Here is a 72089-nt window from a genome sequence, read left to right on the forward strand (position 1 = left end):
GTCTCCATGCACTTTACCTGCCACATTGTTAGTTAGCCAAGTATCAAAATCACTAGAAAAAAACACTGTTAATGCCCCATAAGGTATTAAATTATTAATACTTCCCATATTTCAGCTGCTTTATTACATCTCCTAATACAGTGGTCCACATCTTCCTCCTCTTTATTACAAATGGGGCAGATGGCATCTGCTCTTTAAATTTGTTCATAATGAATTCAAACTTTTTCTCAATAAAAAAGTGCCTCGTAGATTAAGGATTTCCTAAACTACATTAAATTTTTTTGTCACAATTAACTTTTTTTTTGTCACAATTAGTGTTCTAAACCATATCCTCACAAATCTTCACATATTATATTCACAAAAGTGAGAAGAAATAAAAATCAAATTCTCTCTCTGTCCCATTTTACCTGTCATATTTACTGTGAGCCACATTACAAAGCCATGCCTTTCGCCGGACCACTTCATTGGATGAAAATGTGTAAGGAAAACCACTACAAAGGGTCAAGGAGATGACCAAAGCATGAAAAGACCAAAAATATCTCTGCTTTGGACGGTCATTTGACGAAAATTTTAACGATGGACTAAAAATGACAAGGACTAAATAAGACTGACCGCAATATGGCAAAAATTAATAAAGTAGACTAAAGTTGGCAATGTCCCAATAACAGTGGAACCAAAAATGAAAATGACTCTAAATTTTATATATTAACGTTAAACTTAATATTATGAAAAATTAAATTACAAATAACTTCAGTCAAACCTCGTTAAACGAACCAAACAACCAAAATGGAACAAAGGTAGTACATAAATGTACCTAGTGAGGTTCAAAACAAAACAAAAGAAAAATGTAATGTAATCAATGACCTACCTATAGACAATAAACAGTCGGCAACACCAAAAACGAATCATGTCCAACTACACCTTGAAGCAAAACTGTTTGCTCAAACACACATTTTATGGAAACAAATCAAATCATTCACTACATAGTACATACTATCACAAAAAAATATAAAAATAAGTCCAACATAGAATTAGACATAAACCTCTTTGTAATGACAAGATCAAAAACCTCCTAGCTCTCAAGCCATGAAACTGCAGATAATATAGGAAATACGTACTGTTGCATGTAATAAACATAAAACAAAGTCTACTTTCATCCCAACAGAAAACTACATAGAGCACAAGACACTATTCTTCTACCCTAGGAGATGTGGAAGCTCATTCTTCATCTTCTTCGTCTCCATCTCCACCAGCAGCCTTCTTGGCAGCAGCCTTTTGGTTCTTTCTCTTCACTCTACCAGGGCGCCCGCCACCAAATGGACTGGTGAGTGAGAAATCAATGTGTTTCTGGGAGTCGAGCCTGACCATAAAGGAGGGAACATTCACCACCTGTCTTCCAACCCTGAAGTGCAAACCCAGGAATAAATTACATGTAATACACATTCCATGGAGGAAAATCATAAAACCAACAAAATGTCTAAAAAGTATAAACCTCCTGCTAGACTGAACAGTTGCAATCAAAATACTAAATAGTCTAACAGCAATACCATTACTAAGTCGATGCATTTCATTTGGTATAAAACAAAGTTGTGGATAAAATAAAAACAAAATTTACATGGCTCATGGTAATTCGAAATACATTCAATAATGCACACAACAATAAATCATTACTATAAAACTTGTAATATGTTTTCCTGAACATCACATAAAAGGTACATGATGTTCTCCCTCTGCTAATGTCTGGGTAAAAAGCATTTTCCAAAGCCACAGTTACACAAAAAGCATATTTGACAGGTATCACAAGATTGCCAATTGAGACTAACAACAAAACTTTGATTGTAAACTGAGGAAATTAGCGCTCTGAGAGGTAGTGCAAGAGTGCTGAAGCCTAAGCAACTAAACTATTCTCAACACCTAAATTTATTCAAAGCATAAGCATGACAAATTTTCAGCACATAAATTGCAGTCAGCTCTAAAGCCAGCACATTGATTAAGCACTTAAAGCTTGCACAGAACTACAATCAACAAGGTAGTCATTTATACCTGATGTGCCTTTGCCTAATGAGCACTCTGGCATGATGGATTGACTTTGCCATGCCAGCCTTAAACACCAAAGTCTGCAGACGGCGCTCAAGGAAGTTCTCCACAGTGAGAGCAAGGACATAATCAAGTTTGTTCTGGCTCTCATCCAGCAAGCCGTATCTGTTCATACGCCTCAGGAGTGCATCACCCTCAAAGATCCTGCGTGGGTCCTTCTCATCAAGAGTAAGAAGCATTCTTGCATTATTCCTAATACGACTCAAAGCATATTGAACTCTCCACAGCTCCCTCTTGCATCGAAGCCCATACTCACCCACAAGCTTCAACTCAGCATCCAAACGCTCTTTCTCATATGGACGACGTGGCTTCTTGAATGTCTTTCCATCTACATTCCATTATTCCATAGCATGCATATCTCATTAATTAACAGCCTCACAAAAACTATTAGTACTTAGAATCTCATATTTTCATGATATGAGGATGATCATCAGAATAACTGGCAACAAATGGCAGATAAGTTCAGATGCAATAACTAGAGCTTGCATTTGTTACGTCCTTTAGGGTGATCACAATCAGGCAATAACATGTCCAAATTTACATCACTGACAGTATAACCAAAAAGTTCACTTGCTTCTTGAAATTTAATCTGCAATTTCAGAGACAACTACAGTCTACTGTCTAAAGCAGATATCTATATATACATTTTCTAAAAGCCAATGATTTTTATTCACCAAAAATAGATCCATATACACACACATAGACACATACCACTTGAATGAGCATATAATTAGAAAACTCGCAAACAGAGTATATACTTTGCAACCTTATAAACACCAAAAGTCTACAGTCAGATGTAACAAAACATTGACTAATAAACATAAACACAAAGAACACTAATACATTATACATCTACCAAGAGTATTCAACAAGATCACAATTTTGACAATAGATTACATTAAAAAACCAAACAAATAGGTAAAGCAGATGCATTTCCAGCGAAAAAAAAGAAGGAAGCAATTCGAAATAGCAGGCATTAACAGTATAAAACGAGAGAGAGAAGAGATTAGAGATCGCAAATACTTACAGTTGCGGTAAAAGGAAACGTGAACCATGTTGAGCGACCGCCGGTCAGAACCTCAGCTCGGCGATCTGCGGCGGAGAAGCAAAATTCTGGAGCTGACACGAGGGTTTTGAAGCAAAGAAGTTGAGATTCAATTATATATCACAATTTCCACGCTAAACCCTAACTGGAATTAAGTGGGCTGAAAGCGAAATGCTTTGGGCCAGATGTGGTTAGTCTGTTGTCAAAAATTTTGAGCTTCTTGGGCCATTGTAGAGGTTTCGGCCCCTTTATCCGGCAATTTATATCATGAACCACGATCTACATAGTATTATGGACTCTGAATCGAAACCACAAGGTATATAATTCATATTCGTAAGGTATAAAATTTCATAACACAAGATACAAAAAATCACAACACATGTATATACTTATTTTTCAAATTTGATTAATTGATTTAGGTACATAATTTGTGTTAGTAAACACAAAATTTCACAACATAAGACATAGAAATTCATAAGACAATTATTAATTGGTTATTTGATTTTACGTACAAAATTCGTACTTTTAAATTCATAATTGGTCAAACTTGGGTGCGTCGACATAGCTTTATTTAAATTTTTTTTTTTCAGATTTGCTTTGTTTCTTTTTCCACCCTTCCCATTTTCTCTTTCCTAATCATACTTACAAAAACTCCTCAAAAATCGTAAAAAACTCCATTAATAAGGATGCTCTTAGTGACCTTCCCAATCAAACACGATCAGGAATTGGCTGCAAGACCCGAGTCAAAAATGGCAACTACATGGTGTTTGGTTAGATCGGAAAACTTAGTCAAGAGGTAGAGTTTATACGAACAAACCACACTTTTTTTGAAAATAACAAACCACATTAATGCCAAAGACTTTGTAGTCTGATTGCACCCCACATGGGAGTGGGTGGGTTCGAGCCTCAGTTGAGACCATATTGGCTCTTTGTGTTTCATTTAGTTGAGAAAGTAGCTGTGAACATATACTACATTGTAACAGAGTCAATAGTACTCAAAAAAAAAAAAAAAAAAAAACCACATTAATTAGTACAAAAATTTGATGAAAATAACATTTACTCAAGTACTTTACAAATGCCACAGATTGCCTTTGGAAAGTGTAAGGCTGTAACCTACAAATTTAGAAAAAGAAATACTCCGTGATTGAATCAAAGCTGCTACACCATGAACTCAAAATGCCCCTTGATGAGTGCAATTTGGGCATGCCATATCTCATCAACTGAAATTCAAAGCCCTAAGTTCTGCACCAATTCACACTAAGAAGACCTAGTTCTACAGACGACCTCAGTACTGCAATAATCTAACCAAGCTCCGGAAATATATCATCTTTCGGGTGAGCAGAATGCACGGTGAAGATTCAGCTCGTTTTCATTGATTTGAACCCATACCTAGAGTATAGCTTAGTTCGGAAGATATTAAAGCTAAAACACTAATACCGGCTTTGGAAGCTAAAATGTCTAAATAGTTAAACTAAGTCTAGGACAGTAAAACCTGGTAAGTGGTAAGCATTCTTCTCTATGCTAGATGTCTCTCTGTAATCATTGTATTGCTCCACTTATTCTTCAGAATTTCGAGGGCACCGTTATATGCCAACTTGGCTAGGGATTTTCTTCGTCTGATTGAGGTCCCGTTGGGCCCGGGCCAGGGATGGAATCAACGAAGAACTCATCTACTACAACAAAGCGAAACAGATATCATGAGACGAATTAGCTGAAAAGCATCATGAAGCACCAGTTTTGGTTGCTTGATCAATTGAACTACAACTTGAGAGGTCTAATGCTATTTTTGGACGGGTGGAAAATGCGAGGAAGAAAATGGAGGGGATACAAAGTGTTTGTCCCCGGATAAATGCTTATGTGGTAATGCTTAATGAATAGTTAAGTTTGTCTTCAAGAAAGTCAACATTATTTTTGGAGAAACAAGTAACAAAGACTCAGCGGAGGCAGTAAGAATTCTTAACAAAAATATATACCAAATTGTTTTGTCCATTCGTTTACTATGAATTTATAGGCAAGATTGCAAGAATGGAACAGTTCTCACCTAAGTCGTCTTGCTCTGGAGAATCAAGTAGAATATCTGAATCAGAATTGAAAAAGGGTGAGCCAGTGTCATTTCCAAGAGCTCCTAGATCTGCAATTAGTATCAGGTAACAATTACCACGAATTAGAATAATAGTGTAACCAGGATTGTGACCAGCCATTCAAAGCCTTTAAAAAGCCATTTATCATGACAGATAATCAGATATGCCCTTGATGAAGGCAAACCATTAATTGTTTTAGGTACAGATAATCAAGTGATTGAATGATCTCTGACACTGTGAGATGAGAACACAAGCCAACTATTGAATTTCTACTTGACCACATCAAATATAAAGCTTATAGAATAGAATCATTTATAGTGCAGGAACAATTCTAAATATAACAAGGTTAAAAAACACTGTTACAATATGCATCAACATTTTCTATCACCACCATGGTGATTGATATTACTATAATAGTTGCTGTTGTTGTTACTCTATCAAATTCCATTTGCTATATATGTATATATATATATATATATAATGAGAAAGATGTGCAATTACTGAATTACCAACAAATTAAAGTGCTTAGGTAAGGACCCCATATTTCAAAGTGAAACAAGGCATTGTCATACTACCATATGGTAATAATTAATAAAGCAAGTTCATCATTGTGACACCAAGTCTTGTTTTATAAACAATCATGGCAATTGGTGGCCACTTCAAGGATTCACCTAAATTACCTCCCAAGTTTGGTAAATCTGCTGTTAGGTCTGAAAGACTGAAATTCCAAGGAATCTGAGCCAAGGATCTGAGGAAATCTCTAGAATTTCCAGTTCCATTATCAGTAGGGAGCTGTAACCCTACTGAGCTAGCATCAGATGCAAATGCTGTGTCAAGGGCAGATGTATCTACTCCCATCCCAGATATCTCTGATGCAGTAAAGGGGAAATGACCACTGGAGGCTGCTTGTGTGGGGCTTACAGGCATATCTGGCATAGATGAAATGGCATTACTTGGTAGAGCAGCTGCTGATACATCTGGTGCACTGGTTTCAATCACCATACTACAAACAAAGAAAGTATAGAAGAATATCATTTGTCAGAGCTGTAATATATGCAATAGCCACAAAGTCCAAAACAATCTTAAGTATACAAAACTTGGCTAGATTTAGAAATATGATTAGTTTCAAAAGAAAAGGCAACAACTGTCTTGTTTTTCATGCTCTTTAGATAAGTGGAATGGAGCAACATCCCCTGATTCCAAACTCAATGGGTACTATGTATAATTGAACTACTAACACAGGATCTCGAGTCCAAGCAGATTGCCATAGCATAATGCACAGATGATTAGAAATAATGAAAAATGCAGATGTTCAAGACAAGAACATAGATAGATAGAACGTGTACATCTTGAGCATTGTGCCAGTATGTGCAGCAAGACAAACACAACACTATACAAACAGAAGATATGATTATATGACAGAAGAGAACATGGCCGAACAACCAATTATTGATGTTTTTATAAGTTTAATGTTGAACACAGAATCAAAGGCGGCCTGAAGAACAATGGATTCTTACTCATTTCCAGAATTCATCCGCATTGGATTTGGATGGAAGTTGCTTGGTGCAGGCACCCCATTCACCACATGGCAGCTAGATATGCCCATTGAATCCATGTGAGGTTGACCTGCAGCTGGAACTGGAGGTTGTTGCAGAACAGGATATCCCATGGGTAAATTGTTGACTGCACTGAAGACAAGTGTCACTGAATCACAACAATAACAGAGTAGACAACAATCCATGCTTCACAAGTATGTAATAAGTAGTAGTATGTGCTTCGCCTGACAGTAACAATTTTTTGTATGGTGTTATCATTTCCCAAAATACTATACATTCTTGGAAGTGATGAAATCATCCAACAGAAGGCCAAAGGAAAGGAGGAAGTAAAGTTAGCAACTACTGTCAGGTGTCAGCCTGAAGTTGAACTCTCCAATGAAACTGTTATTCTACTCCCAAAGAAGGTCATTATATCTCCATTCCAGTCCAACAGTTCAGTTTATATTTTTAAGAAATGAGCTAGAAATGGTTGTGCATTTAAAAACATCAAATTCTGTTGAATAATAGGAAACCTTAGTCCCATTCCTTGCCGGAGTGGGCTTGGTTTCCTATTCCTAGTAGAAGTTGCTTAGCCCAATGTTTCTATAAATATAGGATCTTTGTATAGTTCAATACACAGAAATACAATATATCATTATTCATATATTCTCTCGTTCTTTGGTTTCTCCATATTTTGCTTCTGCCTAAATGGTGGGGGATGGCTATTTGCCACCCACCAGACCTTTCAATCCCTCAATTTCAAAAAATTCAATTATCAATAGAACATCCACAAGCATAGCTGCACAGCACAACAATACTAAATATTAAACTATCCAGCAGTCTAGCCAAAATACGGCAAGTAATATGAAACACACTCCTTTTGCCAAAAACCAAATAACCAAAAATTGATTTGGGATAGGTATAACTCCACTAGATGTGTCCATGATATTCAAGTATACAGTTATACTGATAATTTCGAAGATATTAATGACATAAGTTTACCTGGCATGGTATTAATCCCATTTTGAATTGGAGCTAATGGAACCTTTGGGGGTCCTGGATATTTCATTAGATGATACTGATGCTCAAGCAAGTGATTGAACATTATGATTTGTTTCTTCAGTTTCAATCTTATGTAGTAAGCCCGAAAAAAATCAGCATTTTCTTCTTCCAACTTTTGCCACACTGTACATAGAAGGAAATATATCATAAAAACTACAATCGAAAGCCTAACATGAAAATTATCTAATCACCTATAGTTATAAGCAGTAGTCACATGATAACAGTGTGGTAATAACTAATAAGACAGCAAAAATAAAGTATGCAGCCAAGGCATAGTGCACTGACAACCAACCACGAACAACTTCTTTACCTAGCATAATGATACTGACCTAGAGTTGTAAATCCAGGGTCTATCCTTGCACGGTTTAGAAGTGTTTTAACCACTTCATCTCTATTCATATACAATTGCAAACACCTCTCAATCAAGTTTTGAACCTACACCAAGAACAATTGTCATGTAAAGTCATATATAAATGTTTCCGCAAGCTTTGAAGTTGCAAAAAATAATGAAAAAAGAAAGGCTATAGAGAATCTAAAGGAATGGTCTATCTTACGAGCTCAATATCTTCCCGTGAAACTTTCCTGTTTTCATTGCCAGTTGCATAAACTGATCCCGAATCTGCAACAGGATTCTCCGTTGTATTGTTCTGTTGGTCATTTTGGGAGTCATGTGAGACTTGGGTTGAAGGTTGTTTCTCTTGTGTTTTTTGTGTGTCCTGCAAGTTCTTAAAAGTCATTGATAAATAAACACAATGGTTTGAAATGTAAATAGTCAACTTTGGAATCAGAATGTCTCCACATCAATAATTTGAAAGCATATTTTGTATGTGATACCATAAAGCTGAAGAAAAGCACTCAATGAATGGCGTGACAATGTTTGGCATAGAATCAATCAATATGGTTCTTCAACTGATTGGCAGGCAGCAAGCATTAATCTCAAAAATCATTTAACATTAAAAATTTAATAATACTGATAAAAACAAGGCAGGAAAAAGGCATCTACCCAAAATTGCATTTAGTTTCTGGAAAAAAAAATTCTGGAAAAATGGAAAACATAAACCAAAAAAATCTACTTCATTATGCACAATATTCAAGGATGTGCAATCAATGCATGTAAAGTAAACTATGTCCTTGTAATTTTAAATTTCATAATATAAACTTTAAAATACTTTGATCCTTAAGAGCAAGTGGTTGCCACTGATAAACAAGAAATTGAAGGTCAGCAATTGAAAATTTAGGGGCCATTTGGGCATTTGTTTGTTTGTTTGTTTGATTGATTTTTTTTTTTTTTTTCTGATTCTGATAGACAATTTGATAATGTTTTTGTTTTAATTTTTTCCATTTTTTCGTCAAATAATAATAATAACAATAAATAAATGACAGTTGCTTTCATGCTGATCATAACCATGCTGAATACTAAAAATAGTAAGGGATTGGGTACATTTTGTAATTTGAGTGTGAACATTGGTCAGCCCTTCTGGAAGTTTTAAGGGCAGCTAAGGATAGGGAGGGGCCAAGCTACCTTGACCATCTTCTGAAGTTCTAAATGATCTACTGATCAAAGGCTACTTCCTCATTAATTTATCTTGAATTGAGATCTTATGGCATTTTAATTTACAGGAGAAAAGACCAAGTAGCGCCACAAAAAAAAAACATAGCCACCATAATATGAAGCAGGCAAAGCAGCAAGAAGCAAAATTGAACCAATTCCTTCAATTTTGTCAAATTACATAATGTACCCCACCCCTTACTATTTTTAGTATCTAGTATTTTTACGAATCCGCATGGAAGAATTTTTCTAAATAAATAAATGAATAAGTTCATGTAATGGGGTCAGAGAATAAAACTTATTCTTCTCCTTTCTCTTTTCATCCTTTTGCCTGAATTATTTGTTATTTGGTTTTTGTACTCACCATTCTTCCAGTTCCTCAGTTTTGGGTCAAACAAATATGAAATAGATTCTCTCTTGTTTTTCTTTTCTTTTTTTTTTTTTCTTTACCAAAGTGTATTTGTTCTTGTGAAGAATAGAAACATTTCCTAAAGGCCCCTTAGCAAAGGACAAAGCAGATAATTACTTGTGGACCAAAAAATAGGAGGCAATATGTTTATTTGCTTGTTGGAGGGGAAAACATTAAGCAATAAGCATTAACAAGAAACATAAAAATGTAACTTTTTAGAAGTGTTAAGGTAACAACCTGTGAAGTCTTCATTTAGCCAAGTGAAAGCACATTAAATATCTCCATGAATATTCAATAATTCAGAGCAACAAGATAGAAGATGCTTCATTTTAACAATCCCTGCTTCTAATAAGACTGAAGACATTAAGTAGAAGTACTCTAACCTGGAAAGGAAAAGAAACAAAAAAAAAAAAAGATAACAGTCAGATGGCGAGAACACAGCACACAACTGTTTACTTTTACATTTAAATTTTCAGGAACAGAACAAGAGTCTATTTTTGTCTAAGCAAAACATCAAGCAATCTCACTTTAGTTAAACATGCCAAAAAAAATGGTGACATCAACCTTCAGAAACATATTTACATCTCTCTTATGTAACCCACTTCCCTGTGTCCCATGAGAATGTATGGTCTTCAAAAACCAGATTAACACCTCAAAAGATTAGCAGGTTGTATGCTCAATCAAATTAGTACTTAAAAAAACAAACAAACCTTATGTTAAAAGAACTGATCAAAGAATGAAAAAGAAGCAACTTATAAGGAGGAAGCATGTAATTATATCCATGAAAGAAAGATTTATCAGCTTCCACAAAACAAATCGAGAATTTTCAGCTTCAGGCACACAATTACTTACAAGTAAGATACTAATGGAACCCTCACACCACTTCTACCACATGCTAATGTCAACCACGTCAGCCTCACAACACTAATTTGAGACATGCCACAAACTTGCAACTCTTCCTATTCCAAAAGAATTACCCAAAAAAGTGAGGAAAATGCTCAAAATTTTTCAATTTAAAACAGCTATGAAATTTTTACAAGACAATTAAATGCATTTCCATTGCACATCTCCTCAGCTCCGGATTAATTGGACACAATAATTACATAGATTATACATTCAGTTCACAGGATACAAGTTAAAAGTGAAAATCATCCCAGCAGTAGGCTAAACAACTGAATTTAATCCATCACTGTAATTCTAAGCTCCATCAAACAATAAACACGCACATAAACCCTAACAACATATCATTAGCAGGCAACTCCAACTTTGAAATTCAGAAGCAAATTCAAAAAAATTCATTAAGAATGTCACGGAGATGCATACGTGTAGACAAGACCGGCCAAAGAGTGATTATAAGCTGTGAAGTCGGAAGGACGGAATGGTGGCGGCGAGGAGCTGCCGGTGTTGAGCAAACTCAGAGAGAGAGAGAGAGAGAGAGAGAGAGAGAGAGATTTTGGAGCTAAGTACAAAGCTGTATTTAGCGAGAGAGTGAAAGGAGAACAGTGTTACTGCGTTAGTAGTAGAATTAAAGGATATTTTTGCGCTATATGGTCGTGTCTTTTCTTCTTTGTTTGTTTGTTTGTATTTTTTTTTTTTCATTTTTGAAAAATGAGTCAAATGGTGTTATAAGTAGAGCAATAATGCAATTGAGTCCTTAATTATAAAAAAAAAATCACTTATATTTCTTAAATTGGTTAAAAAAAGAAGTGCTGTGAAACCCTATGATAACATGTTTAGTAGGTTATTATTTATTTGGCAACTATGTTAATTTCTTGTGATAATGTAAATTCTAAGTGTAAAATTTAATATGTTTTTTTTTTATGTATACATATAAATTTTATATAAAAAAATTGAAGACAGTCATGACTAATTGCGAGCAATTGTCTTTCATATTGGACAACTGTGATTATCCAAACTGACAATCATGATGGCTACCTATTTATTATCCGACTAAGATGATCACCTTCGCTAATTTTGGGGATCAAAGTCACCCACCTCTATCAACCTCTAGAATGATGGTCACCTTGGGTTCAATATTTCAAATTTGGACCTCCACATCTATGACTATCACTGTGAGAACCATGGCTATCGAGTTTTTGGATAATTGTGGTTGTCTAACAAGGAAGATGACTTCCAGCAATTTGCTGACGATTGTCTTTCAAAAGAAAAAGTAAAATTTTAAATTTTATATTAATAAATTATATTCAAAATTAAATAATAATAATTTTACACTTAGGTTCGAAATCAACACAAGAAGTCCACATGCTCGCCATATCAACAATAACCTACTAGACAAGTTACGGTAAGATTTATCCTTTTTTTTAAAAAACATATTTAAGGGACTTAGGTAGAGATGTTTTTAATTAAGAAACTCGATTACACTATTTACTTCACTTATGGACAAAATTTTATAAAATACAAAAGAAAATGATTTGGAAATTATCAAAAAAAAAAGTTAAAGTTAGAGATTAGAGTTATTTTGACCAATACATAGTATATAAAGTATACAAAAGCTTATAGATTAAGTAAATTATTATTTTTTAGTTTTTAAATGACGAGAGAAACTCACAACAACAAACTTGACTAAGAGGTATTGGCAATAATTGTACTTATGATCTTCTAATACGAGAATAATGCTCTACTCACTCAACCCTCCTTTTGGAACAAGTATATTATTATTGTTGTTGTTGTTGTTGTTGTTGGAGGAGGAGGAGGAGGAGAGAGATGGTGAGATGGATGAGAGAGGGAGTAGGAAGAAAAGAAAATAAATTTGCAGTAATCAGAGTTCTTTTGTAGGACCCGCGCGAAGAGAGAGAGAAAAACAGGTGAGACTGTATATGCGAGTTGAGCGCACCAAGCAGGCCCAATTTTTTTCCTGACACAATTATTTCTTTTCTCTACTTAGGTAGGGGTGAGTTTCAAAAATAAAAACCAACCAAAGAGCAGGCTTTTTTAGCCCGTCCCGTAGACTTGGCGGGGTAAGCTAGCTTGGTGGGCCACACAGGCTTGTCGGCCAGCGTGCCAAAGTCATTTTATTACTATTATTATTATTATTATTATTATTATTATATGTGTGTGTGTGTAAAATGTTTGATGAACTTTAGAATTATTGTTTAATGTTTTAAAATTAGTACTTCTGTTATGTAACAAGTTATTTTAATTATTTTTATAGTCTACAAATGGTAAAACTTTTTTTTTGAAGGAACAAATGGTAAAACTTTTTTTTTGAAGGAACAAATGGTAAAACTTAACAAAGTAACAAACTAACAACTTTAGAACAAGAGAAACAAATGTCGGGTGGCGGGGGCCCGCTGGCGGAACGGGGCAGGCCAGCAAAACCTAGGTCAGAAAAGTGATTGGAGTAGTTTGCGACCAAAAGTTTCAAATTTTTAATCACTTTTAGGTGATCAGAAATCTAAAATCTTTCTGCCGTGTCTCACAAATTAAAAAGTGGGAGGAAAAGTGATATTTGCTATTTTGTATAATTATTCACCCCTTATTCTAGTTGTTTTGAAGGTTATTTTATGTATCCTAGTGAAATTGGAAATTGTTTGTGTGTTATATTGTCCAAGTGCTGAATTATCTACAAGGAACAACAAAGTAAGAATATTGGAACATTTTAGACAAGTTCTGGAAGAAAAGCAAATTACAAGGAAGAATACAAGTTGGAAAAGAATTGAAAGATGCCTAATGGGCCAAGGCCCATCTACCTCCTATATATTTTACCTATTCTCTACAATTGAGGAGGTTCCCTTACAGAGTTCTGAACCCTAGTTTTTAGTTTATATTTTCCCCAGCATAGTTTAGACTAGTTTTACATTAGATTATTTTATTTCAAGATTGGAATCAAAGATTGAAGATTGGATTTGTTCTTTATCAGTTAAGTTCTCTTATTCCTTTATTACTTTCTTGCAATGTTTATGGTTATTAATTATTGCTTTGTTTTGTTTACTCCCATCATGCGAGAGTAGTTCGTTTATGGGTTTGGATTAGGGATCCATTGTTAATCTTGATGTTCAATTCGTAATTAATTGCATAAAGGGATTGAATCTTTTACATAGGGTTTATGTTGATTTGGGGATTTCTTTCTACTTGTTATTGATTGATGGCCACAATTAATTGCTAGTCTAGGAGAGGGATTCATTACAACGAAAGTTGGATGAGACCTCGAGCCTTACCAATTTCAACCTAATTTTCCTGCTAGGAAAGTAGAGGTAATTTTGGGGGCTTACAATGCTTAGGTGTTTAAGGTTATAATTGATGCATCACGACAGTGGGGCAATTTTAGCCTAATTCTCTTATTGATTACGAAAGTAGCTGAGTAGAATTCTTTTGTGCATTACCCATATATCCCTTGGTTAATTATTCTTTCCCTAATCCTGAGTTGGTTGGAACATCAAGATTACAATCCCCTAATCTAGCTCATACCTTTATTATATAGTTTTCACCTTAATTAATTGCTTTCTTTTATTCCACATCATTTAGTCTTTGTTACTTGGATTCTATAAATTCATATACTCTAATGCCTGGTAATTCACACAGTTTCGTGCCATAACACCAATCCTCAGCGGAACGACATTACACCCTTTTCACACTAATCATTTGTGCTCATCAAAAAGCACAATGAATTTAGTTATATACTCTTTATTTTTAAGTAAAACATGGTACATATCAAACAAAAAGTCATAAAATAAAATTACTCCATAATATAATAATATGTAATTATTAATTATGGGAATGAAATTCGAAAATTGCAACTGTATACAACGTACACTTTGAGTGGAAATTATTGCCGAAATATCAAACTCTGAGGTCCACATTAATGTAAAGATTTTTAATTTTCAGCTTTCAATCGTATCATCATTGGATGATCTAAGTCAAATGATTAGGTTCACTGCTTAGTTGGCACAATGAATTGAGGAAAAGGTGGTTGGATTAGTGAGTACTGATAGATGTTGTCTCACTATTTGTTTATTGATTTATTAACGAAATGAAGAAGTATATAAATAAAAAATTACATATAGTGAGATTATGTTATTACAATGTATGGAGTGTGGATGTGATGACGCGGGTCCGTCAATTTTAGATGATTAGTATATGAAAAGTTCTAAAGTATCGATTAGCACATATGACTCTTATATCCAGAACCACGCACTCCTAAGTGAATAGTGAAAGTTTTGAGTTTGTATTGAGTACAAAATCAACACCGTCCACATCATTTTCGACTTTGAGTTTTTACAAGAGTAACTTGTTATAAAAATATATGGTGAGAGTGATGAGAATAGAGCTCTTCAGGTACTTACTTTCCTTTAAGTTCTAAATCTCTCCCAGGTGCAACGAGGTACCAGACTTAATGGCAAGTAGATGAGTTCGAATTTGTTTTCTTCCAACGACAGATTCGAAGATACAACTATAACTAGTTTGAATGCCAAGGAGAAAAGACACTGAAGATATATTCATATTTGCAAGTTCAAGCATTCAAAAGCTCAATCAAGTTCGACTCAAAGAGACAACAAAGCGCATCAATATCTACTTAGAATGTTAAGTCTCTTAGTTGGAAATTCAACCTTTGTGTTGAAATTGTTGTATCTCTGCCATGGGTAGATAGAGGAAGAATAACATGGATGCTTGTGAAAATGTATGATTATTGTTCGATTTGTGAGTAAAGCACTACTTGGTGGTTCACTATAATTGTACTAGAGAAGTAGTTATAGTGAATTCTTCTTGGTTGATAGGGAAAGAGTTAAGTAGAAGGATTACATCATTTTTAAACTACTATAAAATATTGTCTCATTTACATTTTCGACATTTTATTTTATATATTATCATCTCTCTCATTTGGGTTTTAACAAAACTTCTTTGAAACACATATTTTCCTCTGCATAATCTTTTACTAACACTTTGTTACATATTTCATTCTTATAAGGTGGTATGTTCCATTTGTCACTAAGGTAAAATATGATGATATCGTAGGTTGTTGTCCTCATTTTGCATATAACAACACATCACTAAAATCATGTTCAATATGCTAATGCTTCTTACTATAACATTAGTATTTAGAAGGAGAAAGTTTAGGACTATATATATATATATGGCATATGATGATGAAATAACATCTAGATATAATCTTCTAGTGGCACCCGGTGTCCCGGAAAACACTCTTACTTGGATGATGGGAGTGGCTTTGTGCTTCAGTAGGTTGAGAAAGTAGCTATGAACAGATACTACATTGTAACAGAGACAAAAAATGTGGACACGGGCTGGTTTAAGGTCGAAGTAACCCTGAATCGATCCAGGAAAGAAAAAAAGGTATGGGCTTCACTAGGCATGGGCCGAACTTAGCCCGGACCGGTCTAGGTCCTTAAAAAAAGCCCGTAACCCAGCACGGGACCGTAATATTTTCCCTCAAAAAAATGTGGGAAGCTCGTAACCCAGCACGGGACCATAACATTTGCCCTCTAGTTCAAGGTCGAACTAACCCTGAATCGGTCCAGGAAAAAAAAAGGTATGGGCTTCACTAGGCATGGGCCGAACTTAGCCCGAACCATTTGCCAAAGGCTAGACTAAGCCTGGCCTCCAGCAGAGGCTACTGCTCGCCACGCTTAGATACAACTTATAATTGTGGTAACATCCCTTTTTCATTTTTTTTTGCTTCGGCAACAGTATTAGATTTTCAAGTGAAAAAAAATTGTCCCTTTTTATTAACTGTTTGTGGTTTTTGAAATGGGGGTGTTACAATATATACATTAGTTTCAAATGAGAACCTCGGATTGTGTGTACCATTGTACACCGTTGATCTTGTGATTTATAATGTTTTTGACCTGTTAAATATACATCACCACTACGCCATTGCATCGGATGCACCACTGCACCATGCCAAACATCTCGACCGTCTGGTCACTCGGTAGATAGGAGTTCACACGTTCACTCCCAAACATAGATTTTTACCTAAACAGACCCTACATATATATACACACACAATCTGCAGTGAAGTGAGAATAGTATGGTAGTTGGAGTATAAAAATCCTAATCAAGGGGCCTAGGAGATGGACATGAGTGTTTGTAAATCTGTGAAGTAAACGAAGTAAACCCAAATTGTTTATTGTTTTTACATGAAATTGTTTTCTAGACCTGTGACTTCCATAAGAATGGCGCATGGTCATGTTTTGTGTTGGACTGTTGGGGGCTCACAGTGATTGTGGTCCCACTTGCTACATCATCTTGTCCATTGAAAATATTCTCTGATTGTCATCCCTCCAATCATAATGGCCTCATCTTGCCTAGCCCCATTGCCCAATTTTAAATAGGAATGAGACTGCCAAAGACCTCGTGGTCTAGTGGCACTCGGTGTCCCGGTTTATACTCTTACATGAATGATGAAAGTGGGTTCGAGTCTCAGTGGAGGCAACTGTTGACTCTTTGTACTTCAGTAGGTTGAGAAAAAGTAGCTATGAACAGATACTACATTGAAATAAAATCAGTAGTACTAAAAAAATAGGAATGAGACTATCCCTAACATACCTCTATGTCTAAATCTTTCACCATTTCTTGGTTGGAAATAATCACCAACATATTTTCCTTCATTTGTGTTTTTCTGTTTGATACTTTTGCAACACAACTCTATCACTTCTTTCAATCACCCTTTAATCATTATATTTAAACAGATTAATTAAATTATAGCAAGTGTTTCAAAAACTTCATCATTATGAATTTGGTTGGATTTTATAATTTTGTTTAAAACTTTACTTATAAGAATGATAGTTATGGTTTGTCAGTGCATCTAGCAATAAATCAAATAATATAAATTAGGAGAAGTTTCAAATAAATCCTTGAACTATTCATGATTTTTTTTTTTTGAAAGGATTCATGAAATTTCAATAATTAAGCCTTTGAATCATTAAAAAAATAACTTCAATTAGATACCTAAACTTAGAAAAAATACAATTAGCACAATTTGACTTGTTATTATAAATAATCCATAGGTTAAAGATTATTGGAATGTTACATCAATATGTTTTGCTGACTTTGATGCTCAATAATAACAACAACAACAACAACAACAACTACCTTAAATTAGACTCTTAAACTTGTTCAAGAGGCTGATGTTCTCATCAACCATGTGCAGTGAACATATTTGACCTATAATTATATTTTACTCCTAAGTCACTTTTCATGTAGAATGCAGCTTATATTAATATTTTTTAAATATGTTTTTATAAAAATTAAAATAATAATATTCATTTATTAAAAAAATTAATTTTTTTTAAAAAAAATCATGGCAACCAAGCTGCCAATCGTCGATCGCAACTTGGCTGCCATGGATGAAGAACCTTGGCGGGCTACTCCATCCAATCTTTGGACGAAGAAGCCTACCATGGCATCTAAGCTGCCTTGGATGAAGAAGCTAGCTTGACAAATAAGCCCGAGCTTCTCTATCAAATTAAATCAGGGAGAAGTGTCGTGCCGAAAAGTTTTTTTTTTTTAATTAACTTTTTAAAAAATATAGTTTTTTTTTTAATTTTTAAATAGGACTCCACGTAATATTCCATGAAAAGCAAAGTTGACAAGTTACTTTTTGGTAACCTGTTAAATAGGATTGTAAAAGTTTAACAAGCTTAAGGGTCTAACTGATTTTTTTCTTTTAATTTCGAGGGGCTAATTGAACTTTAGTTTATAGTTGGGGTATATTTGACCCTTATCCCTCCTATAATAATAATAATAATAATAATAATAATAATAATAATAATAATAATAATGTATTGACAAATTAAATAATTTTAAAAATTAAAAATTAAAAAAAAAATGCTTGACCGCGACTACCATGACTTTTTGCAGTCAAGCTTTAATTTTTTTAAAATTATTATTATTATTATTATTATAAAAAAATGAAATATTAAAAAAAAAAAAAGAAAAAAAAAAAAGAGAAGAGCATGGCCGCCAAACGCCATAGCAGAGGCAGACAAGCTTTTTTCATTTAAAGCAAAATATTTGTGTTTTTCAATAATAAATTAATAATAATAATATATTATTATTATTTTTATATTATTATTATTTTTTATTATTGTTATTATTATTATTATTATTATTATTATTATTATTATGTGGCGGCCAAGTTTTTTTTCATTTTAAGTAAGAATAAGGGTCAAATTAGCCACTTAACCTAACGTGATAGTGCAATCAGGCCACCCAACCAAAAAAACGTGCAATTATATCACTAAACAGCGCAAATTCATCCATTTTCACCTGCTAGCCGGTTTCTACCCTTTCTTCCCCGTTAAGTGCTGACATGGCTCATTACCTAGCAGTGTTTCATTGTCTTTTTATATTTTCCTTTGTCTAACCTTCCATCCTGTAAGCAAAAAAACTTAGCCTTACCAAATTCCCTGACATGCTGAGAGGATGTATGGTGGCCGCGACTGCACCGACGCTTAAAAGATCCAAGAGGATGACAGGGAAATAAATGGAATTGGGCAGCAAAATCAAGGAATGAAGTTGCTTTGCTATTGTCCTTGTCCGACGGTCTCGCGATTTCTGGAATTACGCCGATGTTTTGATTGAAGAGACCAGCGATTTCTTCCGCTTCATCGTTCCGATCGACGGCGTTTAGCGACGGCGAATTGGTGGTCACCGTGCCTAAAGGGCCGCACGAAGAAGACGGCGAGGACGGCGATATTGAAGCTGAGCACCTTGTTTTTGTACAGTAATTCTTCAACAAAACAAACCTGCGGCCATGGAGTTGACGAGAGAGCATAGACTGGGAAATTAAGAACCAGACTAGGAATCGATGAGAGTAGAGAGGCCGCCATGGTTGCGTGAGAGAATGAAGGAAGCAACGTCAAGAAATGGGTCGGAAGGGAGGTGTACAGAAGGGTGTTTGCTTCTGTATATTCCGGCTTCAGAATAGTACCATGGCTGCTGCTTCTTCCTTTTTCTGCTGATGAATTTCAGATTTTGCACATGTTTTTGTGAATATTGATGGGTTCTGGTATTGGAGCCCGAAAATCGAACATGAATTTTTGCAGAAGTTGTCGCCATTGATTCCTTAGCTTGGAGACGCTCAGCTCTCACAATGCAATCACTCATTCTGTTTTACGTAATGAAATGGATTTGGGAAATTTGGTAGGGCTATGTAGTTTTGCACTTTTGCTTACACGTGGAAGGTTTGACCAAGCAAAATATTTGAAGGCAATGAAACATTGCCATGTAATCGGCCAGGTAAGCACTTAACCGGAAACAAGGGGTGAAAACCGGCTAGCAGGTGAAATTGAACGGATTTGCGCTATTCAGTGATGTAATTGAACGTTTTTTTGGTCAAGTGGCCTGATTGCACTTTCGCGTTACGTTCAGTGACCAATTTGACCCTTATTCCTTTTAAGTAAAATATACTTTTTTTTTAAGTTCAAGTGTCTAATTGAAACTTCTTTTAAAAAAAATAAAAAGTTTGGCGGCTTAATTACATTTTCATGAATTAGTCAAAGGCTTATTTGATCATTATAAAGTATGCCCAACAATAACATAAAGTAAATTTAACGACATCATTAATTGAACCAATTATAAAAGTTAATGCACTTAGAATTCTCCTGGGGTGTGTTCTCATGGGATCTTAAGCATATATATATAGGGTTTAGTTCCTGTGCAGATAGGATTTTCTGTACGTTCACGCACCATTAGGTACACATAAATACACTACAAAGTGTTCAGAAATACATCATTAAATGTGGTGCATTGTTTTTGGTGCATTTTGTGCATTATATTCTGGTGCATTTACAAATGTTGTGTGATGCATTTATACATACTTGATGATTCAATTCGCACTAACCGCATGAGAAGCTCTATCATCATTTGAACCAGTATCTATATATAAATAATATAATGACGATTAATTCGCAAAAGACAGGTGGATTGTCAGTATTGATTATAAAGTGAGATGCCTTTTTTATTTAAAAAAACATCATTTTTTCTTTTCCTTTCATTTTCACAACAAAGTACCAACCAGCAATCCACCAACAAATAAAAAGACAGAAAAGAAAGCTTAGTTGGTGTGACACTACTGAGTTTGTTTGTTATGTCTCTAATTCCTTCTTCTATTCTTACATCTCTATCTTTTAAAGTTGGGTATAAAATCACTTTTCACAAGAATTATTTAAATAATAATTAAATTACAATTAAAGCAATACATCCACAAAAATTTCATTTAAAAAGTTAAGAATTTAATAAAAATTACATTAGTAAAATGGTCTAATCATTCTAATTTTAATTAGAGCAATCTTAATGGAGGTTTTTGGCGGGTTTTTTCTTGTTTTGTGTTGGAGGAGAGAGAGACTAATAAGGTAGAAGAGAGACAAAGTCAAATTTTTTAGGTAAAATTTAAATTAAAAAAAAAAAGAAAGAAAAGAAATGTGTGTATTTGCGTGCACGCATAGGGATGATCACAATTCGGTTCGAACTGCACCGGACATGTAGCAACTGAATTTAAATGTGCGTAAATTTTAGTTTTCGGTTTTGAAATGTAGTAAACCGGTCGGTTTCAGTTCTGAATCGGGAAAAAAAATCAAATCAAATCGACGGTTCAAACCAAAACTACCAATTTCAATTTATCATTTTTCAGAACCGTGAACTAACCATTTAGAATCGAAATCAAACCACAGTCATATCTATGCACGCATACAACCCAATTGGAGCATGCTTTTTACATGTTTGTTGAATGATTGGAGTAATAACTAGCTATAATATATATGACAAATTTTTCTGGGGAGCATGGTCCAAAACAGTATCGTTTCTTTTAATGGAAAGAAACGATACTCATTCCATATAATTAATTCTGCTTGTATAACATATTCAATTTTATTTTATATATACATTATAGTTTCATTTCAACACAAATAAAGTTTCATTTTGTTTCAAGTACAATTTCATTGGACATTATACAAACATTAGTCTTATTATATTGAGACTTGTTATTGAATTTTATTTTATACACACGGTAATTTTACTACAACACTACTAAATTATAATTATAATTTAACTACGATTTCATTGGACAACATACACTCAAATATGTGAAACTGTTATTCAGTTTCATTTTATATACACTGTAGTTTCATTACAACATCACTAAATTATAATTATAATCCAATTACGATTTCATTGGACAATATACACTCAAATATGTGAAACTGTTATTCAGTTTCATTTTATATACAATGTAGTTTCATTACAACACAATTGAAGTGTCATTTTGATATAGCTACAATTTTATTTGACAATATACACTCAATATGTGAGACACGTTATTCAGTTTCTTTTTATACCTATTGTAGTTTCTTTTCAGTACAACTAAAGTATCATTTCAATTCAACTACAGTTTCGTTTGACAATATACATTCAATATGTGAGACATGCTATTCAGTTTCATTTTATGCATACTATAGTTTCATTTCAACAAGACTAAAGTATCATTTCATTTCAATTACAATTTCGTTTGACAATATACACTCAATATGTGATGCAAGTTATCTAGTTTTATTTTAGATACACTGTAGTTTCATTTTATTTTGAATACGAGATTTTTTAAATATAACGATCGTCGTTTTCGGACCATGTTCACAGCTGTGTGGACCATAGTCCATCGTATAACTATTGAATATATATACATTGGGCTTAAAAAACCTACCTATTAAAAAATTGTACAAACTATTAATCATGGCTTTAGGTATAGTGAGGGGTTGAGGAAGAAGGAATGGGCATTAGTGCACACGTTTCAAGAGGAGAGTGGTGAATCGTGGCTTTCAGTCTGGCCGTTCACGCTTGCGGTCAACGGCGTCATTCTCCGTTGCTTGTCTTCATTTGGCCAATCAAACCCTTGCTAATCCTACTCGCATGCATTATTGCTCTACATTTTTTTTTTTTGGTTTGTCTCATATGCTAAAGGATAATATTTAATTAGAAGTATTAATTATTTTAATTGATGAATTAAAAATAATGTAGTTACAAAATTTTAAATGATATTTGTGGTATATAAATCTATACTACTAATAAAAATAAAATCTTACTTTTACAACTTGCCATCTAAACTAACTCCGAAGCTGTTACTATATAAAATTTAATAACTAATTATGACAATTAAGCTAATAATTACAATAATAATATTATAATTACAATTAAACATGACTTGTTAGATTTTTTTAAAATAATTATTACAATTAATTTTTTTAATTATATATATATACTTAAGGTATATAATACTATAAGAACAAAATAAACTATTATTCATATTCTTTCATGTAATTACTGTAATAATTTTATGGTAAACTCTCCCCCTCCCTCCCCCTCTCTCTCTCTCTATATATATATATATATATTGAAGATATAAAAATATAATTGCACAATATTAGTATAATTACCTAATAATTATTATTACAATAATTATCATAGTAATTACATAGAAAAATATAAATAATGATTTATTTTGTTCTTATAGTATTATAAGTGTATATATATATGTATAGTGCTGTTAATGGTGGATCCATGTTGATTATATGTGGTCATGCTGCTACTGTCAAGGTGTAATAGTTTTCACCAAATAACTTTGGTTTTTTCCCACAAGTGGCTTGTCCCTCTTTGTATGATGACTACTATTTTATTTGATCTATTTCAAAACAATCACTTTAAAGTTGACAAGAGACCTACCAAGAGGATATCCTAGCTTAGCACATTCAATGAAGCATCTCATGGTGTCACTAATATATCTATAACCCATCTAATATATTGTTAAACACTTCAATTGCATAAATCAAGAAACTACCATGGCTTTGCCAGCTAGGGTCACAAGGCGGGTTTCCCCAGTGGATACCCTCAAGTAGTGGTGGCTACACGTCACCTAAAAAATATAGAAAAAAAAGAAACTAACATGGTAAAAAGTCAATCCCATTTTCAAAAGGCTTTAATTACCAAGACAGCATTGAAGCTAGTCTTCATCTGAACCACAATCATCCTCTGAACTTCCATCTTCATAACATTCATCACTTGTGCCAATTTCTTCTTCATCGGTGTCTCCTTCTCCGATATCCTCTCCTGCATCATCGATCAAATTGTCGAGCTGAGGCAAAATGTCCACTCCTTTACTTCGATAGATTAACCCAGTCCTCATTACATGATGAAACTTATCCCTGTGGCGAGTAAGAGGATGCGGATTTGCTAGTCTCCCACGACGGTACCCCTCCCTCAATGCCACAGTTGTTGTTTTACACTTCAACGAGAGGTAAAATATCCCGGGATATCTCGTAAATATACGTGTAAATCTATGTGGAAGATTCATTTCTTCCCTGAGGCTCCTTAGATAATTTCTCTTCGTTTTTTTGTATAGTGTCAAGCTCAAAATTTCGTGTAGCACACCAACAACCCTCTTTTCCATAAGATCACTATTGGGATCTATTCCCCTTGAATCTTCATAGGGCGAAATATAGGGCAGTTTCTGAAACTCCTCCATCCAGGCCTTTACCTTATTTTGTGCACCATAACCCCTGGGGAAACTCATGGGAAATACCAATGCCGATTTCCCACTTCTAAATTGCCTGTACACAGAAGTATTGCTACTGCCGATATTATTGTCATCAACAGACTCACCCTTCTCGTTCATCTTTTGCAACTCAGAGATGGCAAATTCTTCCCGCCATTTGACAAGTTTTAAACATGGTAAACCATTTGTGCCTCTAACAACCATGAAATCATCTGGGAATTTTTTAATAAATTTCCTGTCAAAATCATCAGGCAATCCTAAATCCCATTTCAATGAATGCAGAGCTTGCAGAGTTACCTACATACATTAAATTTTTTAATAAAAAATTATGAGAAAAAGGTGCAGATTAAGCACAAGCCGAATGGTATAACAAAATCATACAAGCTGCAAAACATGCAAAGTTCAGATTGCTTGTTAGAGAAGTCTTAAATTTAATAACACTAGAAAATAGCCAAGTATTCTCTCTTGCCCTTCACACCTAAGTCAAATTTGTCCCCTCCAAAATTCCCAGCTTTCAGCTTAAAGGCATTCTTCTGCATCGCAGTGCATATTATCATCAGCTAAACAGATCTTAAAACAAAATCATACCTAGATTTAACAATGTTTGTCTGTGTTATTGTGGTATTGCCTAAGGAGCCCAACAAGCAAAATAATTTCAAATATGTCAAGCACATTTATATAGATATGCAAAAAGCAAAAAAAAAAAAAAATGCAAAATTTCCTTGCAATGATTAAAAAAAGTTTGACAAAGCATCCAAAAGGTACTTTACCATTCTGTTTTTGGTCATCATGAGGACCTTGGATAGCCTTTCCATCAAATCACTCTGATAATCATCAAACACTTTCAGTTCTTGATCATGAAGGACTTTTGCAATGTGGGTAAGCTTAAAACATGGCAAAGATGGATACTTGGGATGTGGGAACTCCTCAAAGAGTGTGGGGAATCGGCGGATGAACCGGAGGGTAGGGACAGTAAGACCAAGGAGTTTTTGGGAGTCAGAAAGGGACTTGGAGGTAAGGTAGCCTGTGGGGGAGCGTATAATAGCATCCTTGAGAAGGCAAGCAGCTTTGAGGTCTGTTTGGACATCAATGATGTGATCTAGGCCTCGGTTTTTCACCCATTTCAAACGGACTTTAACTATGGTTCGGTGGTGTTGTAGAAGGTGAGTGTAGTGCTTAAGTTGATATGTCAGGACAGAGAAGATTTGTTTGGTTCCAAAATTCATGAATTTAATGCTAAATTGAGATGAACTGCGATGTGGGATTGTGCTGTCAGGGAATGGAGGGATATAGGAAGGCAGAGAATGAAGGTGAGGTTGCTGGTACACTAACTTATAGGAGGGGTGATATTATATAGGGCAAACCACGAAGGTGAACCTATTGATATTTGTTAATCTATAGGCTAACTTTATAAATTGGGGAGTGATATTGAACGTCAATCAACACACGCCATGTCATCCTCATCAAACTATCATCAAAACACTAAATCATCACACCACCATAGAACCCTTCAACCAATATAATTTCAGCATCAAATGGAGAAGCATACAACTCTACCAAAACTTAAAAATCTTCATCTTCTAATTCACCTGTCAAAATACATGCATACACAATTTCAAATCACTACTAGAGAAAATTCATGCTTATTCAATCTCACAACAACAACAATCCATTAGAGAGAATGTTTTTCTCAAAAGTAACTCTTAAAATTTAGGACTAGAAATTCACTGTTTAAGTATTTCTGTCAATAACAAGTTTCATGATCAACCATTTATTTTATATCTTCATGCTAACATTCACTTGTAAGACACACCACATAAAAATTCAGTTTAAAACTATTCGATAAAATGCAGCTTATTTGGCAGGCAACTCAGAAGATAGCATTCTGGTTCTAAATAACACTTCCAATGCCTTCATTTAATATTAGTAGATAAAAAAAAATTATTATAAATTTAATAATTGAATCATTCAAAAAACTATATCAAATATTTATCACAAGGACAAATCTACAATTGTACCAAAACCAGTCAAGTCAATCATAAATTCATAACAGAAATGTATGAATTTGAACATTTGATGATTTTTCTATGCAAACACAAAAATATGCCAAAGACAATAGTGAACATAATTAGACAAATGAAAATCTCATCTCATCTCATCTCGTGTAGTTTATTTTATATTTACGCTTAAAAAGGGAATCATATAGGAACTGTTCCTTAATTGTAAACTTGTTTAGACAGATTTCGAACACAGAATTATGGATTGATGATAATGATTCTACAGAACAGCATAACTACAACCACAACTCACATCTAGAATGGGCACATGTGAGAGCACTGATATGAACAGCACCTGAAATCACAAAAAACCCACAGCCGCAGCCCTCACGCCACCGCTGCTTTCCGGTGCCAGTGAGCCGCACGTCATCACTCCACCGCAACTCAGCTTGGGAGGAAGTCGCCGTTCGACAGGAGAAGAATGTCAAATTTGAATGTTGGAAATTGGGAATTTGGAATGGGCTGGGGTGGGGTGGGCAGGGGGTTAGGGTTTTGGTTTAAATTTGAATTATTTGATATATATACTTGTGCTTATTTTGTAAATATAAAATCTTATACAAAAAAATATATATATATACAAAAAATTTTATATATATATATATATATATATATATATATATATATATATATATATATGATGGGGCCATGGGATCAGGGGTATTGGTCCAAGCAAGTCTCCATTTTTATTGTTAAAGGAAGGAAAAAATAATATAAGATGTACATAAAGGTTTGAAACCATAACATTTTACATAGCCACACAAGGATGAACCACCCAAGCAATCAAGATCTTGTATACTAAAGAGTAGGAAGCTCCACTTATGCATGAGAGTGCACTGGAAGCAAAGTAGTGGGAGACATTTGTGTGGCAAAAAATGAAGGCTGACAGATACTGTCCATTTTTTAACGATCCGTGAGTCCTACAACAATATAAATACAAACCATTTCCTCCCTTTAAAAGGCATCTCTTGGTTCACAACCGAGACTTCTTTCTCCTGTTGGTATGCTAGGTTTGAGCCATGTTGGTAATATGTTTAATTCTATTTTATTTATTAGTTCCTTAGCTTGTTTATTTATTTATTATTCGGACTGTCATTTTGGGCCTAGTTCAATTCCTTAGGGCTATAATATTTATTATGTACGTATTATTTTGGGCCTAATGCCCCAAGTAATAATACTACTATTTTCCTACCACCCTCATTCTGTACCTTTATACATGGTTTATGGTGAACCCGGTCGCAATAAAACTTAAATTATCGGTCAAAGACCCCATTGTCGGCCCAAAAAACGGCCTAAATTGATATAGAAGAATTTAGATGCAAGTCAATCAAATCTCTCCGCCTCCAAAAATGGTGATTCTAACCATCGTTAAGTCCCCGAAATCTTATGGAAGCAATGTCATATGCCTCCGTCGCTTCCTCTTGCATGCCTAATCGCCACATATATATGTCCACTAATAAAAATGGGGTTGATGAAGAATAGCATTTAAAAGGATGAAAATGCCCTTCAATTTTACAGTTGGTTAACGTCAATTTGGACGGTGGACTAACATTGTCCAACTTTTTTTAACTCTATGTAAAATGTGACAAAATTAATAAAAGCTCACTAAATGTATCCAATGCGCAATAAATATAGGACCAAAAATAGATTTTACTCTAAAAAAAACATATGTAAAAAAAGCAAAAGGGAAGAAAGGTGGACCGGGGTGGCGGGGTGAGTTAATGGAGCAAGAAGCCTTAGGGGCTGGAGGCATGCAACAGAGGATGTGGATGACCGGACCATGCGGCTAGGACGCCAGGCTAGCGGATGAAGGTCACTTGATTAAACTTAGTTGATGTGGAAGCAAGGTCCGAATAACAGAAGTCTTGGACCAAAAGAGGCCCAACCAAATGGTCTAGCACACACATGAAAAACACTCCATTTACAAAATAAAGCCCAAACAAAATACAAAGTTAATGGGCTGAACGCTGCACACGTTAAACCGGAGTTTGAAATTACAAAGAATTGAACATTAATAACTTTATTAAATTTGATTTAGGAAATTGAAATTGTATTCGTTATATACATTAAAGAGTAATGAAAGTAGTTACGACGATAGACAATCATTAATTATATTACATACATTATCTAAATTATTGCCTAGATTACAAACTATTTAACATTTATTGCTACCTTTTTTTCAGTATAAAATGGTTGCGAGTTAGGTTGAGTTTTTCAATTCAATATATTTCAATAGAAAATTAAATTAGCTTGAGAGTGATGGAACAAGGCAACGGAGTTGGTGATTTTCACCCGCCACTGCTGTCGGTTAGGAGGTTGAGGATGATGGAGTACCCTGCCTCTCATCCTCCACCGAGACAATGTCCTCGTTGTCATTCTAATGACACCAAATTTTGCTATTTTAACAACTACAACATGAATCAACCAAGATATTGCTGTCGGGCATGCAAGCGCCACTGGACTCATGGTGGCATTCAACGTGACATCCCCATTGGCGGCAAGTCCAACAAGGGAAGGAAATCCACCAACAGGTACAAGAATAAGAGGGTCCAACCATCGCTACCTCAACTCCAACCACCTTGTCCACAAGCAAATGTGGATCCTCTAGCTTTCGGTCCTTTGGCGCTTCCTCCGATTGTGACACCTTATCGCGTTGAAAATGGGTATCTCAATATGGTAAACCCACTGAGAACTATTGAGCCACCATATAACTCAAGCCAAAACGCTTTCCAGCCTACTTTGCATTATGATTCAAGGTCACATAATTTATTTTTGAACAATAATGATGGAGCTAGTTCATCTAACCTCATTCCATTGAATGCCTCCGTAAACAGCAGCACCACTAGTGGATACACAAATATTGGTTGGGGTTCATTGATAGCGAACCCAAATGATTGGTTGGACTTCCCCCGTAGCTTTGACCCATCAACATGATGAGTTATGTGCTAGTGCTTGTTGAGCCATTTAATGCTTAATTTCTTAAAATTTAAATTAAATACAATTTTCTTTTCAAGTACTTAGAGGGTTAAACGTGTAACCTTTCATGTCGCATCTTGTACCGCATTGATTGTTGAATAAATTAAATGGCTTTCTTTTAATTTACTTCACCTTAATTTATGTTATATTTCATGAAGCATATGTGCGACTACCGTGCGAGCCTGAGTGTTTAGGTGCATAGCATGTCAGCACACAGTAACAAAGCACAAATAATACGAACATATTTCGGGGATTGCATTAATTTTATATGTTAGTTGCAGATTATATACTATCGGCCCAAAATTACTCAAATATCATTAATTATGTGATTTTTAGAATAGTAAAAATATCTTTAATATCTTTAATGAGAGTTTTAATATTAACTCTTAAATGTATGTTTCTGTAATAATTTTTCATGTACCTCTGAATAAATTACTATAGTCAATGATACACATCATTCAATATAATAGTATAGTAATACTTTTGTAAATAAACAGATTAAATTTTTACTTAAATACATTTACCTTATAATTTCATCCCCTTAAAATATTTTTTTTTGAAGATAGAATAATATTCCATTATCTATCTATATCTATATCTATATCTATGTAATAACCAGGCCCGGCCCTGGGCAAGGGCGAGCTGGGCCCTCGCCCATGGCCCACACTTGAAAGGGGCCCACCACCCTAGTACACCACCCTTTATATATATACTGTAGAATTTCAGTATAACTATTTAATGTACATTTAAATTAAACAAATTTGTCTTAGATTAGTTGGTTGGGCTTATAGTTCTAAGAATAGAGGTCAAGGGGTCAAACTCCCATAGCAGCATAAATTTCAATTTTTATAGTTTTATACCTTTTATACTTTAAAAAGTTCGAGAAATTTACTAATATTTAGAACATGTGTTATTTTGTGAACTTTATAATGATTTATGTATATGTAATATATTTTGTGATTTAGTTATGAAATAATTTTAAAAGATAGTTTTTTTATATGAATTATCTGGTCAATGTAGTTTAGAATTTCTATTATGCGTCATTGTATTCATATTAATCTTAAAAAAAAAAAAAACTTGAAATTGATCTAACTAAAAGAAAAAGTATTTATAGATATGATATCAATAGAGAATATGCATGATTTATAATGTGTTTTCTATTCGAACTATTTTATCCAATTAATCAAGTTTCATATTTTGTTATGAATACCATTTATCACGTTTTAAAATATTTTAATTTATTTCTCCTAGTAATTAAGATTTCATGCTCAATCTACTCTTATTTGTAATTAGCTGTGTATTATGTTTTTTATTAATAAATACTTTATTATTTATTATAAGAACAATGTGATTGTTTATAAGCTTATTTCGTTTTAAATTGTCTATTCATTTTTATAAACTATAATTATTTATTCATGAAGACACATATATATGCACTTATTGAATATTTTGTATTTTTTAAGCCAACAAAGAAAATTTCATTCGTAACTAATGAAAGCATGCATCTAGAGTTGTTTTCATTATTATTATTGTGTATGCAAAATTGTTAAAAACTTATAAATCTTATTTCAAACATTAGTTTTATTCCATGTAACCACACACACACACCCATATATATATATGGAAAACACTTGTGTGAGACAGGTCGGGTCGAGTCAGGTGAAGATGAAAACGTAATACTTATACGCACAAATGTCATACTTATATGCTCAAATGTAATACTAATTAAAAATAATTTTTTTTGTTACTTATAAGGGTAAATGCAATATTTTTAAGGGAAAATACAATACTTTTACATTTCCATTTAAAAGTATTACATTTTTCCTCAAAAGTATTATATTTTTCCAAGTAAGGACACTTGTCAACATTACTTATTATGAAAAATGTTATACTTTTTCTCTTATAAGTAACAAAAATTGTATTCCTGATTAGTATTATATTTGAGCATATAAATATGACATTTGCACATATAAGTATGATGACATTTGTATGTTGCTTCGACCCGACCCTACCCGTCTCACGAATAAGGATCCGTGAGACGGTCTCACACAAGTGTAGCCTTATATATATATATATTAATCTCATGTAAGGCCCATTTTTTATGCTATGCCCCGGGCCTATAAAATGATAGGAACGGGCCTGGTAATAACAGAAGTGTTTGACAAGTTTTTTCGCAAACTCAGGGATATTTTAATAATATCAAATATTTAGACAAAAATACCATTTAGAATTAATATTTAAATACCTTAAATAAATTATTATAATTTTTTCTAAACTTAATTGACCCTTATTTATTACACTTAATCTTTCTAATGTAATCTTACTTCCATTATATTATACTAAATATATTATTATACCCTAATTTCTATAATTTACTTTATTAATTCCCTAAATTAGTACACGCCATTCCATATAGATCTACATATTACTGTAACTATTATATATAAATAAATATTGCACGCTAATCAACTTAATTAACTCCAATTACCTTAATTATTACATATTAAATTTGGTATATACAATTTTACCAAATTTAATTTTTTTTACATATAATTGAAATAATATATTTAATAATATTATAGATATTTTTAATTTTTTTTTTGTTTTGAATTTCAATTAAAAAATTAAAATTGAAATAATTTCATTTGATTGTACATTTTAAAATATTTATATTTCTTCAATTTTTTTATTTAAATTCATAATAACATAATGTTGTTCGTGCATCGCACAGGTAAAACACTAGTGTTATTAATAATAATAGTCAAAGATCAGGGGAGAAATAAGAGAGGTTGTTATTAAGGATGGAAATATGTCAGTCCAAGTTGATCTTTAAAAAAAATTAGGTTAGAACCTACTATAAAAATTTAAGGCATGAGTTTGGGTCTAAGTGTGAATGTGGACTTTTTGTTGGGCTCAAGTCAGAGTTTACAATTGTCATGGTCCATGGTATTACTATTGATAGTTTTAAGATCAAACAATAGTTATATCATGCATCCTGGTTCAATACACATAATTTGACTTCATAAGATATAAAATTCATGTTCATAATACAAATACACATAAACACGATATAATGAACATGAATTCTGTGCATTATGAACATGAATTATGTGTATTATGCTAAGTGTTAATGTGTCATTATGCGTTCTGTACAATCTCTCTCCATCAACATCCTATAAATTAAAATCACTCAAATTAATTCTTCAAGACACTTATAATGGCATATTTAAGAATTAAAATTAAAAATAAAGATAAATAAGCTAAGGATTGGATTCAACAGGAGTGTTAATTATTTTGATTGTATGTTATATAATTATACTACAATACTTTTATTTTAATTTACTTTACATTTCCTAACATCTTAACTGATTAAAATTATTTGTTATATAGGGATTAAGGTGACCGGCTTATTTTGAATTTATTATGTTTTTCTTCCCTCCTAACCAATTAATACAATAAATTGTATAATGAAATTTAATATATATACTTGCGAGATTACAAATAAAATTTTTCGTTTGTAATAATAATGTTTCAATTTGCATGCTTAATTAATGTATACATGAATCTCCCGACCGGAGTCAATTCCATGTTAAACTTTAATTTGAAGAAACGTACATGAACATGGAACACTTAAACTTTCAAACAAACTTCAATAAAGGTATTGTAAACATTGAATTCTAAATTGAAAAAATGTATATGTATTTTTTTTTTAGCTACAAATTTATTTAATTTAATAAGAGTAATAAAGTAGAATACTTAAACCTAACTTACTCTGCAACACACCATTGATAGAATATTTTACAAGTATATATGATTGTAAATCTCTTATCATGATGATTCTAAAACATTATTTGTAATCAAAATGATTAGAACCATTTTTTTTAAATCAATCATGATATAGTCATTATTTAGTATAACTCCAATATCGTTATGTAAATATATATATATATATATATATAACAATCTTTACTGCATAATTAATATATAAATAATATAATACTTTTTTGTATGCATTATGATTCATTCTCTTGTACAATCATAGTTGTATCTTTGTATCTCATTTTGTGGCCTGGTTCTCATTATCTTCCTTCATGATATACACATTTTAATTACACCTTACCCCCTATTATCATTTGAACAACAAAATTTGTAGTATTACAGATTTTAGCATTTTCCCCTCTCTCATTATTATATATACGAATACTTTAACCAATTAAAAAACACTAATTTAAAATACACATTAGTCACTGGTCTAATCGTGCAAAGCGCGTGTAATAACACAAATCACTTTCCACAAAAATTATTTAAATAATAATTATTTACAACATTTTTTTGGGTACGCCTAAATTACAAACTATTTAACATTTATTGCTAAATTTTTTTCAGTATAAAATGGTTCCGAGTTCGGTAGAGTTTTCCTCCAATTCAATATATTTCAATTGAAAATTTAATTAGCTTGAGAATGATGGAACAAGGCAATGGAGTTGGTGATTATCACCCGCCACTGCCGTCGGTTAGGATGTTGAGGACGATGGAGTACCCTGGCTCTCCTCCTCCACCGAGACAATGTCCTCGATGTCATTCTGGTGACACCAAATTTTGCTATTTTAACAACTCCAACCATCTTGTCCACAAGCAAATGTGGCTTTGGCGCTTCCTCCGATTGTGACACCTTATCGCGTTGAAAATCGGTATCTCAATATGGTAAACCCACTGAGAACTATTGAGCCACCATATAACTCAAGGCAAAACGCATTCCGGCCTACAAGTACGCATTAGAGGGTTAAACGAGTAACCTTTCATGTCACCTCTAGTACCGTATTGATTGTTGAATAAATTAAATGGCTTTATTTTAATTTACTTCACCTCAATTTATGTTATATTTCATGAAGCATATGTGCGACTACCGTGCGAGTGTGAGTTTTTAGGTGCGTAGCATGTCAACACACATATAGTGTACGCATGGGTAAGCGAGTGGCATGTGAATACAGATATTTTATACAACCACATATATTGAATTGAAAAACTCTACCTAACTCAGAACCATTTTATACTGAAAAAAACTTCGCAATAAATGTTAATTAGGTTGTAATCTACGCAATAATTTAGAAAATGTATGTAATATAATTAATTATATTATATCTTCGTAACAACTTTCATTTGGCTTAAATGTATATTACGAATATAAATTCAATTTCCTAAATCAAATTTAATATAGTAATTAATGTTCATTTGAGTAATTTTAATTTATAGAAGGTATGGTTGAAAAAAGTGCTAGGCACTTCTCGGACGCTCGGGGGCGCCTAGCGCCTAGGCGCCCGTGTATTTTGTATTTTTTAAAATATTTTATTTTTTTAAGATTTGATAATTATATAGAAAGACCCTATAGGGCATGCTTGACCAAGATAGTATTGGTAAAAATTGAACTCGTGACCTTCTTGTGTGAGAATAGTGCTCTACACACTTGGCCACCCTTTTGGTAGTGCTGTTAGGCATTTTTGTTATAGGGACCCAACAATGGTGAAGTTATAGTTATATATATTATGAAGGAAAATAATATAGCAAATAGCAATGAAATTATATTTGATTTATTTTGATTTTATTTCGTAACAAAATTTCATTTTATGCAAAGAAGTATTTCAATTGTTATACTTTAAATATAGAATTAAAAATATATATCTAAATTCGAATCAAATGAAGTTATTTCAATTTTAATTTTTTTAATTGAAATTCAATAAAAAAATTAAAAAAAATTAAAAATATCTATAATTTTAAAAATATTAAATTAAATATAGTATTTCAATTATATGTAAAAAAATTTAAATTTGGTAGAATTGTATATACCAAATTTAATATGTACGCAGTAGTAATTAAGGTGGTTGGTGTTAATTAAGCTGATTAATATGTAGTATTTATTTATATATAATATAGCTATAGTAATACAGAAAGTATGTAGATCTATATGGAATGATGCGTAGTAGTTTAGGAAATTAAAAAAATAAATTATGAAAATTTGGGTATAATAATATATTTAGTATAATATAATTGAAGTAAGATTATATTAGGAATATTAAGTGTAATAAATATGGGTCAATTAAGTTTAGAAAAAAATTATAATAATCCCGAAAATTAGGGTATAATAATATATTTAGTACAATATATTAGAAGTAAGATTATATTAGGAAGATTAATATTTATTTAAGGTTTTTAAATATTAATTCTAAATGGTATTTTTGTCCAAATGTTTGATATTACTAAAATATCCCTGAGTTTGGGCGGGAAAACTTGTCAGGCACTTCTGTAATTATATATAGAGTTGGTTCCATTTTTTGTTCTAGATGACAATCCACTTTTAGTATATTTTTATTAGAACATCCTTATTTGGCCCTAGTATTATTGTAGCATGACCATTTTTAGTCCTCCATAACAAAATCGTTGAAATATCGTTAAATACAAAAACATTTCAATCTTTTTTTTTATACAAAATATGTTGAACCACTATATTTTTATGTTTATTTTTTAAAAAACATTCATAATTGAAGACCGAAATGTTATTGTATTTAACGGTATTTAAACTATTCTAATAAAAAGGACTACAACTGAATTTCCACCTATGAATCTAAGACCAAAAATAAAATTAACTTATATATATATATATATATATATATATATATATATATATATATATATATATATATTAATACTTTTGTAAATAAACAGATTAAATTATAAGTTAAATATATTTACCTTATAGTTTCATCCCCTTAAAATAAATTTTTTGAAGATAGAATAATATTTCATTATGTTATCAATAATAATAGTCAAAGATCAAGGGAGAAATAAGAGAAATTGTTATTAGAGATGGAAATAGGTCCGTCCAAGCTGGGTTTTAAAAAATTAGGTTAGGGCCTGTTAAGAAAATCTAAGGCATGAGTCTAGGCCTAAGTCTAAATGTGACTTTTTGTTAGGCTCAAGTCAGAGTTTACAATTGACTTGGATTGGCTTGAAACTTTTTTAAATGCATATTTAATACGTAGATCACTAAAAAGGCTCCAAACCAAGTTCTAAATAGGCTTTGGGCTTATTTAAGACCTGCATGTTAAGCCTTTTTAAAGCATACATTTTTTTTTTGAAAATAAAGCATACATATTTGTAAAAAAATTTAAAAATTATACCTAATACAACACTAATACATAACTACATAAGTATATCACCACAATTCCATGAATCACATTAGAAAATTACAATCAATCAGTAACCACGAAATCATAAGTTCATAACACAAAATGGATCCAACAACACCTACAACTACCTAGAAGTTTAATAACAAAAAGTTCATAATACAGAATCCAACAACACAAGTTTAATAACCACAAGTCCATAATACAAAAATTCAACACATGCTTAATAATGATAAAACAATAAGTCTATAATATAAAAATCTAACACAAACTTTATAATATGTCTTGGGTTATATATATATATATATATATATAGGCACCGAGCCACCGATTAATCAGCGCCTAGGGGCTAGGTGCTGGCCGGCCGTCTAGCGTATCACCATAATTGGTGGTCTAGGTGGCCGACTAGACCACCTAAGCGACGTTTAGGCCTCCTAGGCACCAACTAGGTCACATAATCGACTGATTAACTATTCTTCCCTTCTTTTTAAAATGGGTTAGTTCACTCAAAACAACATAGGTTTGAGCGAAATAACTATAAATTGTTCGAACTCTAAACTTTTTTTAGGTTAATATTTAATATTTTAGTATTGACTATTAAAGTATTAAATAATTTATAATTATCAAATCTTAAAAAAATAAAATATTTAAAAAAATACAAAATACAAGGGCGCGTAGGCGCTAGGCGCCCCCGAGCGTCCGAGAAGTGCCTAAACCCTAAACCCTAAACCCTAAACCCTAAACCCTAAACCCTAAACCCTAAAATTACTCAAATGAACATTAATTACTATATTAAATTTGATTTAGGAAATTGAATTTATATTCGTAATATACATTTAAGCCAAATGAAAGTTGTTACGAAGATATAATATAATTAATTATATTACATACATTTTCTAAATTATTGCGTAGATTACAACCTAATTAACATTTATTGCGAAGTTTTTTTCAGTATAAAATGGTTCCGAGTTAGGTAGAGTTTTTCAATTCAATATATGTGGTTGTATAAAATATCTATATTCACATGCCACTCGCTTACCCATGCGTACACTATATGTGTGTTGACATGCTACGCACCTAAAAACTTACACTCGCACGGTAGTCGCACACTCGTACATATGCTTCATGAAATATAACATAAATTAAGGTGAAGTAAATTAAAAGAAAGAAAGTGTTTTCAAAAAAAAAAAAAATTAAAGGAAAGCCATTTAATTTATTCAACAACCAATACGGTACAAGAGGTGACATGAAAGGTTACTCGTTTAACCCACTAAGTACTTAAATAAAAATTTGTTTTTAATTTAAATTTTAAGAAATTAAGCATTAAATGACTCTACAAGCACTAGCACATAACTCATCATGTTGATGGGTCAAAGCTACGTGAGAAGTCCAACCAATCATTTGGGTTCAATATCAATGAACCCCAACCAACATTTGTGTATCCACCAGTAGTGCTGATGTTTACGGAGGCATTCAATGGAATGGAGTTAGATGGATTAGCTCCATCATTATTGTTCAAAAATAAATTTTAGGACCTTGAACCATAATGCCTAGTTCTAGGCTGGAAAGCGTTTTGGCTTGAGTTATATGGTGGCTCAATAGTTCTCAGTGAGTTTACCATATTGAGATACCCATTTTCGGGTGTCACCATCGAAGGAAGCGCCAAAGGACCGAAAGCTAGAGGAGCCACATTTGCTTGTGGACAAGATGGTTGGAGTTGAGGTAGCCATGGTTGGACCCTCTTATTTTCGTACCTGTTGGTAGATTTCCTTCCCTTGTGTGACTTGCCGCCAATGGGGATGTCACGTTGAATGCCACCATGAGTCCAATGGCGCTTGCATGCCCGATAGTAATATACCTTGATTGATTCATATTGTAGTTGTTAAAATAAAAAAATTTGGTGTCGTCTGAATGACAACGAGGACATTGTCTTGATGGAGGAGGAGAGCCAAGGTTATCCATCGTCCTCAACCTCCGAACCGACGACAGTGGCGGGTGATGATATTGTAGTGGGATCATTTTCAAATGTGCAAAAGTACTGTGGAGATAACCTTAGCCTAACAGTGTCATGGATTATTCATTATTGAAGCTTCCTTATTTTGACTTTTAGGTAGAGAGGTAGAAGTGTCCCTCCGCCAGAAGTTTACATAGCATTCACATTCACTAATTCAGTGGCTCAATAAATATGGCCAAATGTTGGTATATACAAGGAATCTGTCCACTTTAAATATAATTCCACACTATTACTACTGAGTTTCGAACCTTAACTTGGTTTTTTCTTCCTTGTTTGTTTACTGCTATTTGTTTTAAGAGTTGTGCCACATTTTTTTACTAATTTTTTGAATGACGAGAGAGTCAATAACTCAATAACACATTTGTTTTAAAATTTCAAACAAACTTCAATTCCAAACCCTTGGTAGTTACAATGTTAGGTTGGCATTAAATTATTTGTGGATCGGACAAAGACGATTTAAAATATAATTGACCATGGCATAACTATTGTGGACATTTAGTTTATAATAATATTTCCAAAGAGTCAATAACTCATTAATGAAGTCTAGCAAGAAATTGATGAACTTTAATTTCCGACATCATGTGGACGTGCTACAGATAATTTATTTATTTACTTATTTTGTACTATATAAATTTTATAAATAATATAATTATTAAATATATGTCATTATCTGTGCATCACATTGGAGATATACTAGTTTTTTTTTAAAATAATTTGTTAAAGAAATAATGTGCAAATTGACCATCGAAGGTAGCCTGAAATACAATTAGGTTACTTTTAAAAAAAGTGCAATTAGACCATCGAACACTCGAAATGTAGGCAATTTTACCTTTAACAAGTTACCATCCATTTCATCAGCTGCTTACGTGGATAGTGAGTTGACATTTTAAAATAATTTTTAATAATAAACTTTAAAAATAAAAATGAAAAAAAAAAAAAAAGTCGGCCACCCCTTCCCCTCTTCCTCCTTTGTCTTTGGTTGGAGATCTCCAACCGAAGACGAAGCACGCCACCCCCCTCCCCCTCCTTCGCCTCCACGAAGACGAAGGTTGGAGACGAAGAGAGATGAAGGAAGGCAAGGAGGGGAAGGGGGTGGCTGCTGGCATTTATTTATTTATTCTTATTTTTATTGTTAAAAATTATTTTAAAATGTCAACTAATGATTGCTATCTCTGAAGTTGATTGATTTGGTTTCCCACTCCAATCTCAACTCGTACTTAATTGGTGTATAGTAGTAGCCTTTAGACGTCGGCCATGGCCACTGGACACAGTTTCTTTAACATATCCTTAAACTTCAATTTACTCAGCTCGACCATGGCGATCTTCTTAACTCATTTTTCGCCTTCAATTTTCCAGCGCTTTCTCCTTATCATCCTCCTCGCGCTCTATGGAGCTTCTTCGCTTTCTTTCTCGCAGACAATCAGCTCATCAGACGCCATTTGCGACATGACTCCCCACCCCGAATTCTGCAAATCCCTTTTTCCCCGCAACAATTCCACAAATATAAACGATTTAGGGCGAATTTCCCTCCGCCTCGCCTTGTCCAATGCCAGGAAGTCCCTCAATCGCCTCAATTCGTACTTCAAATCGAAAAATTCCTCGATTCGAACCACACTTTATGTGCTGCGAGATTGCCGATTCCTCCTAGGTTTGAACACTCGCTTCCTCTCCGACGTCCTCCGATCCATCGAATCGGCGAATCGCGTCCCCGAATCGGCGGCCGGCGACGCCCAATCGCTGCTCAGCGCCGTCATGAGCAACCAACAGACCTGCTGGGACCAGCTCGTCACCACGCCCTCCGCTTCCAACATTTCGATCCAATTCTCCCCTTCGCTCTCCAACGGCTCCCTATTGTACAGCGTTTCCCTCGCCCTGTTCAAGCTCGGCTGGATCGCCGGCGACGCCGTTCCTCGGGAGGTAATCGGAGGAGATCGCGCGGTTTTCGGCGAGGAGTATGTGAAGGTGAGAGAAGCGGTGGTGGTGAATCCGGATGGGACCGGGAACTACAGGACCGTCGGCGCCGCCGTGGCGGCGGCGCCTAGGAACGGCGAAGGCGGCGGAGGATATTACGTGATTCGCGTGGCGGCGGGGATCTACGAAGAGTATGTTGAAATTGGGAGTAGTAAGAAGTATGTGATGATGATTGGGGAAGGCATAAACAAGACTATCATTACCGGTAATCGGAGTGTTGTTGATGGATGGACTACTTTTGGCTGTGCCACATTTGGTAAGTTTTTCTTTACTAGATTCCCTACAAATTTTAGCATAACATTTACTTACTAGGTGTGTGCTGAGCATAGACCCTAACTATCCGGTACTAGATTAATTCTCATTCGTATTCGGTCTAAAGAGTAAAAGAGGCCCCTAACTAAGCTAATACAAGTAGGGTTCGAACTTCAGGTCTTTTTTTAAGGGAGGGGAGTGTCCAACCACTCACGTCAATCAAGCTGATTTTTTTTTTATAACGTTAAGTTTAATATTTGGTTTTCAAAAAAAAAAATAAGTTTAATATTAATATATAAAATTTATATATTTAAAAAATTACATTAAAAAACTATAAAACACAAAATTTTCATTTTAAAAATGATTGAAAAATTAATAAAGAGAATAAACAAAAAAAAAGTTGATTTGATTAATGAATAGTAAACAAGGAGGTAAAATGGAACAGGTGTATAAAATATTATTTTCTTTTAAAAATCATTGCATATATAATAATTACTCATAAATTTGAGATGGAATAGCATTAGCTTTTTTTTTTTTTTTTTTGAGCACTACTGTAATATATGTTCATAATTATTTTCTCAATGTATTGAAACACAGAAGGTCAATGAGCTCAAACCCATGACCTCTTATTTAGGGAGTAAAACAAAAATAATAGGATTTTAATTTTGTTCCTTCCTATTTTATCTTTTCGTTGTGTAATGATCGAATTAGTCACCTCATCACACTGCGTTAAAAAAAAAAGAGTTTTCTTATTACTTAAATAAATAAATAAATAAAGGACCAATTAAATGTTACCACATAATGAAGGGAAAAAATAGGAAAAAAAATATACAACTCCAATCAAGTTGGTTAGACTGTTGGTTTGATAACCACATGATTTTAAGTTTGACTTCCAGTGAAAGTGGTCTATTGGCTTTCTTGGTTTGAACGGATCAATAATGTGCAACCTAAGTTTGTAAGTTTTTTTATTTTTTTAATCTCATTATGATATTTGCCGACTAGAGTTATAATACGAGATTTATCAAATGCATACCATCAGATAGTGGCTGCTGATTTTTCTCTTGTCATTCAAAAAATTAGGAAAAAAAAATGTGGCACTACTCTTAAAACAAATAGCAGTAAACAAACAAGTTATTGAGCGTGTTTACTGTTTAGCATATTGTAAGTATAGAATATTTAGAAAATGAGATCAAGGTTTGAAATTCGACAACGACAGTGTGGGATTATGTTTAAAGTGAGCAAATTTCTTATGCGTATCGACATTTGGTTATGTTTGTTGAGCCACTAAATTACCGTGATTTAAAAAAATATTTGGTTTAGGACAAATTAATTACTGAATGTGAATGCTACGTAAACTTCTGGCGGAGGGATACCCTCTCTACCTAAAAGTCAAAATAAGGAAGCTTCAATAATGAATAATCCATGACATTGTTAGGCTAAGGTTATCTCTTGCACATTTGAAAATAATCCCACTACATGATATCAGCATATTTGTAATTTACTTTTCTATATTCATATAATTTCAAGTCACTTTCAATAATAATAATAATAATAATATGTTGCAAAATAATAATAATAATAATATAATAGCAAATGAAAAAAAGTAGGGTCACTACGTACTGTGACTTAGATAGGTTGTTTTTGGCAGTAGANTGTATTGAAACACAGAAGGTCAATGAGCTCAAACCCATGACCTCTTATTTAGGGAGTAAAACAAAAATAATAGGATTTTAATTTTGTTCCTTCCTATTTTATCTTTTCGTTGTGTAATGATCGAATTAGTCACCTCATCACACTGCGTTAAAAAAAAAAGAGTTTTCTTATTACTTAAATAAATAAATAAATAAAGGACCAATTAAATGTTACCACATAATGAAGGGAAAAAATAGGAAAAAAAATATACAACTCCAATCAAGTTGGTTAGACTGTTGGTTTGATAACCACATGATTTTAAGTTTGACTTCCAGTGAAAGTGGTCTATTGGCTTTCTTGGTTTGAACGGATCAATAATGTGCAACCTAAGTTTGTAAGTTTTTTTATTTTTTTAATCTCATTATGATATTTGCCGACTAGAGTTATAATACGAGATTTATCAAATGCATACCATCAGATAGTGGCTGCTGATTTTTCTCTTGTCATTCAAAAAATTAGGAAAAAAAAATGTGGCACTACTCTTAAAACAAATAGCAGTAAACAAACAAGTTATTGAGCGTGTTTACTGTTTAGCATATTGTAAGTATAGAATATTTAGAAAATGAGATCAAGGTTTGAAATTCGACAACGACAGTGTGGGATTATGTTTAAAGTGAGCAAATTTCTTATGCGTATCGACATTTGGTTATGTTTGTTGAGCCACTAAATTACCGTGATTTAAAAAAATATTTGGTTTAGGACAAATTAATTACTGAATGTGAATGCTACGTAAACTTCTGGCGGAGGGATACCCTCTCTACCTAAAAGTCAAAATAAGGAAGCTTCAATAATGAATAATCCATGACATTGTTAGGCTAAGGTTATCTCTTGCACATTTGAAAATAATCCCACTACATGATATCAGCATATTTGTAATTTACTTTTCTATATTCATATAATTTCAAGTCACTTTCAATAATAATAATAATAATAATATGTTGCAAAATAATAATAATAATAATATAATAGCAAATGAAAAAAAGTAGGGTCACTACGTACTGTGACTTAGATAGGTTGTTTTTGGCAGTAGAGATTGATAGTTTTAATCCATCTTGCCGATATCAATCCGAAATCATCTTCCATTGATTGAGTTTTTTTTTTTTTTAGTGATAACGGGTGGTACGTTGGTGTGGATGTTAAAAAAATTAAATTCATAATGGCGGTCGGCCGCAACTTTAATATACAAAACATGCATAAAACCCCACACAACCCCAATGTTATTTTAATATGTTTGCCAATAATTTTGGGATAAAATTAATTAAATGACTAATAAATATAATATGATTAAATAAAATGTTCTAATATCACCTTTAATAAATGATCCTTAAATAGTTTTAACAGAAGACTAACGGAGTTATAACAGAATTGTGGTAATTTTGTCATAATAAAATGTGATGTACAATATTTTAAACTTAATGTACAAATATAATAGCCTTAAACTTAAGGAATTTTGTCATAATAAAATGTGATGTACAATATTTTAAACTTAATGTACAAATATAATAGCCTTAAACTTAAGGAAAAAACGGGGATATAACTTGGATTCACACTTATAATGTTTTATAAGATGTGGTGAGTTGAAGAATCTTGAAATAGGTGGTTGAAAATTGAAAAATAATGTTGCGAAAGTGGTTCAATATATATACAAAGGAGAATAAGGTGTGAATTTCCTATTTTATCCCTCTAATAATAGAAAAATTTTGAATTTTCTATCAAATTGAGACAAAACATAACGTCGGGGACCAAACAGTCACTTTGCTCATAACTGAGGGCTAAAAAATCGAGACAGTCATAACTAGGGGTGAGCATTTCGATTCTTGGTTTGTTTGTTTGTTTTTTCACGTTCGGTTTGGTTTTGAAAAAATGAAACCATTCGGTTTCAAATTTTAGTTCGATTTGGTTTCAGCTCGGTTTGAAATAGTTCAGTTTCGGCTTGGATTTTGATTTGATTTGAAAACCAAACATTCTCTAGCTAGTTCTCTTGCACAAATAATTATTTATTTATTTTCATTGATAATTTAAATTTGAAAATCTAAGCAACAAGTCCACAATGCATATTTCAAATTTCTCAATCTAAAATAATTCCAAACCGAATAGACTACTTCACCTGCATTTGTCATCCGACAACAACGTCACAAACTCACAAAGAAAAATTGAAAACAAAGAACAATTGTGAAAATTTGGGTTAGAGAATTGGAGATTTAGTATATGCATTTGGCTAAATTTGTAAATATAAAAGATATTTGGGCATAAATAAACTATATAATTATTTAATATGTATGTGTGTGTGTGTGTATAACCATTCAGTTTTTCAATTCGATTCGGTTTGATTTTTAACTGAACCAAACCGAAAGTCAAAAACCATTCAGTTTATAAAATATAAAAGTATAAAACCAATCGGTTTTAATAATACACCAAAACATAACTGTTTGGTTCGGTTTTGGCTCGATTCGGATAACCTGAATTGAAATTTCCACCCCTAGTCATAACTAAGGGACTGAACCACTAATATGGCTATAACTCAGACACCAAATATGTCAATTTCTCATAATACTAATACTAATAATAATAATACTCCGTAGTAGTAGTAGTAATAATAGTAATAATAATAATAATAATAATAATAATAAAGCCCTTTGGGCCTACTCGTACATAGCCTACATACCAAATACTTAGAGTCGTATACTCGGAGTATATTCCCTATCAGATTCAATTTAATTTTTTTGATTCAGTGGCCTAAATCTTAATTACATTATCGCGTGCAGTTCAATGACCTATTTATCCTTATTCGTTATTTTTATATACTTAAATATTTTTATACCTATAATAATATATATTTACAGGTGTGAGCGGACAAGGATTTGTTGCAATAAACATGACCTTCCGGAACACGGCTGGCCCAATAAAGCACCAAGCCGTGGCGGTCCGAAACAATGCCGATTTCTCGACGTTCTACAAATGCAGCTTTGAGGCCTACCAAGACACCCTCTTCACCCATTCACTCCGCCAATTCTACCGTGAATGCGACGTCTACGGCACCGTAGACTTCATCTTCGGCAACGCCGCCGCCGTGTTACAAAACTGCAACATATACCCACGCCTGCCGATGCCGGGCCAATTCAACGCCGTGACGGCGCAGGGCAGAACAGACATTAACCAGAACACCGGCGCCTCCTTCCACAACTGCACCGTCGCCTCCGCGGCGGACTTGGCGGCGGCCGGAAACCGGTCCACGCGGACGTTTTTGGGGCGGCCGTGGAAGGAGCGATCGAGAACGGTTTTTATGCAGACGTTTTTGGGCGGGTTGATTGAACCGGCCGGGTGGTCCTTGTGGATTGGGGATTTTGCGTTGACCACGTTGTTTTATGCGGAGTATGAGAATACCGGACCCGGTTCGAATACTACGGAGAGGGTTACTTGGCCGGGCTATCATCGTACCATTAACCGGACCGATGCGATTGAATATACTGTGTCCAATTTTATAGCCGGAGACCGATGGATACCCGCCACCGGAGTTCCTTATGCTGCTGGCTTATTATAAGCAACTATATATCTATATAATTTGTGTCTACAAAAAAGTTTAAAAACTAAAAGGTTTTATAAAATATTTTTGTTTTTATCTACCTTCAAAGGCTAAACATTTTATCAAATTATTATGTGCAAGAGTATAGTGCATTTGTTGGACATTATATGCTTGGAGGGCCACTTTAGTATCATATTATTAGCATTAGCTATTATACAAATATAAGAAAATAAAGTTGTGTCTTGTTATTATCTGTAACTTTTTTAGCATGAAAATAGAGTTGTGGCCAAACCCAACACGGCAGCACAGCTATTGAAATGTGCTGATGGTTACACAAATATGGAAATGAAACTGCGCATTCTCTACTAGCTAAAACTTTTTGGTGTAGTCACAAACACTTGATTCCGATTGTAAATTTAAATCAACTAATCACTGCTTTTATTATGATATATAATATATATTCATCTTTGCGACTGTAGCTAGAGGTCAAAAAGATGGAGCACACCAATAAATGAAAAAAAAAAAACCAAAAAAAAAAGAAGATGTAAAATACAAAGAGTACTCGACAGAAGAAAAAATCAAATAAGATGGTTGCAACTCCAAAGCCATGAATGTCATCTTTAGTACAGTAAACAATGAAGCTTTCAAACTGATTTCTAGAACAGAAAATCAAAAATAAATTGAATACGTAGTAATATATTATGAACAAAGACATATAATCAAACAATTACAGCCACAGTATAGGAGTTTCATCCACTGTGGTGGACTCTTTGTGGACACCAAACATTGTTTCTCCCAACAAAACATAAAGGAACGTAAATAAATTACTATGTTTATTTCATTGATGAAGGTGTACCTGAAGCTGCTGCCATGAATACATACATGTTCTCAACAACGAATAACCAACCTGTAAGAATACTTTACACTAAAAATTTTAACAAATTGAGGTCGATTATTCCAAAGTATCCGTGCTCCATTCTTGCAAAGAAACATGATACAACAATAATTAACTATAAGGCATCCCGCGTGCAATTTAGCGCCTCGGTTTTTGCCTATATACACGAGGGTGCACGCGGTGTTTAGGGCGGGCTTGGTGACTGCAGCTTCGTGTAACGAAATGGCCGGCAACTTAGCAGTTGATGCCACATTGACCTCTAGCGGACGCTTTAGCGCTGTCCGAGGTGAAGGGATCGATTCGCACCCATAGTAACGAGAAGATGGACGCAAGAAGTATGGACCAGACGATGACGATAGTAGGAGTGCGGTTCTGCCTGCCCAACAGACCTTTGAGGAAAGGATACAAGTGCACAATCACCCAAATGGCGAAGAACAGTCTCCCGAACAGAGGGCCCCACGACTGATACCCGCTGTTAATGGCGAATGAGACGCCCGCCACTATGCCTACTAGGTTGACTATGAGGACTGTGGTTGGGGGAATAAGAAGTGACGTCCATTTGAACACATAAAGCTCGGCAAAATCTCCATCCTCATCGGACGCCTTTGAAGTGACGGTGAAATTGGTATCAATCCCGGCAAGTACTTTTAGAAGACCTTGGAAGACGGCAAAAAGATGAGCAGACGTGCCACCAATAACCCAGAACTGCTCGTTTCTCCACCAATCCTCGATACTCACACCGCTCCACCTAAGCTCCAATATACCAGTGGCAAAAATGGAGATAAAGAGAAGAATGAACCAAGCACTAGCATAGTTGCTTATCTGCAGAAAATCGATTAGATGTTTATTATATTCATGATTCAAGAGACATTTATTGGTGCCATTAACTAACACCCAGAAAAGGAAGCAATGGAAATGAAAATTCTTCACATACCTCAGGAACAATAAATTTCCCCGTGAGAAGACAGATAGCAGGGAGAATGCAGTACGCAAGCAACGGAATGGATGTGATAGGATAAACAATGGTGTTAATGTACGCTATTCGTTCCAAGAGTTTTAGTTTTCCGTTGTAGCCATACCATATAGGGCAATGGCGACTGAGGAGAATTTCGATGGATCCCAAGGCCCACCGAAGCACTTGGTTCAAACGATCTGAAAGATTGATAGGAGCAGACCCTTTAAATGCTGGGCGAGGAGGCATACAATAGATCGAAATCCATCCTCTTGCATGCATCTTAAATCCCGTCAAGATATCCTCAGTGACAGACCCATAGATCCATCCAATCTGATTGTAACACAAAACATAACCCATTCAATTTGCATTTCATATCATGGCTTAATATGTACATATTCAGAAAGATAACACATGCACGCATGCATATATTCCAATCATTGTTGCAAAAATCGGCCACCTAGTCACCGCCTAGGCACTAGACACCCCCAGACCGAGGCGAATTGCTCCCTAGGCGTCTGCCTAGGTGACCGGCCGCTTAGCGCCTAATTCGGCCGAGTTAACTCGCCCAACTCGGAAGAGTTAGCCACGTTAACTCGGACAAGTCGATCTTGTTAATTTTTTATGATATTTAAATTTATTTATTTATATAAATAAAAGAAGTGAGAGATATATATAATATATATAATATAATATATGACACACCCACACACATGCATTATTTTTTTTGACCTTGTCGCCACCTAAGTACCGCCTAGGCACTGCCTAGATCGCTTAGGCACTAGGCGCTAGTCTACCGCCCGACTAGCGCCTAGCGCCTAATGCAACCATGATTCAAATAGGAGCAAATAGTATGAATTTCGAGCATCATACCTCTTTTCCCCATTCAGTCTTGTCCTCGTACCCACAGCTAATGACATGGATTGCTTCTTTCAAAAGTGTTGCGGGATTAGTCGATTGCGGAATGCCCCCCTGTTCCATAAAGGTAGCAGCAATAAAAACCGGAGACTGGCCAAACCGCTTCTCTAAGCTCTTTTGAGACATGAGAAGAGACTTCTCTTCATCATATCCTGCATATCCAAAAGGAAAGCAAAATGACACAACCTTTCTTTCTTATTGCCAGAATCATCTACAGAAAAGGTTTTACGAGCTGTTGAAAAAGCTACAAAACAAAGGCACACTATGCATAATAGTAGAAATTCATCTTTAAATGTTTTCGAGTGAGAATTATATGTCACTCTAGAAAAGTAAGCAGAATTTTTTTATCCTAGTAAACGTGAAAAAGTCATGATTTCTTAGGTAAGTGAAACGCATTATTATGAAGGCATACCTTCCACACCCTCGTCAACGTCTTCCACATTGAAAATAGGAATCGTAGATTCGGTTCTTTTAGCCGCTCTCTTTTTATCAATATAACTCTTGCTACCACTCCTTCCCTTCTTTCTTGAGCCACAACAGCTCTTCACAATAATGTTTGGCTCCAAGTCAGCTTCAGTTAAGACCGGATCATAACCGTATAACGCTTGCCTGTTAAAACAACATCCAGTTCCCACATAGACGGGACCCTGAAGGCCATCCAGCCCCCTCAAGTTGATCTGAGAAAGAGGGAGGTATATACGCAATGAGCACTCTTGATAGTACAAACAGAAAAAATAACCAATTACCTAAATAGATACGATACTGTATAAATTTTAAGAGAGACCTACATCGAAGAACACAATGTTGCGGTTGGCATATCGATCGTGCAAGTCAATGCCATCAAACCTCTGAGGGAATTGAACATAGCACGTCTTCCTTCCTAGAGCAGGATCCATCATGAAACACATGGCTTCTCTAAGTGCTTTGCTGTTGTTGAAGTAGTGATCACAATCGACATTCAAAAGATATGCTCCATTGGTGAGGACAGCAGAAACTCGAATCTGCAGAAAATCAGAAAACCCCATTGCATGTTTAAAAAATTATGATGTGATAAGGTTTTTTTTTTTTTTTTTTTTTTTTGAGTACTACTGACTCTATTACATTGTAGTATCTGTTCATCTATACTTTCTCAACCTGTTGAACTACTGATAAGTTGTTATATTGCCTCTTCTACACCAAAACCGCTTTTGGGAAAAATAAAATCATATCATTATCCATGTCCAACAAATGAAATACAAGATCCAATATCATCAATCAATACGAAGTATCCATTGCCTACCAAAGCATTCATAGCTCCAGCCTTTTTGTGGTGTTGGAATCCAGGCCTCTTCTCACGAGAAACATAAACCAGTCGAGGAAGTTCATTTCCATCTGTATCAAGCCCACCACTGTGACCCAAGAAGACCTGTTAATCCAAGGATATGTGCAAATAAGACACCTCTTCACAAATGTTAATAAAACACACACACATAATCAAAGGATAAAATAAAACTAAAGATATACTAATAAAATACCTGGATCATTCCCGGATGATCCCTAGGGTTGTTTCCAGGCCAAGAGGTACCATCTTGCATTGTCCAACCCTCTTCGGGCATTTTTTGTGCTTTTGCAACAAGTGCATTGACACGTATCTTGAATTCATCATATTCCCTCTATAAAATAAACCTTTCAGAATATAATAACTGAAAGAAATTTGGGCAGAACTGTCTCATATAGATAAATCTCTACTGTGCTTTGCCAGGTTTTAATTTCATAAAACTTTCCAAATCATCTGAACTTACACATCAAAAATATATATATATATACACTGCATCAAAATTAAATTGCTATAGCAATCAAGTTCTGCTCAATTGTGCTTTGTAATTCGGACAAAAATTAGGGAGATGTTAAGCACACTATTGTTACCGCATTTATGAGATAATACTAGGCTTATCATTTTACCTTCATTGCCCTACGCTCTTTCACAAATGACGGCAGAATCTTGTCCTTCAAATAATCAATCTTCCGAGAGAAATAGAATTCAGGAGCCCGAGGCTCAATATTAAACTTCTTGCAGAATGGCACCCATTTCCTTGCAAACTCTGCAGTTTCAGAGAGGGCTTCAAATGTCAACATTGCTGAACCATCATCAGAAACGTAGCATGAGACCTTGTCTACAGGGTAATCCACAGCAAGGATTGATAGCACTGTGTTCGCTGTGATAAGAGGAGGCTCTTTCATAGGATCCACAGTACTGACAAACACATCCACTGGTGCTAACTGAGAAGGCTCCCCCTCCCTATCATATCTGACAGAGTGATAAACAAGATTAGTATAAAACCATATCTATGCCCAACGGGCAAATTGGAGTGGGATTTATCCTGATCAGATAAAGTTTCTTGCAAGTCATTCTTGAAACTACCTTAAAGCGAGCCTGTCTAGATAGGTCTCACGATTGATGGGTGCCCATTTTGGGAACTGATCCAAAAGCCAAGATAAGGCAAACCAAACCTCACAGATAACTGATACCAGCCACAAAGGATAGGCATCGTTCACAGGGTGAGTCAGCCGGTATTGCAAGAAAAAACCCAAGATGATCAACCGAAGTATAATTACAACCCGATAAGGGGTAAGGTGAGAAGAAGGGATAGGAATCACACGACTTAAAGGTTGGCGAGCATCATCAGCCCTGTTACAAGTTGAAGCAAATGTGAGAATAGACAGCAAACTACATACATTTAAGTATCATGATAATTGATAACATTGAAAAGATGTCCTTGTTGCTGCCCAAAATCGTTCTGCCTAAACTTACATTATTTTTGAGTTTCTCTCTCATGAAATTTTATGGCTTCTGTTTCCCAATTAATATTGAAGAACAATTAGAAACTCACATTTGTAGCTCTTCTCCATTTGATCCTGTCCCTTCAATGTCTCCTTTCCCTTCCATGTATCTGTTGCTTATTTGAGTCATATTTTTGTCCTGTTTAAGTTTCCAACCTTCAACTCTCTCTTTCCAGTCAACGCTACCAAGTCCATAAGAATTCAAGTCCTTCGAAGGGTCCACAATTCTGACAGGAACTGCAGAGAATATCCTCTTCAGGAGTTTTGCAAGGAAAAAAGAATAGAACGAATCACAGATTTACAGTAGAGGTATTAAAGTGAACCAAATACCTGGCTGCCTTGGGTCAAGGTATGGTAGGGAGTGACCATGCTTATCTCCAGGACCCAAAGGTCCTGACATACTTCTTACAGATTGAGTATCTGGCGTTGCACTTAGAGGGATTTCACCAGAGATCTAAAAACATGGCCATGTATAGATAAGCAGAAAGCGCAAAACAAAGACGACTAAGGAGTTCTATTAAAATAAGAAAGTACTAATATATTTGAACAGATTTTGTAACATAAACAAAGCTAATCCAATAATCCATACAGAAGAAATGACAATTCTGTCTTTTATGTTATCCTGTTAAAATCAAGCCAAATCATAGAACACTTGGAATGACCTGGCTACAAAAATAATGATTATCACATGACTGAACAATTAAGCATAAAAGAAAACAGTTTGTATTTTCTCTGTTTCCACGCTGATGACGAACAAAGGTTCATAGATTAGATCACAAAATGGCGTTATAAAGATACAAGTAATGTTCTAAAGTAAAGTAAAGTTCTTTAGAGAATTTACATTTGTATGCAAGGAATACCTAATAAAAATCCATTTTATTTATATTTATTTATTTATTCTCTTCACATATATATATATATATATATATATATATATATATATAATTGAAAAAGCCTCAAATTTAAGGAACCAACTATCCCATGTTAGTTTATTTATTTATTCTCTTCACAGACAAGCACTATTCAAACCCGCTGCTCCAACAACAGGTTAGTTTCATCTTTTATTCTGTTCAACTGCTATTGAGCAATCAAAAGCCCACATTGCAAAGATAGAAACAGTCATGCAAAACATGAATGAAGAGCTGATGACACAGGGTTCATCCTCACTTACTGGCTGCCCATTTGTCAGAAGAGGGATTGGTTGATGAGATTCATGTCTAGAGGATGAGGAGAGATCAGCATCTTCTCCCTGCCACTTGCGTCTGGCCTTGCCATTTCCTTCACCATAATTGAACTCATTGTTGAGGTCATCAACATCATCCTCATCATCATCACCATCAACTCGTGGGCTCCCTAACAGTACCCAAAAAAAAAAAAAGTTCAGATGATTATGATAATAATATCATCATTATGAATTGATATATGATATTTTATTTGATTTTATATATATATTCCTCATTGCCAAGTTGTATCCCAGGCGGTCGGGTGGCATCTCGCCTTGAAAGTCCGCCTTAACAACAATGAATATCATAATGAAATATGTGTGTGTATGTATGTATAATATTTTATCCAACTAAGACTAACCTTTATGCCTCTTGTATCTGGTCTTGCACTGGGGGCACACTTGATTCCCATCTTTGCGCTCATACTCATAACAAGGCCGACAAACAGGAAAGGCGCACTCATTACAAGCAACAAATATATCACCATTAGCAGTAACCCCAACAGTATCACCGCAAATCTGACATATCTGACTATCCAAATTCTTCAAAGGCTTTGGCTGTATTTGACACAAGCAATGATACACCAATCACGCATTTAAAAGATCCACCAATATATCCACTACGCTACTAAAATATCAAATCAGGCTTTGATCAGCACACTAAGCTACTAAAATACCAAATCAGGCTTTGATCAGCGCATTAAGCTACTAAAAATTATCAAATCAGTGTGACATATTAAGCCACTAAGCCCACCCTCACAATGCTCTCCGAATCGAAACCAACTGTCTTTGGAAGCACATACATATAGGAAGACAAAAATTACTGTGTCAAAGATCTAAAAAACGAGAAAGAATTTTGCATTCAATCAGAAAATGGCAGATATGGGTGAATTTTCAAAAGCATAATTTAACTCTCCCAATCAACAACTGTAACATGAACTCCAATTAACTCAGTGCAAGAATTTAAATCAATAAACATCAAGACTGCCAGATCTATCTAGCATTATCAAAATGTGCAGTTCAGAAAACATTACCTCAACTACACTCTCAAGACAAATTAACATTTAAAAAAAAGACATACAAGTGAAGATAACAATAGAAAAAGTCAAACATCAAAATAAAACAATATGCACTTCCTTACACTGTTAGAACACTCCACCTAGATCATAATAACACCTTTTTACTCCAAATTTTATTTGTTAAAAATTCAAACTTTAGCTCAGGACTCACTCCTACTTCAGACATTCAGATCTAAGCATCACAAAATATATACCAAAAAAGTAAATAGCAAATTCCAATAATGTAAAAGCCCAAATGGGTATTTCCACAAAGCCTTACCGCACTATCAGAATCATGGCGGATTCGAACCAGCTCATTCCGCTTGTGCGATCCAGCAACCATCCCAGCACTTGCCTCCATTTCTTCTTCAAGAAACAGATGATTTCTACAGTATTATTACAACAATTTCCGAAAACTACTGCAATGTGGAAGCAAATTCGTGGGGAAAAAATATATTTTTTATTGGTGTTTAATAAATAAAAGATAGATCTTGGGAAATGAGAAGAAATTCAGTAATGTAGAATTGAAGCTTGTGGAGTGCTGGGCATGGTTGTTGCACCGACGGTTACCGTAAATTGACTATCAACATCAGATTGCATAGACTCATACTGTGCATTCAGTGCAATGTTGTCAATCATTCTGAATTTCTGGCTTGGGCCAGCTCATTTTGGTCCGTCGTTGGCCCATTTTCTGTTTGGATTGTGTTGATTTAAGAGTAGATTTTTTGAGATTTTTTTTTTATTATATGCAAAAGAGAGAGTGTGAGGTAGAGTGAAGAGAAAGCAATCACTATACTGTATACAGTGTCAAAATGACATTGTTTAACGTGAGGGTAATTCATCCATCCATAACTAAATGTAAAGAGTTTGATCATTAGTTTTGTGTATGGAGTAGCGATACGATCTTACATTGGCTGCACAAAAAAACTGCGGAGTGATACTTAAGTTGAGGTCAAACCTCCACTCATTAACTAGCTTTTGTGATGGATTTAGGGTATTGGCTTGAGTACTGTATCATTTGGTACTTAAGTTGACCGATGGATTTAGGGTATTGGCTTGAGTACCGTATCATTTGGTACTTAAGTTGAGGTCAAACCTCCACTCATTAACTAGCTTTTGTGATGGATTTAGGGTATTGGTTTGAGTACCGTATCATTTGGTACTTTTGTTATGGAGTTGGGTATTGGCTTGAGTCCCGTATCATTTGGTACTTTTGTTATGGAGTTGGGTATTGAAGTTGGGTATTGGCTTGAGTACCGTATCATTTGGTATTGGCTTGAGTACCGTATCATTTGGTGCTTTTGTTATGGAGTTAGGGTACCGTATCATTCATTTGGTACTTTCGTTGAAAAGGCAGTGACTTCAGGTGCGAGACTATTATTGGACTTCAGGTGCGAGACTATTATTGATCTTGAATTCGGCTCCACAAGAGACTGTTGTTGATCTTGAATTATTTATTGAGATCCCCTTTGAGGCTCGATCTCATAACCTCCCATATAGGAGAGTCACTACATGCCATATGAGCACAAGGTGTTTGGCCATTAGTCCTTCTATTTCCTATTGATTTAAAAGCATGGGCGCGGAAATGATACACCCATGGTGCAAATGTGCAATGTTGCTACAATTATTATTATTGTTGTTGTTGTTGTAATGTGATTACCACTTTCTTAGGTAGTTACAAGCACTTTAAGGTAGTGGGTAGTTTTATATATTATCCTGTATAAATAGATACATATGTATTTGAAGAAAGATAGTGAGGAATATATTAATTCTCTGGTGGCATTCTCTTCTTTATCTTATTTTTCTAGAGTTAGGCTGCCGCTTGAAGCACAATAATGTCTTTTCTCCTCCCATTTATGAAGTTTAGCTCTTGACTCGAAGAAGAACAATCCATACATGGTTGTATCATTTGGTGCTTTCATTGAGAGGTAAGAGTGTGGTGGGAAAGGGCTACCCGGTGCTTGATAAGGTTCAAAAGAACCAAGAAGAGTCCAGAGTGAAAGTTATCCAGAGTGAAACCGTGTGTTGGCCTAGCGGAGGGGGCGACCTAGAAAATGACAACTTGATACTTGATAAGGTTCGGAGTAAAGCCATATAAAGGGAAAAAGGGCTACATGGTGCCGAGAAGAGTCCGAAGCGTGAATTCAAAAAAAAATAAAAAATTCAAATAAATGCAGTTGACAGGCCCACCCAAATATAGATGGTTCAATTAAATAGTGATCAAAGCCCATTGAAGAGCTAGTTAGGCCGCAAGACAAAATCTTCCCAAAATATGGGCATTAGACTCATCCCATACCATGTGACTTATATTAACAATCATACGCTATGATACTCGTAGGCTCGTAGCTAGTTGTCATACCGTGGACAAGATGCATGTAGCAAACCAAATGTTTATATGGACTATGAATAAAATATACAGTTTTAATATATTAAAGATACATTATTTATATACTGAATGTACGTTATTTGAAAGTATACAAAATAATGTACCTTTAGTACTCAAATAATGTATCTTCAGTATATAAATAATTTACTTTTAGTATATTAAAAATGAGTTAATACTATCTGTAGTCCTCTGAGTATACTGATTTTGCCACGTTTAATCCTATGCTTTCAAATTGACCACCCGTGATTTTTCGACTTTCAAATTGTTGTCATCTGTGGTCCAAGTTAACCACCAATGGTCTTCCAACTATCAAATTGTAATCATTCATGGTCATTCCAAGAGGACCACAATTAGTTAAATTTTGAAAGTTGAAGGACTATGGAACACAAAATTAGATGTATTTAAGTATTGGGTCACACTTGTGTTAGACCGTCTCACGGATCCTTATTCGTGAGACGGGTCGGGTCGGGTCAAAGCACCATGCAAATGTCATACTTATATGCTCAAATATAACACTAATCAAGAATACAATTTTTGTTACTTATAAGAGAAAAAGTAATACATTTTTCATAATAAGTAATGTTGACAAGTGCTCCTTACTTACAAGGGCAAATATAATACTTTTGAGGAAAAATGTAATACTTTTAAATCGAAATATAATACTTTTGAGGAAAAATGTAATACTTTTAAATCGAAATGTAAAAGTATTGAGGAAAAATGTAATACTTTTAAATCGAAATGTAAAAGTATTATATTTTTTCCTTTAAAAGTATTACATTTACCCTTATAAGTAACAAAAATTTTATTCCTGATTAGTATTACATTTGAGCATATAAGTATGACATTTGTTCATATAAGTATTACACTTGCATCTTGACCCGACCCGTCTCATGGTGAGACGGTCTCACACAAGTTTTGCCTTACAAATGGTGCTTGTTACATTTTTTTTTTTGGCGTTTATTATGATTTTCACATATAATTAATAATTTGTTAGCAAAAATAAAAAGATGAAATACCTATATTTTCATTATTTTTAATCGTCTAAACTCTCATTTAACATAGTGGGATGGAATTACCACTTTCGAAATAATTAAGGGGATAATTATTTCAAAATATCCTTATCAACTCTCTATAATGAAATTGGAATTTGAAGCTTATGGATGGATATAAAATTAGAAATCATGCAGAAACGACAACCGTCAATTAACAAATTAATCATTGAACTTTAGACCCATGCCATCTAATTTTACAAATGTACGTAAGACATTTTGCTGTCGGAGTAATATAATAACAAATTAAATTGGTTTGAGTGGACTTGCTTTTGAAAAAGCAAATTAATTATAAGCCTAATAACTTGTATCATCAACCCTTACCAACTAAATAAATTAAACTATTCAATGTGTGTGTATATATATATAGAAACAAGATTTATTAGTGTGAGAGTTCGAGATCTTGCAATAATACTAAGACTAAATGGAGATGCTATGAAAAAGAATGATAAAACGTGGACTGTCACTTATAAATCTAAGACGAAAATGAAATTAACTTAGGGGGTGTATTCAATCATGACCTTCATAAAATTTTAAAGACTTTTATGAACTTTAAAAGTTTGGAGGTATTAATTCAAACTTTTAGAGAGTATTTAAAAGTCATGCGGTATTCGATTAAGATTTTTAAAGAGTTTTTAAAAGTCGTGTTGTATTCAATTAAAACTTTTAAAGAATCTTTAAAAGTCATGTGGTATTCAATAAAACTAAATCATTCTTTTCACCAATGAAAATGTATTGATTATTCAACATTGTGGTATTCAATAAAACTAAATCATTCTTTTCACCAATGAAAATGTATTGATTATTCAACATTCTTTATTTAGTGGGTCCATCAATTAAATAATATCAATATGGGATTCTAAGAGGTAATAACATACAAGGAAATAAGCATTTTCCTTTATTTTTACCATAGAGAAAAATGTATTGAACATAATTATTGTAATGTAAATTGTAAACATGCCGATTATTTAAATTAACAATAGTAGAACAAGGAATATTTATAAATTTTCATAAATTATGTAATTGATTGAACATACACCGCTTTTCTAATTTTAGATATCAATAATTTTACGATCATCATTGCTAATCTTACCATAAAATTTTAATCGTATGCCATTAAATCATAGACTTCTTGATATTCAACCAAATAAAATTACACAAAATATTCAATTGTATTCCTTAACATATATTCAAGGAGTGTATGTTTTACACTTTTAGTCTTCCGACTATTATAACTCTTCCAAGTTTGGTATTACACTGTCAATTTTTTAACATTTTGTGCATGATTATCAAACTTTTGCCACATTTGATTATTTTGATTAATCTAATATCATTGCATTCAACAATGTGTATGTGTGGTTTACATGTTGCTCAAATTCAAATAACATATCGAAATATCTTTTCAAATAACTTACATGAGTGTCATGTAAGAAATTTTGACTAAGGTTAGATGAAAAATTGATCCGAATAACAAAATAATGTTGTAGAAATTTAATAGTCATGAATCAGATATAGAAAAATTGATAATTAAGAAAACAAATTAAAAATGAAAGTAGCTCTATATTCGACCCAATTCCATGCTAACTTTGTCAGCAATTCCAGAAAAATATTGTAATATTAGGTTTGTGAGTAATTCAAGATCAAACTACTGTAATTATGCAAACTTAATTATGTTAACTAAGAATAGGATTGGCCAATAATATTTGTGCTTCATTAGGTTGAAAAAATAGTTATGAACAGATACTACATTGTAACAGAGCCAGTAATTAAAAAAAAAAAGATTGAAAAACCTTAAATAATAATACATAATTAAATTGCATGCACTTTCTTAATTTCATTAAGAAAATGAAATATCACCCTCAATTATATGATATATAACAATATATATAATTATCATATCTCCGGCCTTCAATATTGCAACTTCATATTTCATAACACTAAAAACTGTATATTAAGATAGGAAATTTAAGCAAACTAAGAAGTAATTAACAAGCCATACATTATTATTATTATTATTATTGTTTTGTGATTGATTTGATTAATTATATATTAATAATTATTACTTAAAAAGGAAAGGAATTGTTTGCATTGGTTCCTATCTTACCGGCTATCATCCATTGACGACCTAAAACCATTTAGTGTGGCGGCGAACATGCCGGTGGGCTGCCCTTCCGCCACCGTGGCGCCGCCGTTGCTAACTGCCACCACCGGCGTCGGAAAGTTCATCAAATGCAGTCCGCCGCAGTTATTATTAGCCGGCAATGCCCATAAACACGGGTCGTGGCCGCCGCCGCTAGTACTAGGATTATGATTATTTCCCATTCTGTACAACGTTGTGGTGGCCGGAATTTGTCCCTGGCTGGCCGGAATGCAGCCGGAGGTCGATTGCAGCATGTAGTTTCCGGCGCCGGCGCCGGACATGTAGTTGTGTAACGCCGGCGACGAGTGCCGATCCCCGCCGACCTCTTGCTTGGCTTGTAACATAGCCACATTCACTTCATCGTTGCTATTGGCGAAACCGAAATTTAACGCCAAGGCGGCGGCGGCGGCCGGAGAATATTCCGACGAGAGTCCGAGCATAATCCGGCGCTGAGACTCCTCCATGAGGCGCAACTGGGAGTAACCGTGGAAATAACTGTTGATGTTTCGTAAATGCGAGGAAGCGGACATGGTGGAGCCGGAGCTCCGGACGGAGATATTGAGCGAGGTGAAGTTCGCCGGGATTGTGCCGGTGCCGGTGGCGGCGATCACGGCCGGCTCCGCTTGCTGGAGCAGCCACTCGATGGTTTCGCCGTCGGATTTGTGGCCCAATTCCTTGGTGAGCTGGAAAACCCTAGCGGCCGCCGTGGCCGGCATTCGTATCCGCCGGCCCCGCCCGTCCACCTTCGTGTGCCGGTCCTTCGTCGACGTCCTCTTCGCCGGAGCCTTCTTGCTCAAATCCTGTCATTTCAGGAAGTTACAACTAATGACTAGTCTATAGAAACATATTTAGAACAAAACATAATACCTGTAATAGAGAAAATTATAACTAATGACTTAGTCTACAGAAACATACTTAGAACAAAACATAATCCCTGTAACAAAGAAAGTTACAACTAATAACTGGTGTACAGAAACATATTTACAAAACATAATAATCTCAACCACATATATGCTTAACAAACCTGTGAAACAGGAATAATAGCAGTGGACATAGAAGAGGAATTAGAAATAATATCTTCTGTTTTCTCTAGCAATTGTAGGGGAAAATTGAGGCGGCCGCCATTGTTGTCAGCTTCCATGATAGACCAAACTTCAATTCAATGGAGGGGGGGGGGGGGGNGGGGGGGGGGGGGGGGGGGGGGGGGGGGGGGGGGGGGGGGGGGGGGGGGGGGGGGGGGGGGGGGGGGGGGGGGGGGGGGGGGGGGGGGGGGGGGGGGGGGGGGGGGGGGGGGGGGGGGGGGGGGGGGGGGGGGGGGGGGGGGGGGGGGGGGGGGGGGGGGGGGGGGGGGGGGGGGGGGGGGGGGGGGGGGGGGGGGGGGGGGGGGGGGGGGGGGGGGGGGGGGGGGGGGGGGGGGGGGGGGGGGGGGGGGGGGGGGGGGGGGGGGGGGGGGGGGGGGGGGGGGGGGGGGGGGGGGGGGGGGGGGGGGGGGGGGGGGGGGGGGGGGGGGGGGGGGGGGGGGGGGGGGGGGGGGGGGGGGGGGGGGGGGGGGGGGGGGGGGGGGGGGGGGGGGGGGGGGGGGGGGGGGGGGGGGGGGGGGGGGGGGGGGGGGGGGGGGGGGGGGGGGGGGGGGGGGGGGGGGGGGGGGGGGGGGGGGGGGGGGGGGGGGGGGGGGGGGGGGGGGGGGGGGGGGGGGGGGGGGGGGGGGGGGGGGGGGGGGGGGGGGGGGGGGGGGGGGGGGGGGGGGGGGGGGGGGGGGGGGGGGGGGGGGGGGGGGGGGGGGGGGGGGGGGGGGGGGGGGGGGGGGGGGGGGGGGGGGGGGGGGGGGGGGGGGGGGGGGGGGGGGGGGGGGGGGGGGGGGGGGGGGGGGGGGGGGGGGGGGGGGGGGGGGGGGGGGGGGGGGGGGGGGGGGGGGGGGGGGGGGGGGGGGGGGGGGGGGGGGGGGGGGGGGGGGGGGGGGGGGGGGGGGGGGGGGGGGGGGGGGGGGGGGGGGGGGGGGGGGGGGGGGGGGGGGGGGGGGGGGGGGGGGGGGGGGGGGGGGGGGGGGGGGGGGGGGGGGGGGGGGGGGGGGGGGGGGGGGGGGGGGGGGGGGGGGGGGGGGGGGGGGGGGGGGGGGGGGGGGGGGGGGGGGGGGGGGGGGGGGGGGGGGGGGGGGGGGGGGGGGGGGGGGGGGGGGGGGGGGGGGGGGGGGGGGGGGGGGGGGGTAAGCTTAGCTAGATAGAAGCTAGGATTGTAATACTACATATATGTATGTATAACTACAATACATATAATACAGCTTTGCTTTGATTTGCTTTGGTGATATATATCTTTGTTTCTTTGAGATTTTTTCGGTTTTCTCTTTCTTGAATGACAGAAGAGAGAGAGAGAGAGTGGGAGGAAGGGGAAAGAGAGAGTGCTAAGCTTTAAGCAACAAACACAATGATGAGAGTTACATGATTGACAATCTCTTTTTTTATCCACTGTATATAATTTATTTTATTTTTTTATATATATTTACGTGCCGTCTTAATCCTAAACACCCCAGTATGAGTATCTCTCAATTATATTCATCTCTATCTATATATAAAACAGTAAAATTGGTGTCTGAGCCTTGGCATAATGGTTCCGGTTGTTATACCGTGGAACATTATGGTCAAAAAACAATGCAGTATCTATAACTAAAGAACCCGTAGCCGTTACATTTTAACAAATCTCGTATTTTTTGTATATTCACGATAAAATGAAACTATATTCTATATAAAATGAAACGGTGTCGTGTATTGTGTTTATATTATCAAATAAAACTATAATTGAATTGAAATGATACTTTTAATTGTGTTTAAATGAAACTAAATAACATGTTTCACATATTGGGTGTATATTATTGTCAAATAGAAGTGTAGTTGAAAATAAACAATTCTTTAGTTTTGCTGAAATGGAACTACAACATGTATAAAAAGAAACTGAATAACAAGTCTCACATATTAAGTGTATATTGTCTAATGAAATTGTAGTTATATCGAAATAATATTGTAGTTGTATTGTGATCTACAGTGTATATAAAATGAAACTGAATAACAGTTTCACGTATTTGAGTGTATATTGTCCAATGAAAGTGTAGTTGAATTAGAATTATAATTTAGTGGTGTTGTAATAAGACTACAGTGTGTATAAAATTAAATTCAGTAACATGCCTCACTATAATAAGACTATTGTATGTATAATGTCAAATGAAACTTTAATTGTGGATTGAAATGAAACTACAATTTATATAAAATGAAACTGAATATGTTATACAAGCAGAACTAAATACGTGGAACGGGTGCCGTTTCTTTTTATTAAAAGAAACGGCACCATTTTGGACCTTGGTCCACAGTAAAATTTGCCTAATGGTTCATGGCCTCACTTGATATCGCAATTGAAGCAATAATGTGACTGCTCACATCTTACTGGAAACATAAATGTGAAAAAATCTGAGATTCGAATCCCACTAGAAATATGAATGGGAAAAAGGTATGAGAGATGATGAAAGGTATAGTAGCATGAAGACTAGCTAGGATGTTACAGGTGGGCTGATTGCGCAATTCGCGATTTATTTTTGTATGTGAGTTTTAGAAGAAGAAGAATAGCAAACTGGATATTGTTAATTTTTTTTTTTCTAATAAAAGAGTACAATTATCAAACGCCCTTCAAAACATTTCTTTTATATGTCTTTTGGTTCATCTAAAATGTCTCTTCTATGAAGTATTGAACATATGATATAAATAATAAATATGTAATTCAACTATTAATTTAATATTTTAGTTGAAATAATCACATCATTCAGTTTAGTATCATAGTTAAGTCATCACTTAACATTTTAGTTAAAACGAAATTCAGTTTAGTATCATAGTTAAGTCATCACTTAACATTTTAGTTAAAACGAAACCATAATGGTAGAGTTTATTATTATATTATTGTTTTATCTTCATCATTGTTTATACTACCCTAGCCTTATCTGTGTTGCTTTGCATTGTATATTTGCTTCGCTCATCATATATATTTTTTATTTACTTATTTATAGTTTTCATTTTGCAAGCTTTAACAGAGTGAGTTTATGAAGCTATTTTTCACTCTTTTAGATTTTTATTTTATTGTATAGAAAATGACATCTCAGATAGAAAGCATTTTTCTGGTAGGAGCAAAGGAATTACAAGTTTATTCCTGCTCCTTTTACAGAAGTTGTAAATGTTACTGAACCATAAATTTCTACAGTAAATTTCATTACTCAGTTTTTTTTTTATTCTATTTTATTTTAACATTATATCAACAGAAATAGACACCCATAAATTTTATTTTTATTTTTTGGAAAAAGTGTCAAATAGGCCACTGAACTTATCGCTTTTGTGCAATTGGGCCATTAAACTTAAAAAGTGTGCAATTCAACAATCAAACAAGCAAAATGTGTGCAATTGAACCATTTTTACAAATTTTTTTTAGTAAAATCCGATTATATTACTAACATATACGTATTAAAAGTGACATTTTCTTCTACCATATTAGTTTGGTGTGAGTGGCTCTGCACTCTCATCCTTTAAGAGAAGTAGTCAGGACTCAGGAATTCAAAATCCCCTATTATGAAAAAAAAATCAATATGATCAGTACTTCGCCCCTCACTTATTGGGTCGGCTCGGTGCGAACGGATCCAGGAAAAAAGAAGAAGAAGAGTGATTTGATGAGGATATAAGGGTAATTTGAGAAAGGAAAAATTGAAATTGTTGAATATTTAAAGGTGGTACCAAACCATATAGTAAAATTAATGAGAGGGGGCAGAGTCCTTTTAATTGTGGGTTGGACAATGGACAGTCCCCTGAGTCAGACACCACGTGCGAGAACCTGTTTATAATTCAATCCATAAACACCTGCACTATGACCTTCCCCCACCCCCCAACTTCCCTCTCAATTCTCATACAAAAAAATCAAATAATTCACTAAAACAAATTAAAACAATTCAATAAGAATGATGCATTCATCACCCTTGTATTGAATTGACTATTACAATACAATATAAGAGACATTAATGCTAATTGATAAATTTATGTATACATCATTAAATTATGGTTTAAACTCTAAATTAATACATAGGCGTGGAGTTTAATTTGATGTTGCTGCGAATCACAATGCTGCAAGAGTGATGGGGTTGTAATGAGTTACATTAATTTATCAACTAACATATATGGAGTCTAATATAATGTTGCTATGTTAGAGCAAGTGTATTAATGCTGATTTTTTCACAAGTTTTTAGAAGTCATGTATGATAATAGGAGGAAGAGAAGAAGAAGGAAAAAGAATACAAAAAGTTTTGTTTTTTAATTAAATTCTTGTTACGCGCCTAGCTAGGGCATGCAATATGCGTGCGTGCTGGGCGTGGCATGTGCAACCAACACGCCAGTAAAGTGAGATTTTTTTTATTTTTATTTTTTTGTATGCGGGTCTCACAAATAATTTATATTTGTAGGAGTAAAATTTATCTCTCTCTCTCTCTCTCTCCCCAGCTTAAAAATTAGAAAAATAAACAAAGAACTTTGATGGGATTGCTCTTGCACACAAACAAATGTTTGAACTAAATTAAACTAATAGTTCAATTCCTAATAATCATAAATTCTCTCTCTCTCGGGTACTTCAGTGCCCCTCCAAGGAGAGATTAGACATTAACTCTACGTGTCCTCACACCATCAGGATCATCTTCAAGCATGTTTCCTAGCTATGCCATCCGGGGATGGTCTCAGATTATAGTCCCCTAGTCCCCGGCTTGGTCCAAATTAGCTAAGTAATTTGTACACTTGTTCGCTTCCCTTAGCACGTGAGAAACTTTTATCACAGTCCCTTGTGGGACCAAGTTTATCAATCTAGGAGAAGGGTAGCTGCCCTTTGGATCATGTAAAAACGACCTTTGTTGATAGCGCTTACCACCACCTCCGAGTCAATTCTACCTCCATCTGAGACAACCCGCCTTTCTCTCCCACCACTTTGAGGCCTTTCCTAATTGAACCCCTAAAGCTCAGCCTTGAAGCTATTTGCTTCCCCCAAAAAAAATCATAATTGAACTAGAATCGATGTTATAGTACTAATTTGAACTAGATTGTGATATGCTTAGTTACACCACAAAGGTGAGTGATCTCCAAATCGACTAGTGGAACTTTATTGGCCAACACCTAATTAATTAGGTTTTAATTCTTCATAAATATATAAGGTTCAGATGAAAACATGTTCCTCTTATAAAAAGTGAGGAGGGATCATATTCGTCCATCAATGCTCATCAGTATTGGAGAGTTTTAGTAAAAGTAAGTAAATTTTATCATTATTGCAAATTTTTAAGTTCGTAATATTTATAAAATCGACCCCACCCCTTTCCTATTATTTTTAGCAACTCTCAACCATTGATCTACCCAAATAGATGTATTAGATCAATTCACACTGTACTTTTTTACCTGAGAGCATATTCTTATATGAACCCTCCGATATAGGTCTAACTCCAATGAGAACTAGGCTTCACATGAGACGAGAGTGTATACTAATCTCATTCATCCATCTAAGATGATTCATGGTTGAAAATTAAAGAAAAAACACTGTGACATTTATGCAATTACTATTGTGCATTTGGAAACACTAGATAATGCATTCACGGATAAATGACAGTGCATTTGAAAACTCTTTTCCAAATGCACTATCAATAGACTCAACAAGATCAGTTTCTAAATGCGTCAAGCGTTTTCAAATGCACAATGATAATTACATAAATGTCATTGTATTTTTTTCTCTCAATTTTAGTCATTTATCATCTTAAATAGACGAATGAAATTTATTCACACATTCTCACTAGGAGCGTAGTTCTCATTTGAACACACACGCGTGCACACACTGTTTACCTAATAAAAAAAATAAAAACCCTAGGCACGTAAGTTTGGAACTCTAACAAAAGAAGAAAAAGAAAATCAATCATATATATAAAAGTAAAGAGGCATATATATGATCAAGTGGCTAGCCATATATCTTATTCCTGCCATCATTGTGTCCTTACCTTTCTGTTAATGGAGTACTAAATCAATCATAGCTGGGATTTCATAATGTTGAAATTCCTCAACTCGTTAAAATATAAATTTATTGAAAGTTGGAAAGGATTACTTTTTCCTCTTTTTTTCTCTCCTTTAAAAAAATTAAAGTTTATCGTTTTCTTTAGTCCATCTGTTTCCCATTCTTTTTATTATACCAAACTAATATCTGAAAGATGTTTGTATGTAACAAGAGAAAGAGATTAGAGAGCAAAACCAGCAACAATATCCTTATTTATCCTTTAACCCAATATATATACAAGATATACAAAGTTCTTGTCACAAGATATATAGAATTCTAGTAAAATTATAAGTCTATAAATGATGAAGACCGATATATTATTATAATAGGAGCCCTCTAGTAATGTCTACATTTATTTATTTACAATACTCCATTTGGACATTATTGCATCTTACTTAATAGCGGCCAGCAAACGTTCGTCAATCGCCAATATAATACAATTGAAGAAAAGGCCAGTCACCTTCTCCCACTAGAGAAGTCGGACTGGCGCCTTCTCCAGTGCAAAATGTGACTATCTGGTCGCTTTCTCTAACTGGAGAGGGCGACCATTTGTGTCTTCTCTACGAGAGATGGCGACTAGTCTTCTCTAGTGGAGAAGGCAACCAATCCCACTAGCAGTGAAATTTTTTTTTTTTAATTCTAACGGTTAGGGGTGGTATACGGTGGTCAACAGTGATTAATAGTGATCAATGATGGTAGTTTTACAAATAGCCTTTTGATTATCCGTAAATATGACTTATTTGACTCGTTTCGACGAGTTCAAGTGTTTAATTGCATCTTTTTGATGATCAATGGTTTAATTCTTTCGTGCAAAGTTCAAGAATCTATTTGAACATTTTTCTTATTTTTAATTAATGGTGCAAATCCCATTTAAATAAAAAAAATATATTTAAATAAATGTGGAGTAGGGGTGGAATAACAGGTTATACGGGTTGACCCACAGGTTACACGGGCGAACCCATATAACCAGGTACCCCACTAGCTAAAAGGGTCGTGCCCGATTCGGCCGCTTGGAAAGATCTCCAACACGATCCATCTAAAAACCAGGCTAATCATGCTCAACCCGTCATATTGGACCTATTTTGACAACTCTCATCCTGGTCACCAAAGAGTTCTTCTTCATAATAACTTAGTTCCTTTTGTCTTCTATTTGGGTCTACCCCTTTCGAGTGATTAATAGAGAAATGAGTCACGATTTTTATTCTTATTCAATACTTAAAAAATAACATACAAGTCAATAATTATATTCGATAACCATAATCATCCTGAGTCCATTATAATTAATTCAAAATTGATGGTTCACAATTTAAGAAATATGAAACCTAACTAGCTTGGTTGGCGTGAGTGGCTGTGTGCTCTTGTCTCTTAAGAGAGGTCGGGAGTTCAAATCCCCTTTTGTATGAAAAAACCAATTTGACCAGCATTTTGTCCCCTTAATTGGGCCAGTCCGGTGCAAATGAGTATTAGTCTGAATATGGCAAACAAATTTGAATATAGAGTTTTGAATGTGTGAATTGAATATAGAGTTTTGAATGTGTGAATGCATATTACTAAACATATAATGTGGAGTTTACAAAGTGTGGTGCATATTACTAAACATATAATGTGGAGTTTACAAAGTGTGGGTCATATTACTAAACATATAATGTGGAGTTTACAAAGTGTGGGTTTGAATATAGAGTTTTGAATGTGTGAATTGAATATAGAGTTTTGAATGTGTGAATGCATATTACTAAACATATAATGTGGAGTTTACAAAGTGTGGTGCATATTACTAAACATATAATGTGGAGTTTACAAAGTGTGGGTCATATTACTAAACATATAATGTGGAGTTTACAAAGTGTGGGTATCATATAATCCTGTAATGTGTGAATGTGGAGTTTACAAAGTGTGAATATAGAGTATAGTGTATGTGAATGTAGACCCAGGTCCACCTTGCAAGGTGGACCTGGGTCCACGGCATAACAACCCTCTGAATATGGTACGGGCTTAAAGGTGCCTCCTACAATTAGGGTCTGCTCAGGATATCTCACGGTCTAACAAAAAAAATAAAAAAAGAAATACGAAACCTAAAATCAGTGTAATAAAAAAATCACATTATGGCACGTCAAGTACGGTGATGCCCCATGCTAAACACATGAAGATCTTTCCTGGCTAAATTTTCATTGACTTATGTATACTGAAGCATAATTTAATTTCTTTTATTTATAACGAAATCATTGGCGGATTGATCAATGGTGACACATCCATTATAACGAATTGAAGCATGTTGTCACTATAAAAATGACTCTGTCCTTGAGAATTTAGACCTAATGTTATGTTAGTCAAAATAACTCTAGAACTTCTGCAAGACTTTCATATATATAGGTCAAGAAAGCATTTAATTGATACGGTGGTCCTATTTTTTTCGATTAACATAATGAAAATTGTAAAATACAGAGAATAATAAAAATTTTGATTATTATAAATAAAGATCTAGTAAAATTTAATATTTCACATTCTTACTAATTACTATAAATAATGTAGTAGCAAGTATTAAACCATATGCCCAGGGGCACAGGAGCTAGCTAGTGTTAGGTTAGTGATTCGTTTAACTCGATCAACCACTGCGCACAAGGAGTCCCCTCCCCCCATTACCGCTGATGAGACTCGTTCCTTGGTCTCTTCTCCCAAACTTCACCCATGTGACCAATTGAGCTGCCCATTCAGGCAGAGATTCGTTTCCTACCATGAATATATATTGGGGTTTTTGAGTTTAGGTTGGACACTTGGACTCCTTGTACACGAAAGTGTATAGTTTGGTGCTGAGTCTTGAAGTTAAATTGTCTCAATTACCTCTCTTCATAGGTTTGGAGAAAGAATTTTATGAGGTCTAAGATATACTACAGTGAAGCCAGGAAATCTGGGTATATTAAAAAAAAAAAAAAAAAAACTATTAAACCACCTTGAGGCCAGGGCAACCCTAGCAGAGTTAGCTTGGTAACCGCAAGGTTCCAAGTTGTTGAAAGCTACATATTGATGACCTTTTTAATTTGAACTGATGGGCTATAAGCAACTTCATTATGGTCCTTTGCTGGTTGGGATGGATATGAACCCATTAATTTTTCTGCATTTAAATAATTGTAATTAACATTAAAGTACATACTGGACCCCTCTAACAAGCTATCATTCTGGTCAATAACTATATCAAATAATAATTCAAACAAAGAGTATTAATAATAACCTGGCCTCTTAATAACAATTTTGGCTTATACTTAATTTCCCACAACATGCATTTATTGGTTAATGACAAAGCAATAATCTAATCAATTATTGTTAAGATAAGTAATGGGGGCACAGATTATGGTCCCAAATTAAAGCTTAATGATTACTCCACACTAAACAAATTGTCTTGACCGGCAACTTTTGATTTGTACTATGAAAGAAAATTGGTAACATTGATATATATACTTAGTCATGATTGATGTCACTTTCATAGAGTTGGCATCAAGCTAAGCCTGTTCCTAAGGAAAGTACAACAACTTGTCAATAATCTTTTTTGGTCCTAAATGTTGATCAATTGGAAAACCCTAATTCAAGTTCTATTTTTTAGCCTTTAATTTGCTTTTGGAGGGACAATAACTTGTCAATTACTCCCATTTTATTCTTAGTTAGATTAAGAAAGTCCACTAAACTCTAATCTTGGTAGTGAGAGCGAGATTGAAAGCTCTATCCCTCAATTATAAAGTAACAATCGGGTTTGAGTGTTGTCAATTAATATATATTCTTTAATTTTAGTGCGATTAGTACTTGTTAATTTAAGAGTATTGTAATTAATTATAATTGGCTTTGGTGTAGACCCCCTAAGATCTAGCTAGTATGCATCATGAATTGAAATATCTTTTAAATTTTTTTTTGAAGGATATAGAAAACATGTACCGACATAAGATTTGTCATGAGAGCTAGCTAACAAGAGTGGCAAAACGTACTCCACATTCATATACACAATAAAAATCGCTTGAAACCAATAGAAAGTCTAGATTTTCGCTGACTATGAAAGAATTGCAAATTGATTTTTAAAATTGAATATTACACGAGCAAGTTGCACTTAAAAATCTATCGACCCTCAACTCAACCTATCATATTTCCCTGTCTCGATCAGATTGGTTCTGATTCAACCGATCGAGTCCCCATTGCAATAACTCGATCAGTATTACATAAAGAGTGTGCCCCCTACTTTATAGGTCTAAACCCTAAACTTAAGGGCCCCTCACCCCCTACTTGTTTTTTGCGCCAAGGCTGAAATCCTCTCTCATTGAGAATTCAAATGCCAGTATTTGTTGGATCATTACATCTACACTCAACCTTTTAACCGCTGAGCAGTGCTATATTTATTATTGCAAGATGAATTGAAGTTGCATGCATAGTAAGAGGGGAACAGTTAGAAATTTGGAATGAAGCATGAATAGGCATAGTAGTGAGGCGGGGGGGGGGGGGATGAAGTGATGGGCATCAGGGGGATGGGGCCATGCATATGCATTATGCATTGATAGGGAAGGGAAGGGAGGAATTAGGTAAAGTCACAAAGTAGATGAGATCCATGGAAGGATTCTTTGTTGAGGATCATCACGTGATGTGCATGTGCCTCCAAACTTTAATTTCTCCATGGAAGTTGATGTAGATGTCGTACCAGCTATATTCAATCATCAACACTTATTTTGTCGGAATATTGGTGGTTTAAAGCCTTGCTAGCTACCCTTGTACTATACACAACCCATCTTCACCCTTTTTTTTTATTTTTTATTTTTTATTTATATATAGTATAATTATTTTCTTACTTTGTTCAAAAATAAGAAAAAATTAAAGTGTATAATATTGAATAATCATATATTTTTCTCCTAATTTCACATCCTTACGTGGTAATATTTGATTAATAAATAAAATCATTTTCTTACGGCGTTAAGTCGATATGCAAATTCACAATAGTCAATGTATAAAAAAATTTTAATTATTGCCAGATCAGGACGGTTAATATTATGAAGGAAAATCAAGAAGGAAAAATGACATTATTTTTGTTTATGGCATTCTTTAATTTCACTTCCACTGTATGCAATGTTTATTTTTTATTAGAAAAGTTGACTCAATCTATTTACAATTGAATTATTTTATATCAATTATAATTTAGTTTTTGCATATAAAATTTACACATACATATATGTATGTATATGGAAATGATTTTGGTGTCACCTGAAAAATAAAAAAATATACATATAAATCAATTTTAGAAAAAAAAAATTACTTCTTTTTCTTCATATTCTTTTAAAGATATATGATCAAAATATCACCGCGCTTTCTATTTTGGTAGGAGGCAACAAAATAAGAGGATATAGAAAACTTTTCCATATATATATGTATATAGACACACATTAACTATAAAATCTAGGCAAGAATTGACATGTTAATTAATTAGTTTCACCAATTTTTAAGTCAGGCTGAGGGTTCACTTCTTTAATTTATTACTTGTCTCTGAATACACAGTCAAATATTTACTCTATTGTTGTTTAAAGGGCCAATTCAATTGGCACATGCTACTTTTCTAACTGATAGAACCTA

At 34.9% G+C, this 72089-nt stretch overlaps 7 protein-coding genes across 10 annotated transcripts; 2 read left to right on the forward strand and 5 right to left on the reverse strand.

Annotated features, from left to right (window-relative positions):
* Positions 1-934: 934 nt before the first annotated feature.
* LOC116005300 (40S ribosomal protein S9-2) lies at positions 935-3267 on the reverse strand. Its single transcript, XM_031245569.1, has 3 exons — positions 3125-3267; positions 2044-2425; positions 935-1402 (listed from the first exon to the last, which is right to left on the reverse strand). Exons 1-3 carry the CDS (start codon positions 3150-3152, stop codon positions 1219-1221), a joined length of 594 nt encoding a protein of 197 aa, XP_031101429.1. The 5' UTR covers positions 3153-3267; the 3' UTR covers positions 935-1218.
* An 879-nt stretch (positions 3268-4146) lies between these two features.
* Positions 4147-11275, reverse strand: LOC116005062. 2 transcript variants are annotated; one of them, XM_031245291.1, is made up of 9 exons: positions 11102-11275; positions 10016-10161; positions 8375-8536; positions 8150-8255; positions 7761-7943; positions 6741-6906; positions 5904-6226; positions 5184-5273; positions 4147-4812 (listed from the first exon to the last, which is right to left on the reverse strand). In XM_031245291.1, exons 2-9 carry the CDS (start codon positions 10028-10030, stop codon positions 4742-4744), a joined length of 1116 nt encoding a protein of 371 aa, XP_031101151.1. In that variant the 5' UTR covers positions 10031-10161; positions 11102-11275; the 3' UTR covers positions 4147-4741. The 2 variants fall into 2 exon arrangements, with proteins under 2 accessions (XP_031101151.1, XP_031101150.1); XM_031245290.1 differs by having other exon boundaries at positions 4147-4815.
* Positions 11276-23429: 12154 nt separating this feature from the next.
* On the reverse strand, positions 23430-26819 carry LOC116003576 (protein WHAT'S THIS FACTOR 9, mitochondrial). 2 transcript variants are annotated; one of them, XM_031243473.1, is made up of 3 exons: positions 26649-26819; positions 25067-25885; positions 23430-24593 (listed from the first exon to the last, which is right to left on the reverse strand). In XM_031243473.1, exons 2-3 carry the CDS (start codon positions 25520-25522, stop codon positions 23745-23747), a joined length of 1305 nt encoding a protein of 434 aa, XP_031099333.1. In that variant the 5' UTR covers positions 25523-25885; positions 26649-26819; the 3' UTR covers positions 23430-23744. The 2 variants fall into 2 exon arrangements, with proteins under 2 accessions (XP_031099333.1, XP_031099332.1); XM_031243472.1 differs by having other exon boundaries at positions 26607-26819.
* Positions 26820-28609: 1790 nt separating this feature from the next.
* LOC116004774 (dof zinc finger protein DOF4.5-like) lies at positions 28610-29284 on the forward strand. Its single transcript, XM_031244939.1, has one exon. The coding sequence runs from the start codon at positions 28610-28612 to the stop codon at positions 29282-29284; it is 675 nt and encodes a 224-aa protein (XP_031100799.1).
* Positions 29285-39717: 10433 nt separating this feature from the next.
* Positions 39718-46193, forward strand: LOC116004664 (probable pectinesterase/pectinesterase inhibitor 7). Its single transcript, XM_031244797.1, has 2 exons — positions 39718-40748; positions 45280-46193. The coding sequence occupies exons 1-2, from the start codon at positions 39776-39778 to the stop codon at positions 45975-45977; spliced, it is 1671 nt and encodes a 556-aa protein (XP_031100657.1). The 5' UTR covers positions 39718-39775; the 3' UTR covers positions 45978-46193.
* A 442-nt stretch (positions 46194-46635) lies between these two features.
* On the reverse strand, positions 46636-54462 carry LOC116004663 (cellulose synthase A catalytic subunit 1 [UDP-forming]-like). Its single transcript, XM_031244796.1, has 14 exons — positions 54105-54462; positions 53129-53324; positions 52716-52897; positions 51875-51998; positions 51595-51781; positions 51126-51392; positions 50666-51011; positions 50239-50376; positions 50004-50129; positions 49513-49725; positions 49137-49401; positions 48680-48876; positions 47789-48139; positions 46636-47676 (listed from the first exon to the last, which is right to left on the reverse strand). The coding sequence occupies exons 1-14, from the start codon at positions 54183-54185 to the stop codon at positions 47089-47091; spliced, it is 3261 nt and encodes a 1086-aa protein (XP_031100656.1). The 5' UTR covers positions 54186-54462; the 3' UTR covers positions 46636-47088.
* A 4670-nt stretch (positions 54463-59132) lies between these two features.
* LOC116003729 (transcription factor TCP15-like) lies at positions 59133-61781 on the reverse strand. 2 transcript variants are annotated; one of them, XM_031243641.1, is made up of 3 exons: positions 61604-61781; positions 60424-60580; positions 59133-60199 (listed from the first exon to the last, which is right to left on the reverse strand). In XM_031243641.1, exons 2-3 carry the CDS (start codon positions 60538-60540, stop codon positions 59360-59362), a joined length of 957 nt encoding a protein of 318 aa, XP_031099501.1. In that variant the 5' UTR covers positions 60541-60580; positions 61604-61781; the 3' UTR covers positions 59133-59359. The 2 variants fall into 2 exon arrangements, with proteins under 2 accessions (XP_031099501.1, XP_031099502.1); XM_031243642.1 differs by lacking the exon at positions 61604-61781.
* Positions 61782-72089: the final 10308 nt, after the last annotated feature.

The sequence above is a fragment of the Ipomoea triloba genome, chromosome 14 (assembly GCF_003576645.1).
Source record: "Ipomoea triloba cultivar NCNSP0323 chromosome 14, ASM357664v1".
NCBI lineage: Eukaryota > Viridiplantae > Streptophyta > Magnoliopsida > Solanales > Convolvulaceae > Ipomoea > Ipomoea triloba.

Bases quoted from the DNA above. Each gene is read 5' to 3' on its own strand.
- LOC116005300 (XM_031245569.1), bottom strand. From the start codon at position 3,152: ATGGTTCACGTTTCCTTTTACCGCAACT. The intron at 2,426-3,124 runs GTAAGTATTTGC...AATGGAATGTAG, and splicing joins CGTTTCCTTTTACCGCAACT to ATGGAAAGACATTCAAGAAG. The intron at 1,403-2,043 runs GTATAAATGACT...TTTGCACTTCAG, and splicing joins ATTAGGCAAAGGCACATCAG to GGTTGGAAGACAGGTGGTGA.
- LOC116004663 (XM_031244796.1), bottom strand. From the start codon at position 54,185: ATGGAGGCAAGTGCTGGGATGGTTGCTGGATCGCACAAGCGGAATGAG. The intron at 53,325-54,104 runs GTAAGGCTTTGT...TGTCAAATACAG, and splicing joins GCCATGATTCTGATAGTGCG to CCAAAGCCTTTGAAGAATTT. The intron at 49,726-50,003 runs GTAGGCAATGGA...GATTTTCTGCAG, and splicing joins CTGGAGCTATGAATGCTTTG to ATTCGAGTTTCTGCTGTCCT.
- LOC116003729 (XM_031243641.1), bottom strand. From the start codon at position 60,540: ATGGAAGCTGACAACAATGGCGGCCGCCTCAATTTTCCCCTACAATTG. The intron at 60,200-60,423 runs GTTTGTTAAGCA...CTGAAATGACAG, and splicing joins CTATTATTCCTGTTTCACAG to GATTTGAGCAAGAAGGCTCC.
- LOC116003576 (XM_031243473.1), bottom strand. From the start codon at position 25,522: ATGAATTTTGGAACCAAACAAATCTTCTCTGTCCTGACATATCAACTT. The intron at 24,594-25,066 runs GTAAAGTACCTT...TAATGTATGTAG, and splicing joins TGATGACCAAAAACAGAATG to GTAACTCTGCAAGCTCTGCA.
- LOC116004774 (XM_031244939.1), top strand. From the start codon at position 28,610: ATGGAACAAGGCAACGGAGTTGGTGATTTTCACCCGCCACTGCTGTCG.
- LOC116004664 (XM_031244797.1), top strand. From the start codon at position 39,776: ATGGCCACTGGACACAGTTTCTTTAACATATCCTTAAACTTCAATTTA. The intron at 40,749-45,279 runs GTAAGTTTTTCT...ATATATTTACAG, and splicing joins TTTTGGCTGTGCCACATTTG to GTGTGAGCGGACAAGGATTT.
- LOC116005062 (XM_031245290.1), bottom strand. The intron at 7,944-8,149 runs GTCAGTATCATT...TTCTATGTACAG, and splicing joins CCCTGGATTTACAACTCTAG to TGTGGCAAAAGTTGGAAGAA. The intron at 6,907-7,760 runs GTAAACTTATGT...TCTTCAGTGCAG, and splicing joins TGGGATTAATACCATGCCAG to TCAACAATTTACCCATGGGA.